Source organism: Dipodomys ordii, unplaced genomic scaffold (assembly GCF_000151885.1).
Source record: "Dipodomys ordii isolate 6190 unplaced genomic scaffold, Dord_2.0 Scaffold5, whole genome shotgun sequence".
NCBI classification, from domain to species: domain Eukaryota; kingdom Metazoa; phylum Chordata; class Mammalia; order Rodentia; family Heteromyidae; genus Dipodomys; species Dipodomys ordii.
In genome coordinates, this window is record NW_012267221.1 from 9,599,093 (window position 1) to 9,671,181 (window position 72,089).

Sequence of the window (72,089 nt, forward strand, 5' to 3'; positions counted from 1 at the left end):
GGACCTTGATTCCATTTGCCAATTCCATCTCCAAAGTATCCTCAGTAAATCATTTAATCGGAACATTGTGAATGCCACAATCTCAGAGCTGAAAACCTGAGCTCATGATAGGAACTTGCCTGTTGACGACTCATGAGGATTTAATAAGATAAAAACCCATGAGCTCAGGGGCTGGTTTACAAAGAAATGGACTCATTTCTTTGATTAAGCAAAAAGAAGCCTCTGCTTGCTTTCTCAACCTCAGCTCGGCTCAGAATCTCAGAATCCCTCAATTTAAAACTGTGTTCTAAAGTACATTCTCCCAGATACCCTACTTTTCTTGCAGTCCAGAATGGGCATTATAAACAACACCTGGGATCAGATATGGTGCTCACTCCTTTCATGTCACTCCTTTACAGGTTGAGATTGGGAGGATCATAGATGAAAGCCAAATTTAGTAAGACCCTATCTCAACAATAGCAACAACAACACAAAAGCTTGATGTTGTGGCATTCCATAGGTATTAGGATCTCTATTCAAGGTCCCTGGGCCAAAAAAGTTCAACAAATCTCATCTCAAAGCGAACCTCATTTTAGGCCATAGCTGGGTGTGGTGGTGGCTCCTGAGGGTCATCCCAGCTATTGTGGGAGTGTAAGCAGGAAGATCATCATCCAGCCCAACCTAGGGGAAAAGTGAGACTCTTATCTCAAAAATAGAACCAGAGAAAATTCCACTGGAGTCATGGCTCAAGCAGTACAACATCTGCTTAGAAAATATAAAGCCTTGAGTTCAAATCCAAGGATGACCTGGTAGCCAGCTCTCATTATTTTAGGAAAGAAAATTGTGGCATAGTAAGTTTAAGTGGTATGCCAAGTTTACCTGTATGGTGAGTAACAGATTCAAGTTTTGAACCATAGCTTATTCTTAAAAAAAAAAAAAGGTCTTAAATAGGTTTTAATTCAAGTATCAGTTTCAAAGGGGGCTCAATTAAACATAGCAGTTTATGAGTAGTGTTCTCCCTCATCTGGAGCCAAGTTTCTGTCTCTGTCTCTCTGTCTCTGTCTCTGTCTCTATCTGTCTCTGTCAGCCTCTGTCTCTCTGCCTCTCTCTGTCTCTGTCTCTCTGTCTCTCTCTGTCTGTCTCTCTGCCTCTCTCTGTCTCTGCCTCTCGGTCTCTGTCTCTATCTGTCTCTGTCTCTCTGCCTCTCTGTGTCTCTGTCTCTTTTCTCTCTCTCTCCCTCTCTCTCTCTCCCCCTCTCTTCTCTCTCTCTCTTCCTTCTTAGACCATTTCTGGGGCTTCAATTCAGAGCCTGGGCTCTGAGCTTTTGTTTCCTTTTTTTTTTCTTCTGCACACAGGCAACTGCCTTACCATTTGAGCCACTGCTCCACTTTTTGGCAGTTAAAAGTCTCATGGACTTTTTTCTCTGGGATGGCTTTGAACCATAAATCTTCAGATGTTAGCCTCATGAGTAGCTAGCATTACAGATGTGAGACACTGGTACCCCACTAGAGCCAAGCCTCTTAAACATAGATCACTAAAAATATGGCTAAATTAATCACCAAGTATGGTAGTATATACTTAGAATCTCAGCTATGCAAAAGACAGAAATGGGAAGGTAGCCTTTTGAGGTCAGGCCCCTCCCAAAAAAATGCTAAGACTAGCTCAAAACACCATGTTTATGTGATTTTGCAGACTTGTAATTTCAGCTACACAGGAGGCAGAGGTAAGATCATGATCTTGAAGCGGGATAGACTAGGAAAAATGAGGTATGATCAGCTAATAGCAAATACAGGAAATATTCCTTCATGTACTTCCCTTAAGATTAAGGGAACAAAAGTCATTTTGGGGGAAATGAAGCAGGATAATTTTTGGAAACTGAGGCCTGGTGTAGGCAACTAAGAAATATGGTATCTAAAAACTTAGAAATGCTATCTTTGCTTCAAAGAAAGGCAACTGAATGCATTCTTTCCTGAGGGATGCATTTCTCACAACTGCCTGACAGGATGCCCCAAAATGCAGATAGCAAGATGTCTCCTCCTTTCAAGGATAAGGATCTGTTTTATGCAGGATGCATTCTTACCTGGAAACTCTGAGAATGACAGCAGGTGTAGTTAAAGCAAAGACAAAGCACCTAGCTTTGCATAACTGTAAGCCAGACCCCCTGTCTTTACCCTATAAATACCCAACAGTCCAAGGAGCTGTGTCTGTGTCTTTGTGTCCCTGTGAGAGCACCCACACTCTCCTAGAGTGTGTCCCTGCCCTTCTGTTTGTCTGCTTTTTTGTCTGTTTCCTTGCTTGTTTACTTAATAAAGCTCTGCCAAGTTTTCTTACCATTGTGATTTGTACAGAAATTCTTATTCTGCGATTGAAATCAAGAAACCCAAGTGAAGAGTTCCTAGATTTAAAGGGGAGCTTCACTAATCCTCACCTCTGTTTGGTGGCAATCTGAGGTTGGCCCTAGGCAAAAAGAAATACTCCATTTAAAAAGGTAGGCCAAAAAGAGGGTTGGGGTCATGGATTCAAGTGGTAGAGCACCAAGCCCTGAATTCAAACCCCTGTACCATCACCAAAGAAAAAGTAACTATCTAATCAAATCACAGAGAATTCATCAAAATAAGGGGGCAAATTTAGCAATTTTCTAGTTAATCATGGCCTCAGAGGAAATGATAGCCTATATTACTATCACTGATGTCTTGTGTGTGTGTGTGTGAGTGTGTGTGTGTGCATGCACATGCGCGTGTGCTTACGCTTTATTTTGTGTTAGATAGGACAGTTTCTGTTCTTCCTACATTTGGGAAGGTCTCAGCTTCTTTTTTCATTCCAAAGTGGAATTTTCATTATTAACAATTCTTTAACTTAGTATTTATAGTAACAGGTTGGAAAAGATCTCTAAATTTTCAAATATGAGTTGCTTAATAAAATCAACCCATCTTTGCCAATGATCAAGGTTTACAAAAGCCCAAGGAATGAAGAAATCCAAAACAAGGAAAATAAAAGGCTGGGCTTGAGGACAATCACTAATATATAAAGCCAGAAAGCCTGAAGTTTATACTTAGCTCTTTCTATCTAAGGTAAGGGTCGTGATTGAATGACTAGCAGCTCTCAGCCTAGGTTCTCATCTAAGGTAAGGGTCATGATTGAATGACTAGCAGCTCTCAACCTAGGTTCTCATGAGATTTGAGCTGAGATAAGGTTAGGCTTTGGTACCCAATCTTTGGTACCTTTGCCAGTTTTTCCATCCAAAATGCTGGAAGGGAGGGAGAAAAAGAGGGAGGGAGGAAGAAGAGAGAAAAAGAGAGAATAAAAATGCAGGGAATTGTAACTGGCAGATGTCCTGAAGCATAAATTGGAAGTCATTCAGCAACTGTTTGCTTGTTTTCTCATCTCTAACCTCTCCAGCTTTTCCATGCTGATTTTAAATAATGATAGTGTGTTTACAGGCAATTCTCAGTCCTTTCACTACTGTGGTCTATTTGAAGGAGGAAGTAAACTACCTTACCACCTCAGGCTATGGCAAGCTATTGCGATTGGGCAGCATAAGGCAGCCTCGGGGTACAAAAGAGGGGCAAAGGCAGTTAACTGAGTTAATGTTAATTTAGGAAAGACAAGGGCCAAGAATCTTTGCATCACACAGAAACACAAAAAGAGCTAACCCAGTTACAGCTACCAATGTTAAAAACAATTATGGAGTGAATAGTGTCTCTCCCAACTGCCTCTTTTCATAGATGGAAAAATCTGATCCTCACACAGGTGTTCTGTGTAGTGGAAGTAAAAGCCAGGAATCAGGCAAAGTGCAAGGTAACAGCATACTTCTACTGGAATCCTTCCCTTTTCTCTGTGTCCTCATCCTTTTAATATGTATTTCTGTATATGTTTCCTCATGTGGAAACTTGGATTAATTAATGAACATGTTCCTAGTCTTATAAATCTAACAAAACTAAGTTGACAAGCTTGACCTTATAAGCGTTAAGGTAGTAAATTTATCTGTGGAACAAGATTATTTTTGGATGAATGTTAAGCAAGAAGTAAATAATATTACATCAGACAATAATTTCAAATTTCATAACCCTTCTAGGTTTGTACAGAAGGTTCAGCCTCTTTAAGCTCTTGCTATTGTCATTTTAAGTAAAGATCTAGGTTGCAGGCTCCCTTAAGAAGACAGCAGTATGTTTCTAGTATTTTGTTGCATCATTTTGTTGAACTGTATTCAATTTTACAATCAAATTATACTATGGCAAATATTTCTTTTTTATGTAAACTAATTTAAGTAAAAATAAAATTCATTTTTAAAGAACTTATATATACAGTACAGGAGGTTTGAAGTTTGGCCAAATATCACAAAATGTGGGAATCACTCTACTGTGCCATTTTTAAGTGCATTGTGCTGGTATTTCAATTCACTTATAAATTGTTATTTAAAATAATTTTGAAGCATTGGTTTTGACCCCAAAGCTCACCTAGAATTTTTAATGGATTCTTCAGTTGATTAAAAAAGGGAAAGTTTAAGTGGGAGGGGCACAGAAATGGGGATCAAAGGGTAAACAAAGACAGCAGTACTCACTTGACACTAGTGACTGACACTGGGCGACTTATCACATTCACCCAGCTACAAAGCAGCAACATCATAACATGAACATACACATCCTTTGACTCACAGATGACTAACTCCCATGTCTCCACACAGGGACATAGGAATGGCAATAAGAGGAAGATATGCTGGGGCTAGCTGAGGACATATCTAGGCAAATCTGTATTTCTTTAAATTTTATTTTGTTGTAAAGGTGCTGTGCAGAGGAGTTACGATTATATAAGTAAGGTAATGAGTACATTTCTTGTTGAACATTGTTACCCACTTTGTTTTTGTCCCACTGTCCCCCCCTGACTCTTTCTCCCCCCAAGTTGTAAAGTTCATTCCAAACTAGTGCCTTGTGAGTATCACTGTTGCATTGGTTCATCCTGTGTCCTTGTTTCACCAATTTGCTATTCCCCTTTCCTTCCTCAAATCAGACAACTATATATAGAAGATGCAGGGTACCAGAATCAAAAACAGTGACTACTGGGCATAAACCAAAGGGAAAAATAAAAAATAACAATAAAAATACAGTACATTGATGACAACAAGGTCAAATCCATATCCTGGAGTTCATTTCAATTAGCATCATTTTATATGGCCATATGTATACAGCTATTGAGCTTTTATAATCCTCTGCTAGGACTATCCTAGATATATACTAATTATTACAAATGAGGAAAATCATGGAGCCTATATTTCTTTGGGTCTGGCTTATTTCACTTAATATATTTTCTAAAAGTCTTTCCATTTCCTTACAAATGGGGCAATATTATTTTTTTCTGATGGAAGCATAGAATTCCATTGTTTATATATACCACATTTTCTTGATCCATTCATCTATTGAGGAGCATCTGGCTTGGTTCCATATTCATAATACTGCAATGAATGTAGTTGTGCTGGTAGCGTTAGTGTGGCCTTGCTCGTGATCATTTGGGTAAATGCTCACGAGTGGGATTGCTGGGTTCATAGGGGAGGTCTATGTTTACTCTTTTGAGAAACTTCCATACTGCTTTCCAGAGTGGTTGAAACAGTGCATTCCCACCAACAGTGTAGTAGTATTCCCATTTGGCCACATCCCCACCAGCATCTACTATTATTCATTTTCTTGATAATGGCCATTCTAACTGGAGTGAGGTAGAATCTCAATGTGGTTTTGATTTGCATTTCTTTTATGGCCAGAGATGTTGAGAATTTCTTCATGTGTCTATTGGTTATTCTTATTTCCTCTCTGGAGAAGTCTCTTTTTAATTCTTTAGTCCACTTATTAATGGGGTTGTTGTTTCAGAAACAAAAATCAAAGAAAGGCTAGATAAATAAGATTACATTAAACTGCAGAGCTTCTGCATGGCAAAGGACATAGCTAGAAAGATAAATAGAAAGCCCACATATTGGGAGAAGATCTTCACTAGTTATGCAACAGACAAGAGCCTTATATCAAAAATATACAGAGAGCTGGGTGCTGGTGGTTCACACCTATAATCTTAGCTATTCAGGAGGCTGAGATCTGAGGATCACAGTTCAAAGCCAGCAGAGGCAGGAAAGTCCGTAAGACTCTTATCTCCAATAAGCAACCAGAAAAACCAGAAGTGGCACTGTGGCTCAAGTGGTAGAGCACTAGCCTTGAGCACTAGAGCTGAGGGACTATGCCAGCCCCAGAGTTTAAGCCCCATGACTGCCAGAAGAAAAAAAAAAAAGAAAATATACACAGAGAGCTCAAAATTAAACCTTCCAACAAAAAAATCCTCAAATAAACAAATATGTATTTTATGAAGTGAATTTGGAGCAGATGAGTATGTTCAAGAGTAATGCTGTCTTGAAAAATTGACAATGTAATTTACCCACTTGGCAGAGTAATATTTATCAGAAAAAAAATCATGGGTCTAGTGAGCTTCTTCTTTAAGATTGACGTTACAAGGCTAGGAATATGGCTTAGTGGTAGAGTGGTTGGCTAGCAAGCATTAAGCCTTGGGTTCAATTCCTCAGTATCACATAAGCAGAAAAACCCAGAAGTGGCACTGTGGCTCACTCAAGTGGTAGAATGCTAACCTTGAGCAAAATTATCTTAGGGACAGTGCCCAGGCCCTGAGTTTAAGCCCCAGGAATAGCAAAAATGAAAAAGAAAAAGAAAAGATTGACTTAACAATGTTTTGAAAGGTGCCACATGTTTATGATCCCAGCTACTCAGAAAGTAGTAGTAGGAGAACCATGGTTCAAGCTCAGTCTGAATACCCTACCTAAAAAACAAAAACAAAGAAACAAACAACAGTAATAACAACAAAAAAGCCCACTAATAGCAGAGGAAATAAGGAATAAGTGATAGAGTGTTTGTACAAGGCCTTGGATTCAATCCCTTGTATACCATAGGTGGAAAAAAAAAGACATTATATAAGATAGTTAGGGACATGTAATGATAGGGACACTAGTTTCTCATCCTTCATTGAATAGTATCACAGTCTCCTGCATCCATCTCTTAACTGATGAAGTCTTGAGCAGTTAGGAGTAATATACACATAGATGATTCTCCAGAGCAATGACACCCCATCCAGTGACCACAAACCCCCAAAGGGAAGAAAGGACCGAGTCAGAGTTATTCCAAAAGGTATTCTGTTCCAAATGAGTTCCCTCCAGAAACTTTTCTATAGATTAATTATTTCAAGGGGATGGGTCAATAGAAAAGTTAGTGGATTCTAATACTCTAAGTGAGTAGTTGTTATTTTAAAAGAAATATGCTATCTTGCTCACATCTCTGCCCCCACCTCCACCCCAAATACTAGCCCACTTCCTCCTCCTCATTTCTGACTCACTGCATATGACTGCTGAAAGTGGCAGGTGTGCTAGACATCTGGACGGGAGACACAGGAGGATCCAGTGTTACTCTTTTGTGTGACAAGAGGGCACCAAGACACACAGTGGCAAATATAGACCAAATCTCTATCTTATTTTCATGTTTGAAAAAAAATCCTCTTTCAATTTCAACCACAAGAAAGCTAGAAAGAAGCAAACAAACAAACAAAACAACCCTGAAAAGCTTTGCAAATTTAGACTTAGAGACTGGGTAGGAAAGCCTGACCCAACAAAATGAGATGAAGTGGGGAAAATGAATGGGGGGAGCAACTCACGAGGCTATTGAAGCCTATCTAAGGTGAGTAAGGCTGAGGTGCCCAGCCAAAATTCTCAGGAAACAGCTGATGAACTGAACTTCATCCAACCTAGCTGCCAAAGTAGAATTTCAATGCAATATTTGAAGAGAAGACTGAAATAATTCTAAATAAAATCATATCCTCGGAAGAATAATGAAAAAAGAAAGGAAAGAAGGAATTCATGGGGGGAAAAAGAATATACGAAGAAAAAAAATTGAATAAATATGGTCATTAAAAAAATAAAATGTTTAAAAAAGCATTGTTTGAACCCTTTCTACTGGTCAAGACTAAGAGAGATGACTCAAATACAGCATCACCCTTACTATTTATGAACTTTGTATGATTCAGGGAGATTCATAATGATACTTGGGTTCCTACAAGTGTTAGTAGCTATTCTATATAAAGACCTACATGGAAAGTTCATTGTTCCTTTTTTAGTAATAGTTTATATCACTCCTTCCTTTTGTGTGTTTCTGAATATTCTTATTCACTTTAAGTAGTTGTACAAAGGAGTTGCCAAAGCAGTTTATGAATCCAATACATCTTGATCACCAGCATCCCCTTCAACAGTCTCACCAACCCTTCCCTCACTTACCAACTTTAGGTTATATATTGAACTTTTTGCCATTTAACAAAGCAGGTTATATATAAAATGCATCTTGATCTGTGTTATCAGTTAAACATCTTTACCCCCTTTGACTCACACCTTCCATTATATTTCTCAAATGTGTGCTATATACAATGAACTCTTGCCTGTATTCTCCTCCCCCTCCTCATTCTCCTATCCCTCTCACCTCCCCTCTTCCAAGTACCAGTTTCCTGGTACTTATTTTGTTGGGCTTTGGCTTTATTTTTTTTAAAGAATTACACTATCTGTGCTCTCTATAGGGTCTATTACACTTCAGTTAATTTATTTGTAACCTAATGGTATTGTACCAAACTTAAAAGTTTCTGCATGGTAAAAGATACGGCTACTAAACTAAATAGAAAGCCTACAGAGTGAGAGACTTTTTTTTTTAACCAGCTATAATCAAGCAAGGGCCTAATATCCAAAAAATACTTAGAGCTCAAAAAAATTAAACCCTCAAAAAATAAACCCTTAAAGAAACCTACTTAATAAATTAGCTAATGACTTAAAGAGAGATTTCTCAGAAGTACAAATGGCCCATAGACACATAAAGAAATGTTCAACCACTCTAGCCTTAAAGGAAATGCAAATCAAAACCACACTGAGATCCCACTTCTCCCCAATTAGAATGGTCAATATAAAACAAAAAACAACGCTTAAATAGGGATATAGGTGGACCCATTGCAACAATGAGATGTACAAGTCATTATGTCAAAAGTGAACTTTACAACATTTAAGGGGGGGGGGATCGGGGGGGGGAAGATGGGAAGGGATGGGAAGGGGAAACAAAGGAGGAGGCAAAAATGCTTGGTAAGAAATGTACTCATTATCTTGCCCATGTAATTGTAACCCCTCTGTACAGTATTTTCACAATAAAAAAAAAACAAAAACAAAAAACAAAAACTAACAGTTGCGTGTTCTATACATGTTGCATTATTACTTTGTGAGCACATGAGTGCTCCATAAAACAGAGTTTGGAAAAGAAAGCCAAAAGCTATAATAAAGCTCTAAGTTCCTAGCTTTATTTAGCAGTTATAAATTTAAGTCTTTTGTTGATATTTTAGAAGTCTCTGTATACAAGAACAAAAATTCAGGCCAACCATGCCTTTTAAAGTATCCTGGAGAAGGTCTACCTGTGCTAAAAGATGGTAAGTGAAGTAAGCCAGGCCCAAAGAAACATAGTTTCTTTCCCATGGTTTCCCTTACGTGCAATTACTAGTATATGTTTGAGACAAGCAGAAACCGTCAGATAAGTTGATGTTAGGCGAAATGAACCCCAAAATAAGGACTCAAATGTTTTTTTTCTTGCTATTGTTTCTAACATATTTATAAGATATTTCTTTGTTGCTTTGTATGTCCCTCCCCCACGGTATAACCCCTGTTTTCACTGTAGTTGATGTTGGTATAATTTGGGGAGGGGAAGGGAAAAAAACAAATTGTTTAAATAGGGATACAGGTGGGCCCATTGCAACAATGAGATGTACAAGATCTTATGTCCAAAGACGAACTTTACAACTTTGGCAGGGGTGGGGGGGAGGCAGGAGAGGGGGGTGATGGGAAGGGATGGGAAGGAATGGGAAGGGGAAAAACAAAACCAAACCAAACAACAACAACAAAAAGAGATGGTGACAGATCTGAAAGTGAACAAAGTCTTAGGCACACTACTATAAGCATGCTGTCTATATCAGTGGAACTAAAAGTACACATCTGGGTCAGAATGAAGCAGTTAAATAAAGTGCTTACAGAATTCAGATATTACCAATAAACTTGAAAATTTGGGTATGATATCACATGGTGATACTCGAGAATTTGGTAATACCTTAGTTGTTATAAATATATAGCTGGAGGCTTAAGACTCCTTAAATGTAGTGATCTTCTTATAGTTAATAGACTGTCAAAGGAGAATTAGATACATTTAGGGTTTGTTTTTTTTCTGGAATCCTGGCCTCGACTAACATATTATAGTTATAAGGAATTAAGTTTATGTTTTCTATAAATAAACTGTCTCAAAATGCAATGAGAAAAGTGGGAAAATTCTAGGAAAGTCTTATTAGATGCTATCATAGAATCTGCCAGCAAATATGTAATTTCCAGTTACTTCACTTAACACAATTCACTCTGGAAACTTACTAATAAACAAAAGTGTCTCTCAAGTTTCATGTTTAAAGAAGAAAGTCAATTTTAAGGGTGTCCATCAGTCACTGGCATCTTTGATCACCAACTACGGCTCTGTTGAATCAATAGCTTGCTGCAGTTGTCTCCTTGGATTTCCTGCCCTGGCTCAGCTGATTTCTTTCTTTGCATGGCTTCTCCAGCTCCTGGCTTCCAAGGCTTTTCCTGCCCCATAACTCCTCAATTGTTTGTTTTTCTGTTGTTTAGATTTTGACATTTCTACTATCTAATTTCCTCAAGACTTATTTTTTAACTTCCTAGCAGTTACTCTTACTGGATTGTCTTGTCAATATATAACATAGTTCATCACTTAGTTTTTTGTTTTGTTTTGTTTTTCTCACTCAGCCAGTTACAGATAACTTTCTCCAAATAGTTACCTTCGGACAGCTCCCCAGCTGTGACTGGTACATTGAGGTGAATTAAGAGCCAACATTTAACCTACACAGAATTTTTTAGAGAAGCCCAAATGACAGCACTTTAAATGGTCTACTACCTAGAGCCACCATTTCATGAGGATACTTTAGTTGGTTCTGTTTGCATTAAAGACTAATCAGATCTTCACTAGTCTAGGTATTGTGACTCGTTTTTGTAATCTCAGCCATTTAGGAGGCATACATAGAAGGACTGCAGCCCAGGTTGTGTAGAAAAACAAATAAACATGAAATTTCATCCAAAAAAGTAACTAAAAGTAGAAAAAAAGCAGCAGAGCACCCGACTAGCCCTCAAGTTAATACCAGTTCCTTCTAAAACTAATTTTATTACATTAGTGCTTAATTTGAAGCTGCTGTTTTCCTCTATATTGATAAACCAAAATTTACACATCATGAAAATAATAAATTTAACGATACCATATTAAATACACAGCATAATGGAACTGGTTATGTTTCTTTCAGCAATAGCCTCTAATCTAGATCATTTACCAACAAAAGAGACAAAGGAAAAAAATCAGAATAAGATGTAAATGTACATACAGAGACACAAGAATGTATTACAGAAATTTCACCTTGGCATTTGGGTGTTTTTATTTAAGCAACTCTCTTCATCTCCCAGACTGAAAAACATTGATTCATCACTTGATTTTGTGGCTGTGACTTTTCTTTTAATGAATTGCAAAACATCTCCATTATACCTTTAGCCAACAAGCCCCAAAAGATTAAAAACACTGGATTTTGTTTACATCAGTATCCCTTCTTAGAAAAATAGTCTTTCAAAAAAAGTGGGGGTTGGAGCGGTTAGCTGCTCAGTACTCAGAAAAAAAACGGCATTTGAAATTTTCACAGGGGCAGAAAAATCCAAAATCCACCCATGTGACTAAGTTCATACGGGGCAATCTTCCATCTTGATTTTCATCTTCCTCTCCTTCATATTCCTATTTGATTTTAATATATAAATATACAACCACCAATTATTGTATACTTCCTATTAAGCTCTGTAAGCTAAATTCCTAGGAGATATGATCAGAAGGTTGTCATGACAGACTTTTGCTCTCTGACATAAGCAAGCACATCACTTGAAAAAACAGATTTCCTGTGAGGTTTTTGTTATAGACACATCTAAGGGATTGGGTTTTTTAAATATTTATTTTGACCTGTTACACATTTAGCTTCTTGCAATTATTTCACTTAGTAGAATCAAAAGCACATCTATAGTAAAGGTTTTGTTAGTGAATAAAAATGGATGGGTTATTTAAATATCTTTACATTTGTTTGAGACAATTTGTTCTACTCTTAATTGTGGATAATCCTTGATCTAAGTAGGAGACACCAAACATTTTTCTTTCCTCAAAGCACAACTTTTATTAAAAATTCATTCACTCAACAAACATTTCTTTCTTGAGCATCTCTAACGTGCTGGGCACTGCTTCCAAGGTAGAGGATATCATAGTCAATGTCACAGATTAACACTTTCCTCTCACAAAATTTTAATTGTATTTTAGGAAGGCAAGGAAATAATCGAAGAGATAATTGAACATATAGTGATAAGTGTCACAAGCAAACTAGGTAACAGAATTTTTAAAAGCAACAGAGGTGGGGACCCAGAAGAACTTACTTTGAAATATTAACACAGGTACTCTGGAAAGGGAGAAATAACCAGTCACAAGACTGCCAATCAAACACTAGAAGAAGGATGGTGACAACGGAAGAGTACAGGTACATGTGCTGTGGTTAGGGAAGAGAAAACAGTGTAGCTGACACACAGAGTGTGGCTGGAGACACAGGTAGTGTGGAAGAAGGGCTGGAGTTCTCAGAACATGGGCAACATAAGAAGGGTTCAGACTTAATCTAAGTTCAGTATAAAGCAAGCAGGCAGTTTGAAGCAATCGAGCAATATAATTTATATATATATATATATATATATATATATATTATTAATTAAAGCCTTAATATGGTTGCATACAGGTGAAGATAGGAATATAAGAAGAAATCATTTTGACATTTGTAGTATAGATAAACATAAAAAGTAAAAAAAAAAAAGATAATGTTCCAGGTATTTGCAGGCAGTTGGAAAGAAACTAGGAGGGATAAGTAAGAAGATTGTGGGGTATAAGACAGGCACAGGTTAGAGTAAGGAACAAGGGACTATTGAAAAACAATACCCTAAAGCACAAAGCTAGGGAGGTGTGGGGCTCAACTGGTAGGACACCTGTTTAATAAGCTCAAGGACCTAATTTCAAAGCACTATGGTGATTAAGTAATAATAATAATAATAATAAAAGGCTGGGTGCCAGTGACTCCTATTTGGGAGCCAAGAGCAGGAAGATCAAGGTCCAAGATCAGCCCAGGCAGAAAAGGTCATAAGACTCTATCTCAAAATAAACCGGAAAAAGCAGGGCTAGAGTCATGGTTCAAGTAGGGGAACACCAGCCTCGGAAATTTGAGACCTTGAGTTCAAACCCCAGTCTCACAAAAATGTTTTCTAAGTTGGTGATATTTAGGATCTAATTTTGCAGTAAAAACAGAATATATCTTTGGGTTGATATGTGAAATAAAGAGAAATTGAAGCAGCATTTCCTTGGCCTATTTTATACTTAGCATAGTAGAAATTCAAAATTGGCATTAAATGTAAGAAAGTATGAAAATGAAGACAGATAAAGCAGAGACTGGAAACTCAGAGAGCTGAGAGAACAAGAACAAATACTGTCCCCTATGTGTGTGATCACTATAAAGAGAAGAGGGGTCCCAAGCTTGGGAAATTTTCCATCTTTTTCTTGTATAGATTATTTTACTTCTGTCACTACATTTTACACCCAATCATAAACCTTGTAGTTTCAGTAAGCCCTAGCCAGTTATTACCCCATCTTTATAAAATATGGTTCACAGAGATTATGAACAAAGAAAAAAATGAAGAAATAAAAATTGTGATAAAATATAAAGTCAAAAGGAATGAAATAGAAGGAAAATGTACCTGAAAGGCAAAAAAAACAAAAACAAAAAACAAAACAAAACAAAAGTTGACCTCTAATTATTAGCTCCTTTCTACTTTTGAACTTAAGAAATTTGGAATTGGTTAAGTTCAAAAGGTGGCCAAGTCTGATGAAGTGTCTTTGTTGACAGAAAATTTAACTCAAATCTCTCAAGATGGGTATCTTTAGAAGTCTTCTAATGAACTTCTCAATGGGTTATAATGAATCTGATCATTCCCTCCTTATAAATAAGTTCTCTTCATGAAAGGGGATTCTTATGAAATACTGAAAGAAAAAACTACAGAAAACAGGGGCACTGAACCATTTTATTTTAAGCTTTACTCTTGATTATTTTTTTCCATCCTCTTTATTGGCTAATCAAAAAATCATTTATCAGGCTGCCAGGTAATGCAAAGGGTTGAACTCTTTGTGAAGAGAATTTGAAATGATCATGTCATATGTTTGTACTATAATGATAACACCAGGAATCTTGATACCACCAAAAGGAGACCCTGGGATCTCAGGCTGAGTCCTTCAGATAAGACTTAATTGTCTCCTTTCCCATAGAACCTCTCCCTCGAACCTCCTTGGTATGTTGGTAAGCCTACGTTTATAGCTTTATTAAATAAATAATGGAACATCAACAAGGATGTAGAAAAATTTATGTCTTTAGTTCTGCAAGTCTTACTGCAATTTTACTGATTGTATCAATTCAATGTAAAATTCAGCTAATTTTAGCTGCAACATGGAAAGGAAAAGAAATGTAAAGCTTCCACGCTCTATGCTCTTTTAATTCATGTGTCAAATAAGTGAATGAATCTTAAGCTAAGCCAGAGAATCTCTAAAGCCTTTCCCAATAATATTTTATATAAAATTAAAAAAAATTACCAGCACACACACAGTTCACAAAAGACTCCAGGGAGAGCCTTAAGCATTCAAAGTCAACACTGTTCTTGGCATAGAAGAAGCTGTCGATGCAGATGGGAATCATTGACCTTCAAAACCATCTGAAGTTGTTAGTATTATGCTCACCTTTGGTCCTCAGCTCCACCCAAACCTGGGCCCCCCTCCCATTCCCAGAGTTCCCTGCATACAGCTGGCCCCTCCCTCTCTCCACCCAGACCCACCTGAACTCCCATCTACCTCACTTCCTTTCTGCAGACCCTCCTGCTAACCTGGGTAGGGACAGGTGCCATGTGCTTCCTCTTGGAGGAAATATGACTCCTCTAATAAACCTCATAATAATCTTTCTCCTGTGCCTGCCTGCCTCCGCGTGGTCCCCTGGGATGGATGTGTGGGATCCTCTTTCAGAGGTAACATGAGGAAGAGAAGAGTATGAGGAAAACAAAGACTGGCCTTGCAGGTGGATATGAATGCAGAAACAATTCCAGAACAATCACTTCTAAAACCCTGGTAAGCCCAAAGGCTCTCCTGAGACCAAAAATGACTTCTCAGTGTGTCACCTGCTCACCCCCAATGGAAATGGGCCACAAGGTGAGAAAACAAGAATGGCCAATAAATTAGAGAGGAGGCATTGTAGGCAGCACTCTTGGTCTCCAGCTGCCCCAGAGCCTTCAGGTCAATTGTATTTCTCCACATTCATTTTAAGCAAAGCACAGGTGAACATTAATAAGAGTATAGTAAGAGACTGAATAAAATCAGGCTATTGTGAAATTAAATAGAATATGAGCTCAAAAAGGCTGTCAATAAACAAGTACAGATGATCAAGACATTTAGAGAAAGAAACAAATGAAAGTTCAGCTAGCACAGTTCATAAAACTATACAGAAACAACAAGAAATAAGTGAAAAAATAGATGCCATGTTACCAACATGAAAAAACATAAAGGTGCTGGTTAAAAAAGAAAACTTTGCCTCTAGCAAACAAAGCATGAAGTATCTTTATTCTACAATACTAGGGAATTCTGAAGGAACCATAACAATAGTACCTCTTACAAAATAGAATGTCTTACAACAAAATAAATGAGAACGTAGAATAAACAAACACAACAAATTTAAAAAAATCTGGGAAAAGAATAACAACTTGGAAATAAAGGCTGGCCTTTCTAGAACCAAATGCTAACAGTCCCCAAATTCTTTTGTCATTACCAGATAACTGCTCCTTGAGCATTTTTTTTTTGAAGAAATCAGTTTATTTTAATTAACTCAAAATAACATCAGAACAATGAAGGCCACACAAACACCTGTCAGCCCCAACTCTATACCATCTCAGTGAACCTGTATTAAGAGTCACAATGCCCTCTTCCAAGGCCACTCTGAGGCAATTATGCAATTAACAACAAGAAGTTAACTTACAGTTTTACACTCTATAGTGTCACTACCAATTACATTTCCATGTTAAATTAACTTGGTTATCAGAGGTGATTTTCCATTTATTCAACTTGCACTTCATGGTTAAACTAGTCCATTTGCAATTCTGCACTGCTTCAGCACCTCATTGAAGCCCTCACAGAGCTTAAAAGCACCCTGGTTCCGGGCACACTCCAAAAACTGCTTTATTTCATAGGAGCATGGGCCACTAAGCTGCTGCTGCTGCGCCAGCTGAGTTCCCTGGGGCTCCTGATAAGTGATGTCCAGCCTGGCAGGCTCAGCATTACCAGCTCCACTGAAGCCGCCAGTGATGGCAAGGCCCAGTGTGTGCCCAACAGCAGAGCCCACAGCTACACCAGCAGCTGTGGACGCCATCTGGGCCATCAGCCCAGGCTGCCGGGGAGTGGCTGCAGGAGAGGCCACAGCAGATGCTGGGGCTGCCATTGGAGGCTGGGCTGCAGGGGGCCTGGGTGCAGCTCTCATCTGAGGGGCACGGCTGGCCGGTGGGCCACGCGGGAGGTGCGGCTCCGGCTTCCACGCGGCATCTTGGACCCGGAAGAGGAACAACGTCTAGAAACGACGACACCTACAAAGCGCTGAGGAGCTGCTAGAGCATTTTTATTTGAGGACCTGTAGTGATTCATGCTGGACGACAGGTAAGCATGGGTCTTATTGCAGCGCCCCCAAGGGATCAATTTTCCTTCAAAGATACTATTTTCATTTGTTCAATTTCCTTTTTAAGGATAAAACACACAAATATTTCTATCACTTTTTTAAATGGCCAAACTTTCATTTGTTCTATACTTAATGATATATATGTGTGTATATATGTATATATGTATATCTATACATAGATATACATATATAGCACATACATATATATGTATATACGTATATATAAATGTATGTGATATACATACACATATAGATATACATATATGCATATATGTGTATCTATATAGATATACATACATACACACATACACACACACACACACACACACACACACAGCACTTAATTTTCTTATTTTGTTTTTGTGTGTGTGTTCTGGTCCTGAGGCTTGAATTCAGTGCCCAGGCATTGTCCCTGAATTTTTTCCTCAAGGCTAGCGCTCTACCACTTGAGTCACAGTTTCACTTTCAGTTTTTTTAATTGGAAGTAAGAGTCTCACAGATTTCCTTTGCTGCTTGGGATGGTTTTGAACCATGATTCTCAGATCTCAGCCTTCTGGGTAGCTAGCATTATAGATGTAAGCCATTGGTGCTTGGCAATTATTTTTGGAGGGGGGCAGTTTAAGACAAAACTATTAATAAATACCTTTATGTCATTATTTTACTATAATATTCTTTTCCATGAAATAGAAATAATCAAAACCTTCTAACATGCAAATAGAAAGTACATGGATTTTATAATCCCTAGAATTATAAAATCAGCAGAGATTTTGTAAACATGATAACATTAAATTCAATTTTTTTGCTGAAAATTGAATATCATTCAGTCTTGAGCATATCCTTCTTCTCATTTCAATGTATATTTTTACGAAGGATTGACTGTCAACTCCAGTGACAGCAGAAAAGCACAAATTTATCGTAAATGCATTTTTTGATCGAGCCTCAAAGTCTCTTGAGTATTTAAAAGCAATTCACTCAAAACCATCTTCTGATTAACAAGCACCATGTCAGAAGAGAAGATGAGTTTGCCAGTATCCATTATTTGTTCTCAAATGAGAGGAGAGAGAAGCAATTTTGGAGGGAAAGAAACTAAATTAATAAAAGAGTTGATAGCCCTTCCTAGGTGTCATGAAAGATGCCAGGTACTGTTGAAAACATAGAGATGAATGATTACACAATTTGTTTTCAAAGAATATGGCCTTTTCAGAAACAGCATATAGGAACACTTCACTATTATAAAGTTCAACAGGTAAGATATACCACAAATAAAATGACCAAAAATACAAGGAAAAATATTTTGAACCAACAAAGAGCATATCAGATAAAGAATGTCTACAAAGACCTACACTTAATACTGTAGTAGTGCTCAATGGGGGTATTCTATCTCTGAGATCAGATTAAAAGTGAGGCCACCTTCTCTGATGCTTCTGTACACTATAACCCTGAAAAATCCTTTGGGTTTTACAATTTTGATGAGTATTTTGTCTGTGTTTCTGTGCAGTTGCTACTGTTGCTGCTTGTGAAGATTCACCTGTCCCTGGACTCATTGAAATATATTTCTTGAATAGAATTTAAAAGGAAGAAACTAGTTCAGTCTTTAATAGTCTGAAATTAAAAGTTCCTCAACCATTTCATGCACATAACAGGCAAATTTCATAGGTCAATAGGCCTTTGATGGAGGTCAGTGGTCCCAGATTCAGCTTCCTACTCATCTTCTGGATAGTTACTAAATTTTGGCCACAGTCTTTCATTCCAATATTTTCAATATATATCTTTATTGTAAAGGGGATGAACAGGAGGATTACATTTGCATACATAAGGTAATGAGTGCATTTCTTTATAAACACTGTTATTCCCTCCCTCATTTTCTCCCACTTACCTCTCCTAAACATAGAGTTTTCATAATTATTGTAAGGTCCGCTCTTGGATGGTGAACAAACTCCACCTTCCTCGCAGCAAAGTCTTTGCCCAGTACCTGCATTACCTAGGCAACTAGCACACCTGGCAGTGATCACATCTGCATCCAATGAGGTCACATCTGGATTGGCTGTGGCCACACCTTTCTCTGCCCCTACTCTAGATAAGGCCTAGCCCAGGGCCAGACATCCTCTTTCTCAGACCTTTCCCAGCTGCGTGGAATGCTAACATGGCCTGGTGCCAGCCAGAACGATGAATAAACCTACCCCTTACCTGAATACCACATGCGTGGTGTACTTCTTTCTCTAAAAATCTAACAATTGAAAAAGTTTACACTCCCACCAACAATACAGTAAGATTCCCTTCTGTTCACATCCTCCAGCATCTGTTGTTATCAGAGCTCTTGATTATAGCCATTCTAACTGGGGTGAGGTGGTATCTCAATGTTGTTTTGATTTGCATTTCTTTTATGGCTAGGGAGGTTGAGCATGGAGATTCCTCAAAAGACTCCACATAGAGCCCCCCAATGACCCAGCAATCCCACTTTTGGGCATTTACCCAAATGTTCACAAACAAGACCATACTAAAGCTACCAGCACAATTATGTTTATTGCAGCACTATTTATGTTTATTGCAGCACTATTTACCATAGCTAAGATATGGAACCAACCCAGATGCCCCTCAGTAGATGAATGGATCAAGAAAATGTGGTGTATATATACACAATGGAATTCTATGCTTCCATCAGAAAGAATGACATTGCCCCATTTGTTAGGAAATGGAAAGACTTGGAAAAAAAAATATTAAGTGAAGTGAACCAGGCCCAAAGAAAAACAGGTCCCATGATTTCCCTTATTTGCAATAACTAGTATATGTCTGAGACAAGCAGAAACGGTCAGATAAGTTGACGTTAGGTGAAATGAACCCCAAGATAAGGATTCAAATGTTTTTTTTTTCTTTCTTGCAATTATGTATAACATATTTATAAGATGATTTCTTTATTACTTTGTATGTTCCTCCTCCACGGTATAACCCCTGTTTTCACTGTATTTGATGTTGGTATAATTTGGGGAGGGAAAGGGAAAAAACAAATTGTATAAATAGGGATACAGGTGGACCCATTGCAACAATGAGATGTACAAGATGTTATGTCAAAAAAAGAAATTTACCAACTATGGCCCCGGGGTTGGGGGGAGGAGGAGAGGAAGGGATGGGAAGGGAAAACAAAGGAGGAGGCAAAAATGCTTGACAAGAAATGTACTCATTACTTTGCCCATGTAATTGTAACCTCTCTGTATGGTATTTTCACAAAAAAAAGAACAGAAAAAAAAGAAAATAAATAAATAGAAAAGAAATCTTACAACTATGACCCAGCAACCCTACCCCTGGGAATTTATCTAAATGGCTGCAAACAAGACCATTTTAAAGCTCCTAGCACAACCACATTCATTGCAGTATTATTTACCATAGCTGAGATATGGAACCAACTCAGATGCCCCTCAGTAGATGAATGGATCAAGATATGGTATATATACACATTCATAAGGAAATGGAAAGATCTGGAAAAATTATATTAAGTGAAGTAAGCTCAAAGAAAGTAGGTTGCATGGTTTCCCTCATTTGTAATAGATGTATGATTATATATATATATATATAATGGATGTATGTATATATATATATGTATATATATATGTATATATAGTATATATAGTATATGTAAGTATTATGCCCATCTTTGGTCCTCAGCTCCACCCAGACCTGAGCCCTTCCCTGCCCCGGAGTTCCCAATTCCCTGCATATTGCTGGCCTCTCCCTCTCTCTACCCAGACCCACCTGAACTCCCATCTACCTCACTTCCTATCCCCCAGATCCTCCTGCTACCTGGATAGGGACAGGTGCCATGTGCTTCCTCTTAGGGGAAATATGGTTCCTCTAATAAACCTCATAATAATCTTTCTCCTGTGCCTGCCTGCCTCCTCATGGTCCCCTGGGATGGATGTGTGGGATCCTTCAGTACATATAATATGTAGCCCAATTGCTAAGTGCATAGGACCATATATAATGAAGCGTGTCAACACAAGAATTGAAAGCAAGAGATTCTTATTATGTTTCTGTTTTAGTTTTCTGTACCCTTTGTCTTTTATATAAGTTTAGCTGATCTGTGGAAGGGAAAAGGGAACCACAGAAACAGCAGGACAAAGAATAAACTAATGCAACAATGATACTGTCCCCAATGTTTTTAATGCTACTGCTTCTTGATATGATCTTAACTTCTAAGTTAAATTTATAACATTTACTATTATTTTCCCCAAAGAGGTTTAAAGACAACCCAGTAGCATTATATTATCATGTTTATGAATTTCTTGAATGATATTGCAAAGCTATTCTAAGGTGGCTGCCTATTCCAATCCATATTAATAACTTTATCTAGGTCCTGTTTCTAATGGGGTTGGGATAGGCTGTGACTTGCTTATAGCAAACAGAATGGAGCACACTTGACAGACTGATGCTTCTGATTTAAATTGTAACACATAGTCTAAGTAGCAGGATGCCACTCTCTTGATCACATTACATTATGTCACAGAGGCAATGGGAAGTCACATCAGAGGCTATGTTACATGGCAAAGATTATGGCATTTCATGTGTGCAATTGCATTGCATTTTTTAAGAACCTGTCTTACTTGTAGCCCTACCCTTTCTCTCCATTGAAACAAGCAGATCATGAATCATAAGGCCATAAGGAAATTATGATGTGTGTGTGTGCACACGCACACATGCATGCACATAGGTGCCGTGTGCGCACATGCCTGCCAGTACTGAGGCTTGAACCCAGAGCTTCATGTTCTTGCTCAGCTTTTTCACTCATGGCTGGTTCTTTTCCATTTGATCTATACCACTACTTAAAGCTTTTTGATGGTTATTTGGAAATAAGAATCTTTCCAATTTGTCTGCCCAGCCTGGCTCAGAACTGAGATCCTTAGATCTCAGTCTCTAGAGTAGTTAGGACTATAGGCAGATCCTTGGCACTTGACAATGAAATTGTTTAGACAACAACTTGATGGAGATTAAAGTATATCCTTCCCCAGTCAACCAGTCAAACCTTAAGTTGAGACCTAAATTTTGAAGAAGACCAGGAACAACCATAGTTGCCTGAGGCCTAGACTCTAGGCCCACAGAAACTATAGAGTAAATATGAGCTAAGCCTAAAAATTTGTAGTAATTTGTTAATAGAAAATGTATATGAATGTAAAACCTAAATGATTAGTTGGTTTTTCTGTTGTTTTTGTTGTTTGCAGTGTTTGGAATTGAATCTGTGACCCTAATCAAGTGTTACAATTTTGAGCTACATCCCCAGACCCATGTCAATCGATCACTCAGATAAAACTATCTACTTTGAAAAAAACCATTTCACTTAAGATACGGAAGTAAAAGAGAGAAAACAGAGGAGGAGGGCAGAAATTTTTGACACTGAAGAATTGCATTTTTTTCAGTTAGGCAAAATATTTGGAAGATATATTCTCCACCTCTGCATAGAAATGGATATAAAATCAGAATAACCATGATCTGAAAGGCTTAAGATAGTGATGTATTACCTACCATACTTTGTACACATTCACACTTATACTTTATGATCAATGTACACAAATTATGTATAAGTTAATTTCATTGGTTCAAAGTTTGGTTTTAATTCCACTTATGCACCTAAGATGTAAAAGTATTGTAAAATTATAAATGATGAGCAATTGCTCATTTCAAAAAAATGTATTTCCTACCTATTACTTCAACCATATCATATAATTTCCAATATGCTTGACTCAAAACTAGTTTATCAAATGCCACTGGAAAAATGTGTTTTCATGATAAATTGTCAGTTAATGTAACTCACTACTCTTATGTAATTACAAATTAAGGATTGAAACAATAAAAACCACTTTTGAATTTATTTTCTCCGAACTTGCATCAGAGTGAGTCACATTGCACAAGAAGATTCTTCCTAAGCCACGCTCTCATCAGATGCAGGCTGAAAAGCTACTGTGAAATTTTACCCACATTTCCACCAAATACCCTGTGAACACACAAACACGAACCACCCTTCCTTTCTGAACCTTTGTTAACCAGCTTTGCTTTTTTTCTATTTTTCCCAGAACATAGACCTATGTCTTAATTCTTTTTTACTGACTAAAGAGATATTTTCTCTATCCCTTCCCCGCCCCTACTTTACATTTGACATTGACTCTAAAGCAGAAGTATTACTCTTCTCTATTAAAGCAACAAGTGATGACTTTTGGGTTACTTTCCCAGATTATCTATAAGTAGTTCCACAGCATTTTCTTTCTCATTTTAAAAGTGATTTTAAAATCATTTTGCCGAAGCAAATATATTACACTCCCCCAGATTTGTGAAATAGGATTAATAGGGAGTTCTGTGTTCATAACTGTAACATAATAATTGAAGAGAAATATAATGAGAAATAAACAATACGAGCAAATCCAGGTGTGATTTGATCCTAACTGGTTTGCAAGTTCTTGTTGAAAACAAACACATTATTAACCATATAGGTGTTAACATGCTTATCTGAAAACTTGCTTCTGAAAGCCAGTGGAAAGAGTCACTCTAAGTGTATGCTTTGCCATTTGCAAAAAACAACATGGTTAGTATATACAAAAACTACAACATACATTTGTAGTTTTCCTGTCCAGGTATTAAAAAGTACTATGATAATAAGTATATAGAAGCATCAAAAGAATAAAGGAAAGACAGTAGGCTGGATCCAAGAACTAGCTTCTGATTTCAGCCTTGCCACATGTGCAGAGGATTGCTTCTCCAAAGCACTGCCTTCTCATCTATGTGCCTAACACTACCATCCTGGGAACACATGAAAATTGCCATTAGCCTACTAGGTTCAATAACTGGTAGGCAGGATAGTCCATATACCTGAGAAAAGAAGTACATACTGCCTTTATCTGAACAGCTTTCATGCAGAGCACATTGGAGATTTGTGAATTCAAAGAATTTAATAGAAAACAGAAATTTACTACCCTCCATTCTTCCTTATCCATCCTCTTTCTTTCCTGAAAATGAATTTTTTGTAAAGTTTGCTAAAATATAGCAGTTCTACTCTATGTCATTTTTCTTATACACCACACATACACACAGAGAGAGAGAGAGAGAGAGAGAGAGAGAGAACTTAAAATCAGTGAAAACTATTTAACACAAAAATCAGAATTATTTATTTTAGAAAATAGGTAATAACCAGAACAAGGGAAGCATGAACTTTAAAGGGCATTGAATAAAAAACAGCATGTCTGAAAAGCTAAAAGCTAGAATGTGACACAGGTGTCTTCAGTAGAAGAGCGCTCAGGTAATAGTATTGGAAATACATGCAAGAAGGAGTGATGTGAACACCCAGAAGAGTAAAGTTCTTTTCTTATCCTCATTTAAAAAAATGAGCCAAATGATTTTTTTAAATCCAAAGTTGTAGGATCCCGAGGGCTAAGCTTCTTGTCCATGTTGAAGCAAAACAAAAAACCTAAATGGGAACACAGTACAAGATTCCCACACTTTTTTGATTAGATTGCTAATTACAAAGGCCTTACTACAAACTCCCTCAGCACCCAACTCATTGCCCATCTTCCCATGGTTCTATGATTTAATACTTCATATCAAATGTTACATGTCCTCAGGTACTGTCACTACGAATGTGATAGTCATCTGCGCTTATTACACTTCAATGATTTAAACAGATATGTTCCAAATTGCCAGAAGCCCAGAGTTTAATTAAGCAAACATGAAGTTTTCTAACTGAACAAATTTTCCTATACAATGTAAACCTGATACATATAACTGGGTACTTTCCTCCAAAAATGTCTCCAGTTTTTATGTGCACAATCTGAAAAATAAACAGTATTCTTTCTTTCATCAGTAGCAGTGGTGTGGACAGGCACTTGTATGTATTTGATAAATTATCTAACTTATTGCTTCATTTCCTTTTTCCTGCCTACAACATGAGCTGCTCTGGTTGAAATGTGGTTTAAGAAGCAAAGGCAATGATGTAAAATTTTAAGTAAAGGTCACTATTGCTGGGAAATGGATGTCAGTTTCACAAGCCATTTGCACTTTTCCACTAAACTGTGTGAAGTTGATCTAGACAAGCAAAGGAACCCTGTGACAGAAGCCAGTTTTGAAGGGCACAGTAACCCATCAAAAACGACTCTCTTCCTCCTCCACTGCTCGGTGCAGGCCAGGGATAAATTTCAAGAGTTGTTTCCGGACACTCCCCCTTCTGCTTTTCCGGGGAAGAGTCCCAAACATGCTTGAGTAATTGCCCTCCCACAAGGGAGACATGGATCCACTGCTGGTGGTACTGATGCTTCGGCTCCTCCTTGAAGAACAGCCCTTCAGAAAATCATCCCCATCCTTGGAGACAAAGCACTCATCATCTGTGCTCGTCTGCCGGCTGAAGGTACCCCTGTTCAAGTCCTCAGACACACACGTTTGGTAGCCATCCTCACTGTCCACTGTCATGGAGCTCAGCCAGCTCTTACAGCTGCTCTCACTGGATAATCGATTCCGGTCCACAAGGGCTGGACTTGGCCCGGGTAGGCTTCCAAACAAAGACAACTCTTCCATATCCAGGTTTTCCAAACTTGGGGAGTTAGTGGCATCACCTATAATACAGACAACAAAGCCTATTATGTTACAGATCTGGTCCTCTCTCCTATAAATAAATACATGAAGTTTTATGTGGGTTTTTTTTTTATTTAAAGCACACATGGAAAAGTAAGAGTGAATATGTATCGTGAGTCTTGAGATTTGATTTATGTAAGTGACTTTATGAGGTCATTTGATTAACCACACAGTAAGGTTTCTGGAACTCTTGTTTATGGACTAGCTTCCAGAAGGATTGTACAGTCATGAAAATATTATGTGATGTTTGAATAAATTTAAACATGCTTCATGTTACAATCTGGAATGTTCCCCCAAATGACCCAAATGATCAAGGCGTGGTCCAAGTGTGGTACTATGGGGAGATGGTGGAAACTTCGAGAGGTGGAGCCTACTGGGAGGTTTCCGGCTACTGAGGGCATGTTCTTCATTTAGATTATGAAATTCTGATCTCTTCCTCATTCTTTCTCATGCCCAGACCATGAAGATAATAGTTTAGTTTGCGTACATGCTCTTTTCCTGCTGTGCCACCATAGACCCAAAACAATAAATCCAATCCATCACTGACTGAAACTTCCGAAACTTTCCTCTCTATAAATTTACATGTTTAGGTTACAGTGACAGGTATTTCATAAGAGAAAGTTTTAGGTTATTAAATTTCACTCAGGAATGAGGTTAACTTAAAGAAACACTTAGGGAAATGTTAATCTTAAGGACTTTCTCCATTTGGTTTCTCTGATTCTCATTTTAACTTTCTTTTAAAAATAATATACTATCAGACAAAGGATTTGATAAGTAAAGTATGTCTCCCAGTCTCAGTAGTTTAAGCATTGTTTTAGAATTCTCAAATGCACTATCCAGTACTGTATTAAAAAAGTCCTTGTCCACAGATATTTAACACTTTATTTGATAAAGTTGAATTTTACCTGCTTGGCTAAGTTTTTTTCATCAACTCTTCATAATCTACATGAGTACTCTGAACTGAAATGTCAGTCAGCTACACACTAACCTGCCCCCTTACTGTTGGTGGAAACATAGATTATTAAAACCATTATTAAAAATAGTGTGGAGGCTCATCAAAATACTAAATAAGAATTGCCAGACTGGGAAGGTGGCTCAGTGGTAGAGCACTTGCCTTGCATGCATGAGGCCCTGGGTTCGATTCCCCAGCACCACATAAGCAAAAAGAAAAAAGCCGGAAGTGGTGCTGTGGCTCAAGTGGTAGAGCGCTAGCCTTGAGCTGAAGAACTGAGGGACAGAGCCCAGACCTAGAGTTCAGGCCCCACGACTGGCCCCCCCCAAAATATTGCCATATTATCCAGTAATCCCCCAATGTGTATATAGCAAAAGGAAATAAAAGCAGCATGGCAGAGACATTTGTGCTCAAGTGTTCATCACTGCATTATTCATAATTACTAACTAATGAAAACAACCCAAATATTTCTTAAGCAAAAGAAGAAAATATAATGCATCCATGCAATGGAATACTATTTGTCAATAAAAAATTAATATGATTCTGTTATTTTTGACAACACACAAGTAGAGGTCATTATATAAAGTGAAATAATCCAGATATAGAAAGACAAGCACCATACATCCTCACACATGTAGAATCTGGTACAGTTGATTTCATAGAACTTGACAGTAAAATGGTAGCTACCAGAGACTGCAGGAAAGAAGAAAATGGAGGAAGGAGCAAGTACTAAGCAATGAATACTGATCAATGGACACACTTAATAGGAGCAAGAAATTTTGGCTATGCTATTGCATATTAGTAGAATGTCAGGAGATGTTCTCTTCAAAAATCTCAAGACATCTTTTGCAAATGTGTGCATTCATATGTGTTGGAGAGAAGGAGAGACTTCACTTGCTCCTCCTTCAAACGCACAAATTACTCCAACGTTAATGCCTAAGAAACACCATAATCACAAACAATTTAGAGATAACTACAGATAATAATATATTATAAAAATAATGTATAATAATAATAATGTATTTTCAAAGGAATAGGAGAATGGGGAAAGGGGTGACATGGATCAAGATGCATTGTGTTCATAAACTGATTTGTTCAATAGTAACTCTTTATAAAACTAAATATAATAAAATAGGAATTTTAAAAATTAAATAGCTGAAGTCTTATAAATATTTTTATTTCAAAGAAATACTTAATGTTTGAGAATATTACTATGTTCAACATGACTTACATAACACAGTGTATATATGTGTATATACATGTATTTGTATATGTATGTGCATATGTATCACAAGTAACTCCATTACTATGCAAAAATTTTATGTTTTGATATTTTAGTTTTTAAAATCTGCTAAATTGTGTTTTTTTCTGCAATGTGATCATCACCTTTAACAGATAGTCCAGGCTGCAAAGAAGCATTTGAACTGTTATCTAAAGACATAACCTATATTTTATACCCACAAAGCTAGTAGTTTCATAGCTATTAAATATTTGTATGGAAAAGTTCATTTGTAGGTTTAATCATTCAAAAAGCAAAGAATAAATCAAACAATAACTTCAATCATTTTCTTCAGAATGTACACATGACAAAAGCTGTACTTACTGTAATAATAATCTTGAATGTGTTTGTCATGGGCCCAAGGAAGAGGATTTCACTGAATAATATAACATCTGATCTGAACAAAGGGAAGCTGTACCTAAGGATGTAGGTACCATTCTGGCTTCAAAAGTGTCTGAGATCTGTGATTCCCAAAGCCATGATCATTTTCAGGAACCTAACTCATTTGCTCAAGTATCAAGAGTCAGCCAGTGATTCCAAGGGCTCTTTAAAAATGTTCACACATCCTTTGTGAGTGTGGGAATGGATATGTACATGCATGTTTTCCTGTGTGTGTATGTGAGTGTGTTGTCTGTATGGTGAAGGGGGTTAGTATACTCCAAATGCTCAAGTCATGCCAAAGAAATACTACACATGTTCTGGATTGGTACTAGAGAGCTTTTCTTGTAATGGTAATAATCTTATAAAAACTTAGAGGTAGCAGTACTGAAAGGATGAAATGTGGCTGTGGTTTCTATACAGGAAGTCACACTTACCATGAAGCAGGTGCTGTTCCTGTAAGTGTAGAGATCTGAACTCCACCCATTTTTTCTTCAAGGTTTGCTGTGAGAAAGAAAATATATGTAATTCTAACTAGTAGGAAACCCCAAGTAAAGAAAGTAAATGAATTCCAGGGGTTGAGATTTATCATTAAAAATTCTCCCTTACCTTTTAAGTAGTACCAGCTCCTTCTGTTCACATAAACATTTTACTATCTTAGAAGAGAATATTTGGAATACTAATTTTGCAGAAATCACCTAATAGCACCAATAAGCCTTCTTTCAAAAAAATAATAGGAACAATGAATTTTCTTAAGTATTATATAACCAGATGGTTTGGACTTGACAGATCTTACTAGCTGTTTAGACAAAATCCAACACACTAGGATTTCTCCAAAGCATGGTGAACATGATCGAATCTAAGCCCTCTGAGTCTCATAGGGTGAAATGAGTTATCAGATGTAAAATATTCATAACAGTGACTAGAACTCCGTGAATACTCAACAAATTCTGTCATCATCAACCTGTATGCCTGGGGAACTAAAACAGCCTTTGTAGCCAAACATCTATGTATCTTCTACACCAAAAATAAGAGAGCAAAGTTGTTTCAAAATGCTTCCTTGAAGACTAAACTTAGAACACTGCTAATTACCCTGACTTCTTGACTGCTTCTTCCCTTGCTGTTACAGTGCACATAGGGACCTGCTACCATGGGCATGAAGTGACCGGTAAGTCAAGGGTGCAGAGAGGGCAAAAGAGGGCAAGTCAACGTGTGTCAATAGCAATGCTTGATAAGAAATGCACTCGTTACCTTGCTCATGTAATTGTAACCCCTCTATATGGTATTTTCACAATTAAAAAAAGAGCAAAGCAAGCAGAAGACATCTGATGAGATAGCTGTTCCAGGTTCACACCCCTCCTAATTTTTATCTCCTACCCAACCCTTCTTGGCCATTTCAGATTCCAATAGCAAGCGTAGCATGTGAGCACAAGCTTTGCCTTCCTATCTATCTTAAAGGAAAGATAAATAGGAATGATAGCCTGGTTGGAAAAAAGCAGTTGTCCATTCAACAGAGAAACCCAGACATAGTCAATGGTTAAAAGGAAAAGAGATGTTTGAAAGGAAAATGGTCAAATAAAAGAAAAGGATTAAATGAATAAGGGAAACAAGGTCATTGTTCAGTCAGCAGGGAATGAACAACAACTGGCAGTATTTTTCCAAGCCTGGATAATAGTAACACTAAAGAGCAATATTTATGATTGCCAATATAATATGCAAACAAGCAATCAAAGCAATAGAATGCTTGACTTGGTTAATTTCTTATTCTTTTTGAATCTGAATATTGTCTATAATGATCACAAGACAAGAGGACTGTCAGCCACAATATTTTTTAAACTATAGATCTCTGAAGGTCAGAACTAAAATCCTAGAGGCTAGCAGATTAGCAAGAGCTGGCATATATACCTTCCTCTTTCTTGTTTCTTAAACAGATTTATCCTCCTGCAAGAAAATAAAAGAGTCCAATAGAGGAGCAGAAGGTTAGACTGACAGTCAAAACTAAATATAGAAAGAAAAAAGAAGTTTTATTTTTGTACTTACTATCCAAAGCTCATAATCTGAGCTTGCCAAATAATTTATTTTTGTGAATGTACAGATTTTAAAGTATCTAATTTGTGGAATTGATCCAGTCATCTAAGGATGACATCACTTACACCAAGAAAATGTAAGAGCAGATATATTCAAGTGATTGAAGAGTTCTCAGTCTAACTACATTTCCTTGTTTTCCTCAGAATACTGTTTTCTTCCTGTGTTACTGACATCACATTTGTAAACCTGGTAAATCTACCCTCTCACCATCAGTGAGCCTTAAAGTATAGATGAGATAAAAACATGTTGGGTCACGACACCACGTAGGGCCTAGCTCAGAGCCTAGAACACAGCAGTTGAAAACATGATTGAAATAAGAAAAATGGTTGAATGAACACACAGAACAGCCCTCAACTATCACACACTGGATTAGTTCCAAATACATTACTGATGTTTTTAATCTACTTGAGATAAAAAACTAAGTATTTCTGTGATATTTTAGTACTTTTATTGTGCTTTCATAAAAATATGACATTTAATTTTTGTATTCTCTAAGGTGTTATACCCTAGAAAATAAGGTTTCACTGTAGCAAAGAATTTCTGAAGAAATACTACTACCTACTAATATTACCTACTTAGAAAATAACCCAAGTAGATTAAAAACTGGCTCTCTTGGCCAGTCCAATAGATACGCTGTTTTCACCTTAAACATTTGAATCTTAAGTAGAAAAAGGAAATCCCTGAAAATTTCTCAGAAGGGATTACTGTTTCTAAAGAACTTTTTCCCTTCCTCCCTCCAACCAAAGAGTCTGTGAATAACAGTATGCTTACTTCGGTAGCACAAAGTAAATGTCCTTGCATGGAAGGGAGGCTAGCTTGACCTGGTTCAAGGTTAGATTTAGTCATTTGTGGCTCCGTCTCATAATCTCTATATTAGACATGCAAGATAGTAAGCAGCGATGAAAGTCATGATCTATTATGAAGAAGCAAAAAGAGGTAGTTAGAAATTTTGTTTCTAGGGCAGGAGATGGTTTAAATGCAGAAGGTTGAGTCAAGTTTCCTGCTCCAGAAATGAACCCTGGCTGAAGCTCATGCATAAGAAAAGAGACAGAAAAGTAGATGCTGCTGCTGGTGGTACCTAGAAAAATAAGAGCATACAGGACAGCCTTGTGACCTGAGCCAAGCTGTGCACTAACTCACCAGGGAAGGCTTTCAAGCTGCCAGACCTACTCTGCCTTAGGATCCTTTTTTAATTTTTTGTCGGTCATGGCGCCTGAACTCTGGGCTGGGCACTGTCCCTCAGTTCTTCAGCTCAAGGCTAGCGCTCTACCATTTGAGCCACAGTGCCACTTCCGGCTTTTTCTGCTTATGTGGTGCTGAGGAATCGAACCCAGGGCCTCATGCATACAAGGCAAACACTCTACCACTGAACCACCTTCCCAGCCCCTGCCTTAGGATCCTTGAACCATCACAATTTGCTGAAGGAGAAACCACCACTCTGAGAAGGAAGGCACTCTAAACTCCTGAACATTCACAAATGTTTAATGACAAGGACAATAAATTGATCATCAGTCCACAGATTCTCGCCAAGAAATGTAAAACAGGAAGATGTTCAAAGAAGAAATAAAATAAAATAAAAATGCTACTGGGCACCAAGGGTTCATGCCTACTAACTAATCATAGCTACTCAGGAGGCTGAGATTTGAGAATCAAGGTTTGAAGCTAGACTAGACAGAAAAGTTCATAATACTCTTTCTTCCAATTAACCAGCAAAAGGGAGGATATGGAGATGTGACTTATGTGGCAAAAAGTTAGTCTTCAGCAAAAAGCTAAGGATGGGACAGGGACCATAGCCTTGTGTTCAAGCCCTGGCATGCACATGTGTGCACACAAACGCACATACACAGAATGTATATAATTCTCAGAAATAAGTTCAGTGTTCATCAGAATTAAAAGCATAAAACAATGAGGGAGGGGGTAACAGGTTAGACAAGAAATTTAATCACTACCTTATTTATGTAACTGTATCCCCTCTGTATATCACCTTCACAATAATTTTTTTAAAAAGCATAAAACAAAGAGAATAAAACAAAACTAGACAGATATGAAAAAGAAGTACTTGATAATAAAGCAGACATTAAGTGTAAAAGCTCAATAGAAAGAATACATTCTATACACAGATACCATATCAAGACTATTTGTAAAGATATTACTAAGGGAGATAAATCAAGAGTTTGTAAAGATATTACTAAGGGAGATAAATCAAGAGACGCTAACATATGTCTAACAGAGTTCCAAATAACATAGGGAAGGTTGAAGAACATATTCAGAGGTTCACCTTATAGTTTTTGAGAGCTGAAGAAGCCAAGAGAAACACAGCAAACTCTAAGCAATATAAACCAAAAAGTGATTCTTGACCTGATAACATTGTATTGAAACTATAAACCAATAAGGACAAAAGAAAACCTTAAAACTACCCAGAAAGTAATTGTATCTCCTCTGTATGGTATTCTCACAATTAAAAAAAAAAAAGAAAAAAAGTAAAGTACTTACACATGTTAAACAACAACAACAATAAAAAGTCATTAAATCAAAAAAATAAAATAGAATATTAAAAAAGAAAAAAACTACCCAGAAAAAATAATTTAATTACCATAAATCCAAATATTGGCTTAAAAAAAGATTTTAAAATAGAAAGTCTTCCAGGGCTGGGAAGGTGGCTCAGTGGTAGAGCATTTGCCTTGCATGCATGAGGCCCTGGGTTCAATTCCTCAGCACCACATAAGTGAAAAGAAAAAGGCCGGAAGTGGCACTGTGGCTCAAGTGGTAGAGCACAAGCCTTGAGCTGAAGAGCTGAGGGACAGCGCCCAGGCCCAGAGTTCAGGCCCCACTACTGGACCCCTCCCCCCCAAAAAAGGAGGAAAAAAAATAGAAAGTCTTCCAGAGAACATGATGAAGGGAATTAAAAAGGAAAGAAAGAAAAGGGCTTGTAAGTTGTATAAGTAAAAATGAGGACAAGTTAAAAGGATGTCTATTATATGCATATATATGATATATATATATATATATACATATATATATATATGTATGTATGTATGTATGTATTCTGTTCCTGGGTTTGAACTCTAGGCCTGGGTCCTGTCCCTGAGCTTCTTTTACTCAGGGTTAGCACTCTACCACTTGAGCCACAGCTCCACATCTGGCATTTTTGGTTATTAATTGGAGGTAAGAGTCCTTACTGCCCTGTACGGCCCATGGTTCTCAGATCTCAACCTCCTGAGTAGCTAGGATTATAGTCATGAGCCACTAGCACCTGGCTTGTCAGCTATGCAAAATATTAAACAAAAACACTTAATAAAACTATTCATAAAAGAGTTCCAGAGTAATCTTACAAACAATAGACAGTGCTTTTAAAAGAATCCCAAGTCAACATGATTCAGATGGCATTTCAAGAATTCTACCACAGAATTAAAAGAGGAACAGACTTCAGCTCATATTGTAAAGCTAGTAACCTTGATCCAAAACCACAAAAGAAACCTGAGAAAATAGAAATCAGACTATACAAGATAAAGCTGTGTTCAAAGTAATTTAAAAATAGCAACTTGAACTTATACATATATGAAATTATTATATATTTTACGGTAAACCACATTGGGTTTATCTTAGAAATGGAGGAGTGATTGTTTTTAGATCTTTGAATGCAATTACTATGGTGACAGATTTTTGAATGAGAATAAATGAAAAGACAATCTTAGCAAATGAAGGAAAAGTATTTGATATAACTTAATATGTTAGCATCATAAAGGCTAGCTCAAAATGCTGTGTAGAAGGAAGCCTCAGCCTGAAGTCTCTCCATAGACAGAACTCATTCCTGGAGGAAAAGAATTGGAAGAATTCACTTTAAAGGACAAAATTGGGATGCCTGCTGTTATCACTTCCATTAATTTTACGTGGTATGTCCTAGAAATTGTAGTAAAGTAAAAATTAAAGTGCCAAATTATCAAGGGCCACACATTCACCCTTACAGATATATGGAATTCTGTAAATTCCTTCTTGCATAATAAAGGTGAGAAACTGAGTATCATTTTGCAAGTTACTATCTTCATAGAAAATCTAAAACAGTTGGTAGGCAATTATACAGTACATAAAATTTAAGGTATTTGAATAATAAAAACAGCATGGAGGGGCTGGGAAGGTGGATCAGTGGTAGAGTGCTTGCCTTGCATGCATAAAGTCCTGGGTTCCTCAGCACCACATAAACAGAAAAAAGCCAGAAGTGGCACTGTGGTTCAAGTGGTAAAGCACTAGCCTTGAGTTGAAGAGCTGAGGGACAGCACCCAGGCCCAGAGTTCAAGCCCCATGATCGACAAAAAACAAAACAAAACAAAACAAAAACAGCATGGAAAACCCATTTCAATCATCTATACATAATCAAGATTTTATTTTATAAAAACTTGTAACAATAAAAATCATGAAGTACAAAGGACTAAGTCTAAAGAAAGTTACATAATAAGTATATGCATAAGATTATCAGATTTTATTTAAAGATACTGAAAAAAGTTAAAATGGCAAAATAATCCATCAATAAGAAAATGAAATGCCATCCAAGTACCTATTCTCCTTGAACTGATTTCTCTATAAACTATGACATCAGTCAAAATTCTGGATAACTTGATTCTAAAATTTATATGGATGGTCAAAAGACCAAAAGAGACCAAAAATAGATTATTTGCATAAAATAAATCACTACTTATTATCAACTGAATTTGGTATAAACAAATTAGCCAGTGAATTATGCTAGGCAGTATGTAAGCAAATTTATGTATACAAGAAGTTTGGTTTAAAAACAAACATAAGTTCAGTTAAAAATAGAGGTTATGGTGGTCCCTGGGGGATATGATGTCTGTACTGCCAGCTACTTAGGGGGATAAGGTCCAGAGGATTATGATTGGAAGCCAACCCAGGCAGAAAAGTCCATCAGACCTCCATCTCCAAATAGCTACCCAAAACAGAGCTGCAGGGACAGCAAAAAAAGCAGTTTTAGTTAGGAAAGTATTAAAAGAAATAATATTGAGAAGACTGAGTGGCCAGAAAAAAAAAAAAAGCAATTTGCCCTGTACTTGTCAAAATGTGTAAAAATGAATTCGAATAGAAGAAGTAAATGTGGTATATATACACAATGGAATTCTATGCCTCCATCAGAAAGAATGACATTGCCCCATTTGTTAGGAAATGGAAAGGCATGGAAAAAATTATATTAAGTGAAGTAAGCCAGGCCCAAAGAAACATAGGCCCCATGGTTTCCCTTATTTGCAATAACTAGTATATGTCTGAGTCAAGCAGAAAAAGTCAGATAAGTTGATGTTAGGTGAAATGAACCCCAAGATAAGTATTCAAATGTTTTTTCTTTCATGTGATTGTTTCTAACACATTTATAAGATTATTTCTTTGTTGCTTTGTATGTCCCTCCCCCACAGTATAACCCCTGCTTTCACTGTATTTTATGTCGGTATAATTTGTGAAGGGGAAGGGAGAAAACAAATCGTTTAAATAGGGATACCGTGGACCCATTGCAACAATGAGATGTACAAGTCGTTATGTTGAAAACGAACTTTACAACTTTGGTGGGGGGGGTGGGCCGGGGGAGGGAGGATTTAGTGGGCGGGTGGGGGGAAGGATGGGATGGGAGGGGGAAAGAAAGGAGGGGGCTACAATGCTTGATAAGAAATGTACTCATTATCTTGCCCATATAATTGTAACCCCTCTGTACAGTATTTTCACAATTAAAAATAATAAAAAGAAGAAGGAGTTAATATGAAAAGCAATATTTTAAGAGAAAATATAGAAAATTCAGATTAGTTACAAATGGCCAAAGTCAGAAGCTCTCTTAGTAGGAATAGATCAAAGGCAGAATACATTGCAAGTTCTAAGGAAACAAAATATTAATTTGAATAATTCAGTTATCTTGCCAAACTTTTTTTTGAGAGTAGCAAAGAGATAAATACATTTTTGTCAGAACTTATATCACTGAAGGAAATACTATGCAAGAAGGAAATATGTGTGTGTGTGTGTGTGTGTGTGTGTGTGTAAAGTGAGAAGAGTGAGAGAGAGTTAAGGTATAGAATCTGAGAAACAACAGCAAACACATCAATTCAACACTAATATATTTGTTCATTAGGAGATATTTATAATAAAATCCCATATTCTGATATTTTTATCGATTGGCAAAATACTCCAAAGTCCTAAACTCAATGAGAAGATTGACTTGCAAATGATCTATTAGAATGTTAAGGTTTTTATGATGTTCTGGAAGAGGATAAAGGTGTTGAAGCATATGTACATTGTAAGAAAAATAAGTTAATTATATGTATATGAATAAATTAATAGACAAAAAGGCTTCAGGAAAACAGCTCAAAGAGTAGAAGTTAATATAAACCCTTAAATAATGTTTTCTCAAATAAAATATAAATCTATTTTACATCATCCTTTTCTATCATCCTTTCATTTTTTTCACTTAATGATGAGTCGCTTAAACATTTTTTTTAAAAAAGATGTTCACCAAGACTACCTCTCAGTAGTTTTACACCAGTAGTTTAAAAAACTATCAATATACTTAAAAATTATAACATGAAGTATATTTTACTCCTTATGAAAATGTAATAAGAATAAGAGTACCACTATTTACAGTTAACTGAAAATTGTAGCCAATGCTATAAGAGAAGAAAAATGAATTAATTAAAAAGTTGAAATAAAGGGACAAGATTTTTAGCTGTACAGATAGTAAATTTTACATTTAGAAAATCTAAAGGAAACCATAAAATTGTTATTAAAATAAAAGTTCAGCATGTCTAGTAAGTTTTAAAATATATGCAAAACTAATGGCAGTAAGTAGTAGAAAAAAGAATAAACATAAAAGAGGTGGATGAAAAAATGACAAAACATTTGAAGTGTATGACTGACCTGAGTAAAAACATTAGATCTTATGTTCAAAGTGAGAACACTGAAAACCAGAAATATTTCAATTGATCTCATTTTATTTTGTAACTTCAACTCAATTGATATAAAAATCTGAGTAGAGCTCTGTTGTTGTTTTTTTCCAAGGAACTTTAAAAAATAGATTCAAATAGGGATAAGCAAATGCTAACAATCTTAAAATCAAACCAACGAAGAAGAAACTGAACTTTTTAATGAATTTAACATGGAGGAAGAGAGAGATAAAATACAAATTCAGTGACCTAACTGACCTAACTTTGAGCTCAGGCTCAAAAATTAAGTATTCACTTCATGAGGAAAACTAATCCATAGTAGCTTTTCTGAAACAAACAGCCTATTGTAAATCATGCCATCTCTGCTCAGCTTATTGTCATGCAGGGTGAGTACCACAAGGAAGAAGTCATCAAGGCCAGGGAAGGGTCTACAGGGCTATCACTTAGCCACCCAAGTTAGGGCCTGGACTTCACGGCTGGGAAGACCTACACCAACTATAAAACCGATATTTGAGACCCTCAAGCAACCAACCCCAGGAATTTTCACTGAATATCCTGCATTATAGACTGTCTCTTAGTAACCGTTTTTCCCTTTTAGGATGTATACTATTTGCCAATTCAAGGGCAGCCACAGGATTGGGGCAAGATAATCTCAGTTATAAGAATAAAACAAAAGGAAAGGACACAAAGGAGGACACTGAGCAAGTACAAATCCCCCTCCCCCTCTCCATCACACTCATGCAACACTTGGGAAGATGCTGAAAACGCCAGCTCTTACTCTTTATTCCTCCAAACAAAATGTAAATCAAGAAAGATCACAGGTGTGTCAATGAAGAGCTCAAGCAATGTTGCCTTCCTCTTGCCTTTCCGAGCCTTAGAAACCTTCTGAAGAAGGAAGGAAGTGATTTATGTGTTTACTGAATTTCATATCCCCGCAAAGGTAATTGTGGCTCTTGATAACTCAACAGTTTCGATTCATCATGACATTTCATCTCAAGGGCTAACTAATTCCTCCAATACATCTTTATTTTACCACTCACACATTCAAGGATGAAAAATGTGACTCATTGTATTAAATCAAATTACCTTTAAAACCTGCAGCTTTGCTTCAAGCTCTGCTCTTCTGTGAATCATTGTTCCATTAAGAGTCTCTATCCTGTTTTAAGGGGGAAAAGGGGAGAGAGAGTAAACAGCACAAGTGATTCATTTAAATAAGTACCATCCTTATAGTACTACACTAGAGTACTACACTTGGAGCACAGACTATACTAAAAATGCAATATAAAAGTCACACTTCTTGTGGCACTTTAGATATCTGGACGTAAGCCAAATATGACCACATTAGAGGGAAGAAAATGGGGGGGGGGAAAACCCTTTGAAAGAATGGAAGAGAGGACCTTGGCTAATGTGTAACCTGGAGCTCATTTTATAGAATCTATTGTATGGTAAAAATGGCTGCTGTCTATTGGATCTACCTTTGTGGAGACAGGCAGAATCACATCACATTCTTTAGATAAATGATTGCTGGACATCTATTTTGTGCCAGACTCTTTACTACCAAATTATCCGACAACAAAAGCAAACTATCACAACAGTAGAATCAACATGCTATTTCTTGAAACAAATTAAAATTAATAATGTCCTCCCTAGGATTCTGAGCATTTACCTATAAATACTGATTTATAATTTTGGAACAAGAACAAAGAGAACCACAAGTATTGTAAGATAATAACCTTAGTATGACACTTGCATCTCGGGACCTTTAGTTTACAAACTTTAACCCTAGAATTAAGGTGTTCTTTTCTTTCTACACTAAATGCCTTTCTAAAACCAGAAGGCTAGTTCTTATTGATTTGATGCTTTGTGCACTGAAATTAAAGACCCTTACTTTGACTGTTAAGTCTGGGTATACTAGCAAATTTCTCTTGAGAGTCACACAATTAAGCAATTAAAAGTATTGGCAAATGGTTCTGATAACTAAGCAAAAATTCTGTTTATGAAGATATAAGAAATGTTTTAATGCATGGCAAAGTATGTAATGTAGAGACCAATTTTCCTCTATTTTTACCAGCATCATACCTGAGATAATGAGAAATGAGAAGATAGCAACCTAAAAAGCTGTCTGCTTTCTGGGCAAGACAAGGCTTGATTCTCTGATCAGTAAAAGGAATCCTATGCTGCTGTTTTACTGAGAATCTTAATATTTATTTGATTGTCCAAGAAAGAGATGTGTATGAGCCAAATTGCCAGCATGAATGGGACAGCCGAATTGCCAGCATGGACGGGACAGTCTCTTCAGTGTTTGTACATATTGTCTCACATTTTCCTGACTTCTACACTTCCAAGAATTGCTTCTCTATACTAACCCTTAGCTACCTGTTGTCTTCCCACTTTGCTCATGTGGAACATATTTTTCAGGCTCTGGGCACCAGTCTTTTTTTTCTTGGAATCTATAAGTTTCCTATTGGATCCAGGTTTCTTTGAAACAAAAGTAGTTCTGTTGTTTATCAGGATATCATAGGGTTCATAGAGATGCATTCAATCTGGTATTACCAGCAGTCATTTTTCGAAACTACACACATATACATATACACATACACACGCACATACCCTGACAATATCTTCGAAGTACCACTGGAAAGCATCCACCAAAAAAATTTTTTTGCCATTTACAATGAGCAGCTGTAGTTAAATAAAAGTATCTTGACCTCACAGAAGGTGATCAAATCCAGCCCTAACTCTTAATACTTGGGTGACTTTAATTAAGTCATCTTTAAGCCTTGTGCACTTCATCTATACATAGAAATAAAACCAAACCCAGAAGTCATAAAGAATTAGCTGGATAATCTACGACCCACCTAAATCAAAATAAAATCTGGACTTCTTGGTAGGGCAGATGATACTTCTGATCTGCTATATGGCCAATACTCTATCTTTGCTTTTTCATTTTATTCATGTAATCCACCAATCCCCAATTCTACTGGATCCTCTCTGACTTTGACTATGTCAAGATAATTTGTTAGTTCTTTACCTAAAATCCTTTTACCAGGAGTTCAGATCTCTTCCCTCTTTTTACCTTCATCTCCAGTCACTCCATCAGAGAAGAGCTCTTTAAACAGCTGTGCTAAAGCAGCAGCCTGCTTATTCAGTATTCTCCCCTCCCAATTGCCCTTTTTTACTTTCCCTATTAAGAACTGAAACACAAAAATCACTCCTTTTTCAAGCTTTCTTTGGCTATCCAAGGCTTTATCTTTGCCTATTATGGACCTATAAAGCTGCTAATACCAGTTTTTCCTAAGTATAATATTAATGTTAGTGAAATCCTTTACTGAAAAGATCCTGACCTCAGCAGGTGGTCAAATCCAGCCTGAAAATGACTGCCTATTTGGATGACCTTAGGTAAGTCATCTTCAAACCTCAGTCATTTCTTTACCAATGTCTAAGGTCCTAGGAATGTTGTCACATCAATTAAAATAGTGGTTTAGGCAACATTGACTCTCCTGGGGATGGAGCATTTTGTTTCTTTGGTTTTCCATTGGTTTTCATTTATTTGTTTGTTTGTTTGTTTGTATTCTGATGTTTGAACTCGAGGCCTCATGTTTGATAGCAAAGTCCTCTATCATTTGAGTCATGTTTTAATCCTTTTGTTTTAAAATCATTTTTTCAGATTGAGTTTTTAGTTTTATGGAGGCCACTATCCTCCTATTTCTGTCTCCCAAGTCATTGAGGCTGGTACTAACATTCTGAAGAATGAGTAATATCGCAAGTTGGCAAAACAAAAAACAAAAATTAGAATACTGATAAAGCTGAATATGTATGTTTTAGAGAGAGGAGATTAAATACTGTTGTTCTTTCTCCAAAATGGAAAAGCAGGAAAGAAAAAAAGAGTGGCTTATGACATAACAGGAAAAAAATGCAACCCTCTCTTTATTTGTTGTAACCAAAATCTTATATCAGCCATGGAAATTGAGCCATTTTCTTTTACTCCAAAGACATTATATGCACCAGCTAATTGAATTTGACATTAGAAAATACATTTGTAAAGTCTATCCCTCCCATAATGACCTTTGACTCCTGATACCACTACTACATATGCTAACAATACGTTCAAGACTAAGAAAACCTTGAAACACAAAGGGAACTGACAAAAAAAATTGTACTCAACTTGATAGCTGTAGACTAAAAGATGTGAACAAAAAGCCTACCTATTCACTCAACGGGCATTGTGAGGGCATTATTTTAGTCCCACTAAATAGAATAATTAGGAACGAAATGGATATTTACGTTAGCAGATTCCCTGATGATCTGATCAGGTCAACCACTTGTTTGTGGGTAAAGCCTTCTATGCTCACACCATTGATATCTGCAAGGACATCACCTGGGAGATGCAAAGAAAAATGAGTGTTATACTGTCTTGTTAAATAATCCTTCCTGATATGCAAATGAGACAATACAAATGAGTTATCAGCCAAAGCATTAGTTAAGAAAATACAAGCAACAATCTCATTCTGGCTTCACAGTCAAAGAGTTTTCTTTTGCTATTTAAATGGCTGCTAACAAGAGCAAAGTTACCAGCTTGCAAGCCTGCGTAGTGAGCTGGACTGTCCTCTTGTATTTTGCAGATGATAGTAAACATTTCTGAGGAACAAATATTCTGGTTCTGGAGCCTGCGTGTCTATGAAATACAAGGAGATAAACAGTTACTATTCAAAACACTCAAAACGCATTTGTCAAACATAAAATTTTGTCAATTATAATTAAGCGATATAATAGGTAAGTGCAAAGGACAATTTGGAAAGGGTTTCCTGTTGATAAATTGAATAAAGGGTACCAATTTTGCAATTCTACCAAACAATATGCAGCCAATTCCATTCATAAAAAAACATCTGGCATCAAATAGAAAGTGGCTCAAGATTTTCTATTTTGAGCCCAAGAGACCACCTGATGGTATCATTTCATATTTATTAAGAAAATTATGTTTCTTCTTTTTCCAATTGGGGAAAACAATGGGGACCACAAGCAAAGAGAGCAATGTGTATGTGGGTGTGCTAAGCAATAAAACATTCATTACAGGAGAGTATGAGAGTACACACCAGTGAGGGAGATAAGCCAACAATGATTATTTTAAATCAGAGTTCTGCAAATAATGGCAATCTGCCTTGCATTCCTTTAAAAGTACTCTAGTTGATTCAATTACTTTCATTCTTGAGCATGCTCTGCTATGACTGCCCTGAATTCTCACTAGTTCAACTACCTAACTTAATTAGAAAAAAGCATCTTTTGCCTCTTGCTTCAGCTTGGCACAAGTAGTTTGACGATGCTGCCTGTTTTGTTGTTGTTGTTATTTGTTTGCTTGTTTTGTTATTTGTTTGCTTGTTTTTTTACCTTTTCTTCAAATTTTATCAAAGCACTGAATAATTGCTAGGTACCATGTCCTGGGAACCTCGAACAAAAAGACTTTTATTTTAATTCACTTAAGTTGTGAGGCCTAGCTGTATTTAAAGCCAAAAATAGTGCTTTGAGTTAAGTCTTTTAAACATCTGATCCCAAATGGTAAATCACATTAAAGCCACTACTTCCTTGTAGAGAAATTAATGCCTGGTATTCATTTTATTCTTATTTGCTAATCCCTGAGTTAACAAGTCAATAGTGTACAAATAATTTTCAGAAACTTTGGTCAGTTAAACTCCAGGGGATTTCTACTCAATCTATAAGGCACTTGGGTTCCCCATATTTTAAAGGAACTTTGAAAGATGTGATATATTTTCCAACTGAAAGACTTTTAACAATTTTCTTGACAAAGATCTTACAGCAGTTCTCCAAAGATAGGAGATGGTGTATTTCAGGAGATGCAGAAACCTCACATAACAGACATGTGCTTATTAATCAATAAGAATCTACTCTCCATCACCACTGATCAAACTGAGTAAGATTCAGGGAAACATGTAGATTTATGTGTGCATATGTCTGCAATAGATATACATCTGGGGGCCAGAGTTAGGAAAAGACAGAAGCCAAGTATTACAGAAAGAAATATTAAAGTCGGTTATCTTTTTCTCCCTCTCTTCCTTTGTCTTCTGCTCCTCCTTATTCTTCTCTTCCTCCTTTTTATCATCCCTCTCTTCCTCTTTCTCCTTTTTTTCTTCCCATTAGGGAGCCAAAAACAGAATGATCATCATCATTTCTTAGAGACATAAAGATCACATTGCCCTTTCTTATGCCCCATGACCTTTATGCTAACATTCTCAGTTGTTGATCTTCTACTGCTATCAAGCCATTATTGGCGCTTTACATGTATTATTTTATTTCAAATACAGACCCAAAAAGGCAAGAATTGAGAGAGCATGAACTCATGTGTGTATAATTCTGAAATCTGTATTCTTGACATGCTCCAGGATTCTCATAAGTTTATACAACTAGCACCTATGGAAACCCAGAAAGAAGGGTAAGCCTGGTCTCTTTCAAAGTGTTACTCACCAGGTAGGCCAGGACCTAAATATATCTTCACACATATGCACAATATGGGTAAAGGAGATATCTATCTTGTCTTCAAAAGGCTCCCACAGCATTTCCTTATATTTCCTACCTCATGGAGATAACATGTGCATTCTTAAGCTCAGAGGAGAGGCACTAAAACCACTGGTGATCTACAAAAGTTCAACAATCTGTGACCTGTTGATAATTTTGACACTTGCTCAGAATTTATGGTACATAAACATAAGGGCATTATAATATATCATGCCAGAGTAGGAAATTAAGGTAAAGGAGTAATTATTTATCCGGTTTTCAGGAGCAACCTCTATACATCACTGAGGACTACCATAATTTAAAATGAAACAATGTCTCTAGAAGCAGAGGCATGTTTACTGTGAACTGGGAATAAGAGAGCATGATTCTTCTGAAGTCTGATGAATTTCAACAATTATTGTGGCAAATTATAGGCATCACCAAATTTCAGGGTAGTAGAGATGAGAAAGTAAAACTGTCTTTTCTCTTGTTAACTTTTGCTTATTCTTTCCATTTTCTTTCTATATTCATAAACTATGTCTTACATAGCAGCTTCCTGTTCCTGATCTTAAAAACTCACTGAGTTTCCATTTTGGGTCTCATATCATATCAACATTTTCTAAAAACAGAACCAGAGCTAAAGTCTAAATTCTGATGTGTAGTATGAGAATATAATTATGCAAAACACACCTACAGGTAATGCAAAAGTACTATGGAAAAGAACAGTTATACTTAGGCTACTACTGCAGCACTTAATTTGACTAGATTTTATTGCACTTCATTCACAATCTTTATAAATATAGTCATGTAAAAGCAGACAGTTAATAAGTTAGGTAATTACATTAAAAACTGCAAAGACTTTTTAAAATTCTTCCTACAGCATGAAGCAATATGTAAGCAGGTGCAAAGGTTCTTAAGAGTTTTGTTTGTTTGTTTGTATGCACTAAGGACTGAACCCAAGCCTCATGCATGTTTGTTTTTATGGACTAAAGATTGGACCGAAGCCCCATGTATGCTCTACCACTAAGTCACAAGCCCAATCCTACTTTATCAAATAATAATTGTAAAGAATTGTCAGAAAGTAGTAAGAATAAAGTATTAGAAAAACAATAGATAAAATTTCTAATTATATGAAAAAGAAATATTTTGTACCAGTAGTAACAAAAATTGCATGCACACACACACACACACACACACACACACACATACCACATATTCCATATGTAGATACAGTCTTTCAAGTTTTTCTTTCTTTTTTTTTTTTTTTGTCTTTTCTTTTTTGGTACTGGGGATCGAACCCAGGACGTTGCGCTTGCTAGGCAAGCGCTTTACCACTGAGCTACATCCCAGCCCTTTCAAGTTTTTCTTAAATGTTGAAGATTTAGAACTTGCCAGGCACCAGTGGCTCATACCTGTAATCCTACATACTCAGGAGGCTGACATCTGAGGATTGTGATTCTAAGTCAGCCTATGCAAGAAAATCTGAGACTCTTATCTCCAATAAATGACCAAGAAAGATGGAAGAACAGCTGTGGCTCAAGTGGTAGAATGCTAGCCTTGAGCCAAAGAAGCTCAGGGACAGCTCCCAGGCCAAAAAAAAAGGATTTACAACTTGATATACAATCTACACATAAGACCATGCAAATGCAAAAACTGCAAATATGTAAAATGCACATCTGCAGAATATATTTCACTCTTCTTCCTAAGACTCAGATGATGTCAAGTACTTCTGTCCAATCTTAGACATAAGAAAGGCTGAAAGGGGCCGGGAAGGTGGCTCAGTGGTAGAGCGTTTGCCTTGCATGCATGAGGCCCTGGGTTGGATTCCTCAGCACCACATAAGCAAAAAGAAAAAAGCCGGAAGTGGCGCTGTGGCTCAAGTGGTAGAGCGCTAAGTCTTGAGCTGAAGAGCTGAGGGACAGTGCCCAGGCCCAGAGTTCAGGCCCCACTACCGGACCCCCCCCCAAAAAAAAGATTAAAAAAACAAAAAAGAAAGGCTGAAAGTACTCAGCACAAGAATCTCATCATATCTCAGAAGTAGTATTTATCAGCTTCAATATTTTCTTTCCTTGCTAGTTAGTACACAACACACTGAAAAGTAGCCAAGCACAGCCATACACTGAGTAAAATTCAGTCCCTATCATTTTCAAATCCTGCCCTAAAGTCATTTTTATCATGATACTATTAGTCACTTTTATCCTTGACAGTCTGGAAAATGAGGAAAGTGCCCACCTGAATTTCAAATCCAAATGTTCCATTGTCTTGCTTTTCCAGAGAAACCAGCTTCCTGTAACAGACGTTAAAAATAAAACTGCATGATATCAAAGTGTCACGTTTGGCACCTATTTGTCATTAAAAATAACCATCACAATTAAAAATAGCATTTATATAAATTGTAAAATGTGGAACATGTGTATACGCGTGCACACGTGTGTGTGTGTGTGTGTGTGTGTGTGCATGTGTATCAACAGGCTGAAGAGCTATATTCCTAAATATTACCTTTGAGAACATGAAAAGTCACCCAAAGAACTTGATCTCGTCAACGCAAGCTGAAAAATATAGAAAGCGTACAGTTATCTTAAGGTCCTTAAGATCATTTATAAAGTATTCTAAATCATAAAGGATTTTATTCCTTATCTTTCTGTGGCCCAGATCCTAGGAAGTTTGTACTGAAGGCAGAAATTTCGATTCTCCCGTGATGACAAACGAGAGTTGGGAATAACGACTTTCAGACATTCCATTTAAGATTAGAAGAAGCTCAGACAGTAACACACAGGGACAAGAGTTTACTCCAAGGCTTCCAACAATTACTTCATTTCTGATTTGTATTAAAAATAGCCTCTGAAAGAGGAACCATATCAATTTATAATTACACTGAAGTCCAAAGAAAAGTAATACCCATAGAAATACACAAAGTCCAAATACTTGAAAACTTTGGGAGATGGTGGTGGATATTTATTGTACTATTTCAACATATTATTACTTTTAGCAGCATAAAAAAATCTCTGAAAAATAAACTTACATACAGAAACATTAACATCAGAGATTCAAAACCCCAATTCTTTTTATGATTTATTTTTCCAATAGTTTTGAAATGAGCTAAGCAAGGAAAAAGACTTCAAAATGGTAGAAATTTTATCACCCTTAATCTGCTCCACATTTTGGTAGGAAAGAAGTCATAGGACCCACAGATTCAGGATATATTCCACAGTTATACACAGAAGAGAAGACAAAAAGGGTAACACTTGACTTTTTAGGACACTGCAGTCAACAGTTGAGACTTTTGTTTTGCTGTGCTATTTTGTGTGTTTGAAGAATGTTTAGTCTTAATTACTAGTTAGCTATTTCTCAAGTGTGGCCTAAGGGCTTTACAACTAAGTTTATAGCACTAGATAAACTATGATGTTTAACTGCCAACTTAACATGATTTTGTGCATATATACACAAATATACACACATATGGACACACAAATACGTATACCTGTATACAAATATATATATATATATATATATATATATATATATATATACACCTGTACCTTTATATGCATACATGAAAGAGAATACAGAAAATATCACATCTAATCTACACAAATCAGTCCAGGTACAATAAGAAGAAGAAACCAGAAGTAAAACCAGTAGAAGAAATCAATGTGTATGTAGCAAGTTGCACAAAAGCCTACATTACTGCTACCTACCAAATTTTCTGGGAATATCCCAGTGTTCAGAATTCTGCCACTCATCAGTAAAATTAGTGTAATGTTGCTAGAGGCAATCTCATTCAACAGATTGAGTGTAAATCAATTGTGTTTTGTTCTTCTGTCAGCTCTGGAGCTCAACTCAGTAATATCATGCTGATGAGTGACACAAGATGGCTCAGGGCCACAAAGATGCTCTAGACTTGCTAAAAGCATCTACTTAGGACTTATCAGGAGAAACTGTGAAATGCCTGGAGCAATTGATATGATTTGTTATGATCCGATCTTGTACCTGAAATGTACTTTTAACAAGGATGGGGGACCATGCAATGATGTTAGTGGGTCTCCTTCTTGTGAATGAAAACAATAATCTCGATGTCTGCAAACATTCCCAATCACCCCCTTTTATTGTATTTGATCATTTTTTGTTATCATCTTGTCTTCAGCTTGTTTTCTGTCCTTAATTCATATTTTAAAGACATATGTGACCACATTCAAATCCGCAATCGATAATTAGGACTGGGGTTTTTATTTTTAAAATATTACTTTTGCTATCCTGATTCATCATATTGTTTGTTTATTATGCACACACACATATATATTTGCATGAAGAGTATATTCAATCAAATATTCCACATGTGTAAACAATCATCTGAATTATTTGATCCTCTGGGGAATATATTTGTTTTATACTTTCTGCCACAGTACATAGCACAGTGCCTAAAATAGAACAGGAACCAAAATATAGCAAAAAATAGCACAGGAAAAAAACTACTAGACAAAACAAATGAACAAAAAGGGTGAGAAAACTAAGTTAAAACATTCACATTCAGGAGGAATGTGCTAACTTTTTTTTTTGTTTTTCGTTAAATCAAATATTCCTAGGGAAATTCAAAGATGATCATAAAAATATAAGGTGGAAATTTAAAATCTCAAATATACTAAAATTTTAAAATAAAAAAAATACAATGGAAGACAAAAAACAATTTTAAAACAGTAAGAAGTACAGAAATAGAAATACCAGGGCTGGGAAGGTGGCCCAGTGGTAGAGCACTTGCCTTGCATGCATGAGGCCCTGGGTTTGATTCCTCAGCACCACATAAGCAAAAAGAAAAAAGCCGGAAGTGGCACTGTGGCTCAAGTGGTAGGGCGCTAACCTTGAGCTGAGGAGCTGAGGGACAGCGCCCAGGCCCAGAGTTCAGGCCCCATGACCGGACCCAAAACAAACAAACAAACAAAAAAAATACCAGAAATTAAAGTAAGAGAGCAATGTCTGAATCTATCACTATTAAAAGAATGAATGGTGGCAATAATTACTGTTCTTTTCCAAACTTTCAGCCTTATCAACTTTAATTTCCCTGTTCCTACCCCCAAAACACTAATACAGGTTTCCTACATGCCTTCCAAATATAAAATCTTTTAGGCCAGAGAAAAAAGGCTATACTTCTCTCTGGAGAAAGAAATATGTCACCTCCCTCCTTCTCCCTGTTTAGATAACTGACTAAACATGAAAATATTTGCCTGACACAACAGGAGAAACATGGTCAAAATTCAAATTCAATTCCTGTCCTAATTGACTCATTTGAGTTATCAGTTATATACACAAAAATTTCAGACCAAGACAACTTATCAATTATTTTCCATTCTGGATTAGCAAATGGTCTGTTTAAGCACCTTATATATAAATACAAAGGAATAATGCAAATTTTAGTCAATATGAAATTCCCTGATGCAAATATCACATCTTGACAGAATCTTTCTTTTTTGGTCTGACCTGTCAGACTAAGGTGATCTAGAAAGAACTAGACTGGAAGCTCAGTCTGCCTCACCCATCAAAATATTTACTTAGGTGACATGTACAAAATCCAGTTCCTTATCGGGTCTTACACTTTTAGTTTTCCCTGTGTCCCTTTCCTAGGGTCAGCAACCCTATTTAAACATGTGACCAGTGGGATCAGCACACCCCAGATGACCCTCTCAGGCAGAGGCTTTGCTTAGTTACAGTGCTAATCACAAAAACTCATAACGGAGGGAATGGTGTGCAACTCACAGCATATGCTGGCAACAGCTGTCTTTTATTACACATTATCTAATATGAGAAGTCTAGGTTTAGCAATTTGGCAGTCTTGCAAACTACACATTCAGTTCTGACTGTTGAATACATAAAGCTCCTTAACTCCTCACTAGCTACTATTCTAGTGATGCCTGGGGTTGAATTTAGAATGGCTCTTCTGCTTTTAGTCAAGTGACTTGAAAGATGAGGTATTAATATTCAAAATGCAATGTCTCTTGTGATTCACAGGTCTCCCTTTAAGCGGGAAACCAAGACCAAATACTGCAGCTGTGTGTTTGCAAACCAGAGAAAGAAAATGCAACGAGCCAGCTAGCTCTCCACTCTGTGAGCTCAGAGGTCAATGCTGTGGTCACTTCTGGTAAGTTACAGACGGTTACTTCCTTGTCCCAGCCTTTTGTGCTCATTTCCTGAAAGCATTGTGGGCGAGATAACTGGGTGTATTGATTTGAAGGTGGGTGGTTTTTTATTTTGCTGTTATTGTTTGTGTCCAATGTTTCAAAATTATGTGTTACTCTCTCTTTCAAGCCCATTTTATCTTTCCTTCTAGCCCCAAGTGTTTCATGAAAACATCACCGCTTTTTAGGTCAAGAGAGTTTGGATAGCAAGGCTCACCACTATTCAAGAATACAGCAGAAAAATGGAGTTGCTCTCCATGCCCTAAGTTGTAACAGTCCTAAAGGAAGCTAAATGGAAGGTTCCAGCACCCCAGGAAGACCCCACTGTGAGATGATGAACATCTTCTAGAATAGTTGGATATTGATCTACTTATGCCATAATATGGATGAGAGATATTTTTTAATTTTCATAGTAGCATGAATATAGTTTCTACTTAAGAGCAAAATGAGATGACCATAATCTTTTGGGGCAGGTGGGAAGCAGTTATGGTACATGGTGGATGTGCTAGCAACAGTTCTAAGAAAACTCCTGGGGGTAGAATGGAACCAGGCACTTCCATGTTACATAGAATAGCACAAAAGCCTCAACTGAGTTGGTATGTGAAATGGGCCCATCATAAGCTGCCTGCTTGCTAATGATTTCATGAGTAAAAGAGAATTAGGTAGTGAATTTGTGGTCCTACTAATGTTCAGCCAAGTTCCTTGCCTGTATGTCAGGTTACTTGTTCTCACGGCAGCATTTGGCAAAGTTCACTTTCCCAAAGCTCTCTTCTAGCCTTGTGAGATTGTGCAGTCAGTCATGTTAATACTCCTATGTGCTCACCACATTTACAATACCTGTCTTTAGTTTCTTCCATCTCCTTCATAGAGTTTCCTATTGCAGGAATGCTTTCCCAAAAATCCTGTGTTCAAAATTAGAGACTTGATTCATGTGTCTGGCACTTCCCAAAACACAGGTATTGAAATAATGTGCATATGCTAAAATCAACTTTTAAAGTGTAAATACCCAACTGATTTTCAAGAGTAAGCCAAAACTAGAGGCTAACCAATAGAGCTTTGCTGAAACAAGAGCCAACAAAAACTAAAAGTATGAATTGTTGGTGTCAGCTCTCAAAGTGTTGAAAATAACAGTGGACCGAGAAACACCTGCTGTGTGGTTGTCTCAGAGGGATCTTGTTGCCTGAAATTCAGTCAGTATCAAAGGTGGTTATTCTCTAAAAACACTTTAAGAAGTCTTGAACATCCATTTCCTGCAATGTTGAAATAGGTCTCATTGATAATAAATGTTTGGAAGCACAAGTATCATGTTCAAAAGGGTTTGGTTTGGTTTTGCTGTTTGTTTAAAGCAATTTTTACACAGTAAAAAAAAGCTGTGAGACTTATGGGAAGCCTAGCATGTAAAAGAAGATGAGGGCCAGGGGAAGGGAAGACATGGAAAAGATAAGAACACATGCATATGTGTTTCTAACGCATTTATAAGATTATCTCTTTGTTGCTTTGTATGTCCCTCCCCCACAGTATAACCCCTGCTTTCTCGATATTTGATGTCAGTATAACTTGTGGAGGAGATGGGGAAAAACCAGTTGTTTAAGGATACAGGTGGACCTGTTGCAACAATGAGAAGTACAAGTTGTCATGTCCAAAACGAGCTTTACAATGTCGGTGGGGGGGGGGAAGGGGGGAGGGAAGGAGAAGAATTGGGATGGGGGGGAGGGGGGAGGCTGGGAAGGGATGTGAAGAGTAAACAAAGGAGGAGGCTGCAATGCTTGGTAAGAAATGTACGCATTATCCTGCCCATGTAATTGTAACCCCTCTGCACAGTATGTTCACAAATAAAATTAAATTAAATTTAAAAAAAAGAACACATGCATACATTAATTCATGTGGGGAGAATTACACATGGATTGCACATGTAATTCATGTCTAACTTTCCCTTATTATTTATCTCTTAACATTTCTCTTATTTTTTTCTAATGCCAACCACTGCCTTTGATAACCAGCCCACCATGGTTCCAAAGTATGGTCCCTAATAAAGTGCTCCACTGTATGGCTTTCTAGAGTGGTAAAATTAGCATCTATTCTCTATATCTGCACATTTTGATTGTTGATTCAACCAAATACAGATTGAAAATGTTAAAAAAAAAATCTTGAATCTATCCTGAACGCTTGCCTTTTCATTGTCATTCTCAAACAATACAATGCAACAACTGTTTACATAGTATTCACATTATGTGAGTTAATTAATCTAGAGATGTCTAAAAGTAGAGGAGAGATAAACCAGGTACCAGTGACTCAGAGTTGTAATCCCAACTACTCGGGAAGCTGAGACCTGAAGATTGTGGCTCCAAGCCAGCCTGGGCAGGAATCTCTATGAGACTCTAATCTCCAGTTAACCATCAAAAAGCCAGAAGTAGAGCTATGGTTCAAATGGTAGAATACTTTGCCTTAAGCAAAAGTGCTCAGGGATGATGCTTATACCCTGAGTTCAAGTCCCAGAACCAGCACAAAGAAACAAACAAAAAAAGTATATGAGAGGATATACATAGTGTAAAGCAAATAACTTGTATTGTGTATCAGGGATTTGAACATTCGCAGATTTTGGAATCTGTGAGGAGTCCTGGAGCCCATCTCATTTGCGTACCAGAGGACAATTCTATTGCTTTCTCAGGGGAAGTAGTCCACCTCTTCTACAAAGCAGCAGAAATCTGAGGTCTCCTCTGACCTTCTATACACATAGAGGATCCTCATGATGCACTGAATATTGTGTTGCTATATAAACCTGCCCCCAAGGCACCAAGACAACGCATCAGCATGAATTATTCCCTTGCTTTTGAATACAAAAAATCCTTCAAGGTTGTTCCCAAAGATATGTAACTTGGCTAAGAGTGTTTATACTGTGCTTCTTTGTGTAAATCCTATTCATCCCTGCCACCTGAATTGTAAACCCTCTCCAGGCAGGAAACATGGCCTTCTAATCTCTGTACTTCCTACCAGTAACACAATGTCTTTCACTTTGTAGGTGCTCAGAAATTATCTGTTGCATTACAATAGCTGAGCTGAAAGAGATAGAGGGGGAGAGAAAGAGAGAGACTAAAAAAGCTTCATAAACAAAGGACATAAAGGACAGCAAATTCTCATCCAGATGCAAAAAATTCACAGCTTCCTTTCATAGTAAATAGCCTCTACCAGAAAAACCAAAGTCATGACTGAATCAATAGAACAACATTTGGTTTGATAGCTTCATGACAAATAGGAAAACAACTTTCTCTGAAAACTCAATGAAGACATGAGTACCCGCCAGGCTGTTTAATTTTCAGAGTATGACTTGATAGAAATATTCACCATTACCTTAAATTTTGCATCATAAAAATGTTTGGGATTGAAAAATATCTATAATCCAAATCCTGGCATACTGCACCCTTTACTTCCTCTGTGAAAAATATCAACAATTCATTCCTACACAGAACCTACAACAAAAGGCCAAGACCTTACCTTTACCCAGTGACCTTTAATCCTGAAATTAGAATTCAAAGGAGCACAATATACATAGAGATGTAAAAGCAAAAAATACCAATATTTTCTAAATATTTTCTAAGTTCAAATATACAGTTGAGACCTTACAATAATTTGTATAAGCAAAGACAATGTCTCATCCCTTCTTCAGGCAGGTGCTCTACCACTTATGCCACACTTCAAGTCTTATAAACAAAATCTTAGGCAGTATACAGCTAAATACCTTTTAATCTATTAGGTAAGGGAAGAATATCAGGATACTTTTAGTTAGATATGGATATTTTTCAAATGAGTTTTCATCCCTCAAAAACTACTCTGCAATAAAAACTTTTAAAACAAGCCTAGGGTGGTGGAACATGGTTGGAGCCCTAACACCAGGGAGGCTGAGGCAAGAAGTTCATGAGTTTGAGGTCAGCCTGGGTTGTAAAGAGAGACCTGTCTCAAAAAAAAAAAAAAAGAAAAGAAAAAGAAAAAGAAGCATGTTTTAGCTTTAACGAACAAACAGAGCATGTCAGCTTCTGTCTTGGTGCACATATCCTTACTTAAGCAGTGAAAGAGGTCAATAAAGATGGGTGTATTTTTATATACCCAGTCAGGACACTGATTCTAGGAGAGGCAAGTGACTTACTCAAGATCCTACAGCTACTAACTAGTCCCCTGATGTTTTACCTGGAACTTACTCAAGAAAAGCTTACTTCCCAGCAGCATGGGGTGTGTGCTAGTGCTCCAGAGAGGAAGATTAGCTTACTCAATAAAATGTGTCCTCAAGAAGAATTTTCTTGAAGCAAAATGATTATGAAAGACTGGGAATGAGGATGGGAGGGAAAGAATCAATGGAAACATAAAAGGAAAAAATCAATAAGTCATCTCAGCCATTGATTCCAATGTTTCAGAAAGAACATTATTAGTAGGAAGTCAGAGAGACGTATCACTCCATGCTCAAGAGAACACAAACATACTATAAGGGTGTAAACCAGCTCTCCTACCTGCTTCCGTCCCCGAGGTAACGTTGCCACAGTGTCTGCCAGCACTTGAAGCCTTCTGTTATCTTCCATGGTGAGTGTGCCTGTGAGCATGGAGTAAGAGCTATAGGAGGGTCCAGGGCAGTAGTCCAGATTGCCATTGCTGCTTTGTTGTTGCATGAGCCTTTGCAAAGACATGGTGAATAAAGACAAGGTTAGTCCAGCTAGCACATGCTCAAGTGGCTTTGCAGGATGGGGGAAGCTAAATGCACAACCCTCAGACAAGCAATCAAAAATAGCAAAGCAGAAAGAACCCATGTGACTTTTGTGGTTTGAGGTACTTGTTACACAAACCCTGCTGTTCACTCCCATTGCCCAATGTTTTTTTTTTTTCTTCAAGCTCCTTAGCTTCAAACTAATTCTTTATGATGGTTTAAAAAATCAACTTACTTTTTTTTCTCCTTTAAACAGCCACACCTTTTATGCTTTCAGGCTTGTATGGTTTGATGTGCTCAAAACACTATCTGCCATTTTTTTAAAGAAGGAATTTTTCCCCCAAGTTCTATCCCCTTTTCCTATCCATGCTCTTATTTAACATTAGGAGTGTAATGCAAAAGTCAGGATGTGCAGACATTCAGTTCTTGTGAATGTCAGCAAGAATGACAGGTGCTGTACACAATGTTCCCTCACAAGTCCATGTAGTATGCTTTCTCCAAGTACACCCTGACTCATTATGTTCATCCAAAAGACATTGTGTGTGTCACTTGAGCTGCACACATTCAGCATATCTCTGGTTGCCCTTCTTCTATTCTGTCATTAATAAAATTGTCCATAATCTTTACAATGGAAAGAGAAAGGCAAAAGTGTGCACTTAAGGAACAATGTTGGACACCTCTTGCACTCAGGAGGCTGAGATCTAAGGTTCCTAGTTCAAAGCCAGTGTGAGTAGGAAAGTACAAGGAAATCCATCTCCAATTTACCAGCAAAAAAGTTAGACTTAAGTAGAGTATCAGCTGTAAGAGAATGTGGCCTTGAGTTCAAGTGCCAGTATTAACATTAAAAAAAAAAACAGAACAAAAACAGGTAAACCAAAATTGCACAACTATTTTCTAATTGGTCTCTGCAAGTACACATGAGTGTAAGATATTATCACAGGGCACTCAAAATCAAGGAATTAAAAAAAAATTTTTTGAGCAGAGGTCATGAGTTGGTAGTTTTTCATTTGTTTGTTTTGTCTGTCTTAGTGCTTGAACTCGGGGCCTGCTTGTTGTCCCTGAGCTCTTTTGCTCAAGGCTAGAGCTCCAGCACCTTAAGCCATTGCACCTCTTCTGTTTTGGGGCAGTTAATTGGTGATATGAGTCTCAAGGGGACTTTTCAGACCAGGCTGACTTTGAGCCATGATCCTAAGATCTCAGCCTCCTGAGTAGCTAATAATACAGGCATAAGCCACTGGCACCTGGTGAGGGTAGCTACATAGTTTTGAGAGACCTGCTCTAGGGGAGGAAACGGGTAAGCAAGTAAAAGGGAAAATCAAAGCAAAAATGAAAAAGAGAAGTGTTTATGTAGCACAAAAGTCAGATGTGCTTTTAAATATCATTCTGAAGGTCAACAGTAGAATTAAAAAGCGTTAGCAAGAGGGTGAGCTAAAATAATGAGTATACTGGACATCAAGGTGAATTTAGCTCAAGTAAAACCTGTCAAGTATAAATTGTAAAATATTTGAAGTGTTAAAATCTCCAGTGTGTTTCAAAAGATGGAGCCAACTCAGCAATTTTGAATCTATATTATAGTATGACTTACTGCTAGTGTAATTGAATTACAACATGGACAAAATATTTTTCCCGCAAACATACTAAGATCCAAGTCAGAGATTACAATGCCTTTAGGGGACTTATATGTGTGTGTGTGCATTTATGTGTATTGAATTTTATACTTACATATAATATATATAATATGTGTATATAATATACACCATCTTGTGTTTATGTAATATGCACACGTATGTGTACATGTTATATTTGTACATTATATATACACACTAGAGATTGATTTTAAAAAATCATTCCTATGAGGCATGGTATAATTTAAACCAACAACATTACAAAGCTAGGTTAACATATTGATCTTTTAAACAAATCAAATGGAAACTAAGTCTTCATAGGCTGACTAACATACCAAGAATTATACATGAGTACTAAATTTGAACCAGTTCAGAGTTATGCATACCTTAAGCTCTGTACTACAGAAGTCAACCCCTCAATAAATATATTTCAGAAATTACTATTTAATTTATGAAATATGCTTAATAGGTAACAATTTTCAAATCATATGCTCTTTGAATATAAAATCCAAGGCAAAGGCAGTTCAGACATTCAACCAAAACATCAGTGTGGTCATACTCATTAACAATATATTTATGAACTGACAATGAAAATTGGTTTTTATATATTTTAAATAGCATCCTGATAAAAAGTATCTTTTATAGTAAAATTGGGAAAAATACCAAATAATTGAATAGCAATGTGGTTTCCAATCATCAAATCCTTGACTCACAAAAGTGTTCTACTATTTGAAATTTCTCTTCACTTTAGGATGTTATCTCAGAAGCATTATAAAAGCCTGGACATCTTTGTATTTCAACTTTTTACTTTAAGGAGTTGTGACTGTGATAATGAATTCTATCAATGTACCACCAACTCAGAGGGTTTTAAGTGTGCCTCACTGTCCACAGAATAAGAAAAAAAATAGAGAAGTTAGAGTTCTTATCTCATTTCCATGCTCTGAAATGTCTTATCATTTTCTCAGATCTTTCAATTGAGAACGAACCTATTCTACTTGGACTATACTGTATACCACCATTGCATCTTACAGGTAGGTATTGTTCAAAAAATTGTTAATAAAAAGAAAAGAATAAGTAGATATTAAACCAAAGGAATAAAACAACAGTAGTAGGAAGCATGAAAGAAGAAAAGCCATCCTGGTAGGAAATTAGGAAATACACCATAGTTCATATTTCCAAGGGCTACCATTTTCCCTTAGCATGATGTGAGCCAAGATAAAATCTGTGTGTGTGTGTGTGTGTGTGTGTGTGTGTGTGTGTGTGTGTGTGTGTGTGTGTGCATGTGGTGTGTGGAATTCAGGGCCTGAGTTCTATCTCTGTGCTTTTGTCAGTAAAAGCTGACACTCTACCACTTGAACCACAGCTCCACTTCTGACTTTTTGGTAATTAACTGTATCTAAGAGTCTCAAGGACTTTTCCTGCCCAAGCTGACTTCAAACTAAATCCTCAGATCTCAGCCACCTGGGCAGCTAGGAATACAGGCATAAGCCATCAGTGCCAGATTCTGCCACATGTTCCATTGACTAATAGTCACATTGTGGAGGAGAGTAGTCCTCTCATTGAGTGCATTTTTGTTCATTCACTGGTAAATTCTTTTGGAAAGAATGACTCTTTGATACAAATAAGATGAATCCTGAGAGTTTGGAAGATAGGAATGATTTGGTAGAGGCAGGTGAGAGGGATAAGACTACAGAATGCCGAACAAAAGACAGGAAGGTATACAGGGAAATGTGACCAGTCTTCTGTCAGCTGGGGAGAAAAGTAACAGAGTTGATAACAGGGTTTGAGTGCCAAAATGCTGTTTAATTCAAATTCTGGCATTGCTGCTTTAAAGCAATGTCCACCACAACTGAATTATTTCTTTCCAAGTTCATATGTTACAAGTCCTAACTTTCAATGTGATTGAAGTTTGAGACAAGGTCTATAAAGAAGTAATTATGTTTAAATGAAATTTTGGGTAGGGCTGTGATATAATAGGAATATTGCATATAAGAAGAAATGTAAGAGGACTCTTCTACCACGTGAGGATACAGCAGAAAGTGACTATTCTGGAGAGCAAGAAAAGACCTTCACCACAAATTGAATTTTGATCACCACCTGTAGAATTGCAAGAGAATAACTTCATCTTGTGTGAAGCCACCTAATCTATGATCTGACTTACATTATATTTATATGGTACCTTAAGATAACTAATATACTCTATATAACAAAGTTTCATATATCAAAAGAAAGTTATTAAAGAGGAATATGTAAAAGAGTCTACACTTTGTATATGGTACAGAGATAGTTACTGTTACTGGAATTAAAGTAATAAGAATTCAAAAGGAAAATTTCAAAAAATGACTTTAATTCTACATGAACTATAGTACCCACTACCAATATATGAAACAAATATGTCACAGTGCCCAGGTCTTGTGTTCAAACCCCCGTACTGGTATGGGAATGCATGTACACACACACACACACACACACACACACACACACACACACACACAGCTGAAAGACTAGAATTTGTCTTCAGTCTATTTCAATAGATAGATCAAGATAGGGAAAATCTCTGAAATGTCTTGGTTACTCTTTATTTATTAGGATTGAAGAATGGTTGCTTAAAATATAAGATTCCTTATATAATTTTTCTCATTTTAAGATAGTTATTTTGAGAGAAAAATTTAGTTGCTTTTCTAGAATATCATAATATTTTGTTTTGTTTGATTCCACTGCTTATTTTGGGCTTTTTGCCTTTATTAGGATAAGAATCTTTTATTTGGATCTGGAAATACTTGTCTTAGGCCCAGAGAGACAGAGGTGCATGCTATCCCTAATTAGTGGAAACTAGAATTGTTTTATAAATATATAAGTAAATTCTTGGGTTCTATGCAAGTATACATAATATATTAATTAAGATACAGTAAATGTAAGTAAAAACTCTAGCAGCATAATTCCTTAGAAAGGCAAAATCATAGTTTAACAAAATAAACAAACAGGTACTTGAAAGAGCTGGGTTAGGGTGAAGGGAAGAGGTAGATGAATGAAGAAATGAACATCGGGGAGAAAATAGTCAAAAATTCAATACAAAAAGCTGGGCGCTGGTGGTTCAAGCCTGTAATCCTAGCTTCTCAAATGGCTCAGGCTTGAGAATTGAGGTTCAAAGCAAGCCTGGGCAGGAAAGTCCTTAACACTCATCTCCAATAAAACACCAGAAAACCAGAATTGGAGTTGAGGCTTTAGTGGTAGAGCATTTGCCTTGAGCTGAAGAGCTCAGGGACAGTGCCCAGGCCCAGAGTTCAAGCCCCACAACTGACAATAAATAATTACATAAATACATAAAACATAGCCTGGAAATGTAAGAAATGTAAGGGAAGGGTTGGATTGGGAGAGATGGGTGAAAATGTTCAAAGGGGTGATATTGATCAAGATAAATTGTATTCATAAACTGCTTTGTTGAATGGCAACTCCTTTATATAGCTACTGAAAAATAATTAAAATATAATTTAAAAAAGAATAATTTATTTGGGTCCATGGAATAAACAAGGAGATGAGTTGATGTTACACAGACAATATCTGACTATATGATATTTAAATTTATATAGGGTATATTTAATTTTAGAAAATTATTTTCACTTCAGAGGCTCACTAATTCTGACAACTTCATTGTCCTAATTCTCATCTTTTTTGAGTGGTCACGTGGCTAGACTTCTTCAGAAAAAGACAATTTAAAATTCAATTAAGTACTAGCTCTGACAAGTAGCCAGCTTAGGAAAAAGAGATAACAGAAAGAGAGCACATGATAATCCTATAGTCACAATTCCAATGAGGATATGAACCAAGCTAATTGTTAGCTGGAGTTCTGACAAACATGTTTAGAACAACGAAAAATTATAACTAACATAATAGTTAACAATATATTTAATGTATATACATACTACAAAAAGCATACAATATCTATAATATATACATATATATGTATATGTGTGTGTGTGTGTGTGTGTGTGTGTGTGTGTGTGTATGTAGGTCATGACTCTTGAACTCAGGGCCTAGGCTTTGTCCCTGAGCTTTTTCATTCAAGGCCAGCACTCTTATCACTTTGATCCACAGCATAACTTCTAGTTTTCTGAGGGTTTACTGGAGATAAGAGTCTCACAGACTTTCCTGGCCAGTTTGGCTTTGAACCATGATCCTCAAACCTCAGCCTTCTGAGTAGCTAGGATTACAGATGTGAGTCATAAGTGCCCACCTACAAAATACATTTTTAATGTATAAACAATTTATGACCTATTAATTTTTAATTTGAGCAAATCAGGAAGCTATGATTAGATTCTAATATAATTCAAGAAGATAAGCCACTAAATTCATGGGGCAGATAAGTCTTAAGTTGTTCAAGTATAAAAATAGATGTCTTTCCACATTCATTTGCTGCCCTTACTATATAGGAATATCACTGACTGCATTTTTTAAAGATCCATTTACATTTTCATCTGCTACAGGTTTATACAGAGTTCTCTGAGCACAGTGTATAAAAGGCAAGATGGGTGTCTAGTTAGACTTGTGGTTGAAGATATACAATAGTAAATGGGCCAGTGAGAGAAAAATAAGGAAATAAATAGGTTTTAAAAGGCACCTTTGCCTTTGAGCATTCTGATGGTATATACAAAATGCCCTGAAAATGCATCAATATTGTTTGACTCTATGTCATAATTTTAATCTGTACTTATCAGAATGAAAAGCTTCCTTAAATTGCCTGGAGAAGCTGGGGAGCTGAAGTGAGGTAAAAGAGAAGACCTGAGAAGAAGATTTTAAGTCTTTAAGCCCTCCTTCAACCTTCCATACACATTAGCTATGCTTTTTTATTTGAGGAGGGAAAGGTGGTATTGGTACTAGGAACTGAACTCAGGACCTCACACTTAATAGGCAGGCACTCTACCACTTGAGCCAAGTCTCTACTCTCTTTTTTCATTGGTTATATTCAAGGTAGAGTTTTGAGTTATGCCTAAGCCAGCCAGTACTATAATCTTATAACCTGTACTTCTCTATATCTCTGGAAATGGTAGGTGCATGCCACCAGGCCCAATCATTGGTTGAAATAGAGTCTCAAGAGTTTTATTTTTTCTTTGACTGCCCTCAGTCCCCCAATTTCTACCTTCCCAGTAGCTAGGCTTGAGTCATTGTGCCTGGCTTGCAGTTCTGTTTTTAATTGTTTTATATCTTGCTCCTCCCAGACCACATGATTTAGTCAGGTCATAAAAATAAAAACCAAATGAAAACAACAGGCCTACAGAAGAGAGAAAACAGTCCACACATAGTGTGTAAAGAACAATAGCTTGTTGAGTTCTACAGAAAAGTGTCAGACTGCCCCCAGTTTCTATAGACAGAGCTCCCTTTTACAGCAATAAAACTGATAGTGAAAACTTCACACAAACATAAACACAAAGCAAACAGTATAACCAGTAGTTACAGGAAACCTAACTCTGGGTTTGTCTAAAAGTTTTATTTAAGAAATAATTTCTAATTAATCTATTAAGACAGACGTATCAACATTGAAATGAACGGAACCAAGCTACATTTGCATCCAGAGAATTGTTCTGTGATGTGGAGCTGCCTTTCTGAGGAAGGCTGAGACTTCAGCCGTTTAGGCACGATATGAGTGTGTGTGCATACGTAAACAACAATTATAGAAAATTTCAAAAAAATATGTAAAGATTTATCCTTTAGAAGATTATAATATACAGATTTTTTGCCAGTATTTTCAAGGAAATCCAAGAGGACAAAGTAAGTTATTTATATTGATAATTAACCTGATCCAATACTGGACAGAGAGGAGAAGGAAGGAAGGAAGGAAACAAGGAAGGAAGGATGGAGGGAAAGAGAGAGGGAGGACCAATCTCACTTATTATGGTTAACTAAACATAGTAGTGAAAATATTTAATTGAATCCAACAGTGCATTAAAAATAATGTCTCTCAAATTGTATGTAGTCCAAAAATATAAGGACAGTTCAACCCTAGCATATAAAAATATTAATAAAAATAACTCAATTAAATACAGTAGATATCAAAGCAATAAATATTCAAGTAAGCTAGAAGAAAAAAAAACATAATCATGAAAATCTGATAAGTGAATACTAAATTTAACACCAAATACAGAAATGCAAATATTTCCATTATCCTAAGAAGGAAGGCTCTGATGACCTTGGCCATCATGGATTCCATATCAACAAGAGATATAAAGTTATAAAGAGAACCAGGATATATTGAAATCAGAGACTTTCACAAAGACTTTTCAAGTCTTAAAAAAACAGACTGACACAGTATTACATCTCTGTGGTTCTAGCAACTCATGAGGCTCAGAGAGGCCAGCCTCATCAGCAAAAGCTGCTGCTAATCTCAAAAAGAAAATACATACTTTGTGTATAAAATTCAAAATGGCTGGGCTCCAGTGGATCATGCCTATAATCCTAGCTACTCCGGAACCTGAGATCTGAGGATCACCATTCGAAGCCTGGGCAGGAAAATCTGTGAAACTCTTATCTCCAATTAACTGCCAGAACACAGTAAGTGACACCATGGCTGAAAGTGGAAGAATGCTATCCTTGAGCGAAAGAGCTCAGGGACAGAGCCCAGGATCTGAATTCAAGCTCCACGACCAACCCACCACCAAATAAATAAATAAAGAGGTAGAATAATAAAACATAAAACAAGATATCAATTTTTTTCCATTCCTGGGGCTTGAACTCTGGGGCTTGAACTCTGGCACTGCCCTTATGATCCTTTTGCTCAAGGCTAGCACTCTATCACTTGAGCCATACTTGTGGTTCATACCTGTAATCCTAGCAACTCAGGAGGCTAAAATCTGAGGATTGTGATTTGAAGCCAGCCCCAAACAGGAAAGTCCATGAGATTCTTATCTCCAATTAATCACAGAAAACAAAATTTCTTAATTAAATATAATAATGTATATATTATATACAATGTAATATAATTATTGTATTTATTGATATAATATTGATTCACATATCATATTATAATTATATTACTATGAAAAGACATACTAGTAGAGAAAAGAAACATCAAAATAGCTATTATCATCATAAAACAGGAATGGACTCAGCAAGTACTTTTTTGTTTTATTTTTTTTGCCAGTCCTGGGGCTTGAACTCAGGGCCTGGGTACTGTCTCTGAGCTTCTTTTTGCTCTAGGTTAACACTCTACCACTATCACTGGAGCCACAGTGCCACTCCTGGCTTTTTCTGTTTATGTAGTACTGAGGAATCAAACCCAGGGCTTCATGCATGCTAGGCAAGCACTCTACCACTAAGCCACATTCCCAGCCGGCAAGTACTTTTTTATTTTAAAGATAAGATATTTACGGAGTTATGCAAGTACTTTTAAGATTTTAATGTGCTGGAAGTACTTTTAAGATTTTAATGTGCTGGCTAAAGAACACGCTAGCGACATTTCTGAATGAATAGAAGTCCTTTTCTAAAAATGCTAATTATCTTCAAATGTTCTACAATATTCAATGCTCTACAAATCAAAGTGTCCGTAATTTTTCATTGTTTATGAATGTTAACACCCATAATTATAGACATGTTAGAGAGAAAGCATGTAAAACAAGCAAAGAAAATTTTATAATAATAATTGGGAATATGGAAGTGAAAGTATGCATTGCAAAACTATGCTTGATTGAACATCAAATTATATTATAGGACTTAAAGCTGTATTGTCAAATAGAAGAGATCAATAAAAAATATTGACAAATTATAGTGTGAAATGAGTAGTCTCCCAAACATATCCATGCATTTTCAATGTAATTATTCCAACCTATTAGGGAAAAAAAACAGATCCTCCAATAAATGAGGTTGTGACCATTTGAGAAAGAAATTAACTCTTAACCTTTCACCAGAATATATTATCAAACTACAGGTCACTTAACAGCAAACTTCTAGAATGTATAAAAGAATAATAGAAAACGTAGAATATTTTAGTATGATAAGGCTGGGAAGAGTTTTCTTAAGTAATATATAAAAACCCAGAGAATATTAACAACATAATATGAAAAACTTCTAATAGCTTTCACTAAAAGCTATAAAATACAGAGGTGAAATGAAGCGACAATGAGAAATTGTTTGTGATTTAAAAAAAAGAAATTGTTTGTGATAGACAATTGCCTACTGGTTATAACAGAGTGCTTAAAAATATGCTTCTTAAAAAAGTATTTTAGGTGTACAAAAGCTATAAACATATAATCTATAGAAGAATGCAAATTATTAATATGTTAAATCATGTTCATCTGTATATGTAATGAAGACAGTAAAAATTAAAAGAAATACTCATGTATTTCTACCAAATGGACAAAAATTTTAAATTGGTGATGACCAGTATTAGCAAAATTGCAAGAGAGTGGGAAATTAAACACCTTTTGTAGGAATATAAATCAATAAACCCTATTGATATAATAATTAACATCAAAATTTAAAGGGTTATATCAGTAATTCTATGTTTAAGAAGTACTCCTACAAAATTACTCCTCCCTATGCAAAAATTATATAAGAATAATTAATGTAGAATTATTTGTAATTTCAGAAAAGTGTAACTTTAAATAAATATTAGATGTGTCATGCTTAACATGGCAATTCAGTAGAATACGTTGTGCCCATTAAAAAGATAGAAAACAAATATTCATTTACTGATAAAGATCTTTAAGACAAAATGGGAAAATGGAAATATGTCTGGTCTGATCCCATAATTCCATTTATGTTTTATGGGCCAGGGAGTCATCTTGGGCTTTGAATTTAGGGCCTAGGTATTATCCCTGAGGATATTTTTCCCCTCAAAGCTAGTGTTCTACCACTTAAATCACAGCTTCACTCCTTGCTTGTGATTAAATGGAGATAAGAATCTGGCTTTGAATCACCTTCCTTAGATCTTAGGCTCCAGAGCAGTTAGGATTACAGGCTGAGCCACAGGCACTTGGCTATGCTCTTTTCTTAAAGAAATATCACATACATGAGCATATATAGACCTTAAAAAAAAAAGAGTAGAAAGCCTGTTGCTGGTTGGGATAGAAATGATTTTATGTAACATAAGGCTTGAATCTTTTCCACAAATTTGATGTACAGTAATGTATTTTACATATTATTTGGTAAACTAAAAATATCAAAATTTCACTGAGTATTTTAAGAGGTCAATTACATCTTCTTGATAATAACATTATTTTATAGGTCCATGAACTTGTGTGTATTCTTCTGGGTGGAAATTATTGGTATAGCCACTGGATGTCTGGTGTTTATTAACAGCTTTAAGAATTTATTTGGTTTAATTGGATTTGATATATATGCTTTTATACCATTTCATGTTTTTTCATCATTTTCTATCAATGAAATAAAATTCTGTCTTTTTTTTTTTTTTTTTGATCATGGGGCTTGAACTCTGGGCCTGGGCTCTGTCCCTCAGCTCTTTAGCTCAAGGCTAGAGCTCTACCACTTGAGCCACAGTGTCACTTCCGGCTTTTTCTGCTTATGTGGTGCTGAGGAATCAAATCCAGGGCTTCTTGCATGCGTTCTACCACTGAGCCATCTTCCCAGACCTAATGAAATAAAATTCATCAGAAAGTTATCTACAAAGAAAGAAAACTACAAAGTAATTCAGTAAAAGTTAGGAATGCAATCACAGGCCATTAATTTTTATAGAAGTGACAGGCATTGCTTTAAAATCTTCTCTTTCTAAAGTAGCAGCTTAGTGTCTAATTAGTTTCTCTTCCGCCATTTGTTACCCTTATCCTCCCCCCTCAACAGGAACAGAGTTACATTACAAAACCAAATATTTAATCAAAATTCAAAGTAAATAAATAACAGTGCTCCTTTCTCTTCCCCTAACTCTAACACTCTGGGTGTCCACTCAGGCTACAAGTGGACTCAATCTAACTCTTGCCCTTTGGTGTAGCCAACAGACTTTGCAGGGCTAGAAAAAGCTTTAAGACAATAGAAAGGAAACTTGTTTGGGGGCTGGAATTTTGTGTAATGTATGGGGAAAAGAAAGTACATGAGATTTCCCTTCACCTTTGAATAAATTCTAAACATCTTAGCCAAACTCCTTCGAGGTCCTGCATGTTCTGGTAGATCTCCTGAGCTCATATCCCACCAAACCCTGGTCACATTCCTTCCTTCTGTGCCTTTAACAGAAAGCAGCTCCTCCTCAGAGCTTTCCTACTCCCTCATTCTTCTGCCCACACACTACTGCTGGAAGCTAGTGCATTTGCCTCTCCATTCATTTCTCAGGGCTAGAGAACTAGAGAGGCACCAACTCAATCCAACTGAAAGGATAAAGGTGTTAAGCTGTTCCAAAAGGAACAGCTCCAGGGAAAGCTTTTCCCTTAGTGTTCACTAAATAGTCCTCCCTCCAGTCTGTTCTCCATCTGCTGCCTGGATTAACTCTGCCACCTGTAGGGAATTTGTCTTTGAACACAGTGAGTGATTCGGCTGGGAAGGGCCAACAGGAAGCAAATGATGAGAAGTGCCTCACCGTCCATGTTTGCTTCGCATTCTAGAAGCTGTGTGTGTGTGTGTATGTGTGTGTGTGTATGTGTGTGTGTGCGAGCACATGCATGCACACTTGCACATGCATGTGTGCACATGCATCCACACATGTATGTACATGTTTGCTTGTGTGTGTAACAGAAGGAACTATAGACAGACAATAAGGTAACTCCTTAGACAACTAGAATACTCTCTTTTATTTCTACTTCAACCACCTACACTTTTTTAAATAGATGAAAAAAATCTCAATTGTTTTGAGACTTAAATGTAGTAGAAGAAAGGATAGTATACGAATCATTTCTATGTTCCCTTAGAAAAAAGAGGACTTACAGTAGGAAAAGGACAGAGAGGACTTAGAGTAGGAATCAAGAAATATTTCCAAATTTTCTAATTAAAATAACAAGCCAACAGGTGTAGTACAAAGTATTAAGCACACAAAACCCAGTTACAATATGTCCCTCTAATAAATCCATACTATCTTTAGAACCTCCAACAGACAATAGAATCAATGAGATCTGTCTTTTTTTCTCTCTCATCTATTCTCTGTCTCCCCTTAAAAACATGATAGTTGCTGAATTTACAAAACAGTAGTCATCTTATTTAACTCCCTTTACTTCCAGATGAAAAGCTAAGGCCTACAAAGTATAACGGCCTTGTCCAAACAGACAGAATGGTTGAATGGCAGAACTAAGACTAGAAAACATAGTCCCTTTTGGTTGAATTCTACAAGCCTTTACTGAGACTATAATCAGAATAAGCTAGGTGATGCACTAAATGAGTTTAATTTCATACCAACCATGAGAATAGTACTACAGTTATCATTCTTTCCCAGATGAAGATATTGAAGCTAAAATACTTGCCAAATGCATTCATAGCTATTGCTTAGGACAGCCAGGGTTAAATTTAACGATAAACTAGATTGTATTATTACAACAAAAATGCGTTATAATTAAAACAATGAAACGATGGTTCTGAGAAATAATGTGAATGTACCAAAGGGGATTAAAACATTTCCTTTATTGTGGCTCACTTTATACCTCTGAGAAATTTTGCAGACTTAATAAAATGATCAGATCAGGTATAAGTACTCATAATAAAATGATACAAAAACATTGGTTACATATGGATTAAACTGGGACTTATAACTTATACAAAGTAAGTTAAAGTCCTAACAGTTCCTGCAAAAGTAGACTTATTTAGAATGAGGATCAGTGCAGCTATAATCAGGCTAGTATGAAGTCATTAGAGGGACCTGATCCAATATGATTGATAATACCACAGGAAGAGAAGAACCCCATGTAATGGTAGAGGCAAATTTTGATTATAAACTCTGTTTGCAAACCAAGGAACAACAAGGTTTAACAGTTACCAAGTAAAGTAGGGAGAATTCTACCTGGGGTCTCAGGGAAACTCATTTTTACTGACATCTCAGTTTCAGACTTTTCCCTTCTAGAACTTCTGTTGTTTGGAGGTACAAAATTTTTTTGTTAAATTCACATAGTCTCCATTCCTATTATTTAGAAATAAGACAGTATGAGAAGGGAAATGTGCTGTCCACTAAAAGAACAGCTGACTACTCATTGTCTTGGGCCTAGATACTGACCAAAACACATCAGAAAGTTATTTGGAATTTTATAAACAATTATATGGTGAATTAGACTGAATTTTTTAAAAAAATGATGTTTTCTTTTTGGTCAAGCACTGTAACCATCCTCTTTTACTCACTGAAGAGTAGAGCAGTAGGTGGGCAAAAAAAAAAAGATTGTGAAATAAATTATTTAAGCTAGGACAATTGAACAGCTAGCCTAGTTTTACAATCAGAAGCATATGGGATTTGCCATGCAGACCAGACACTGGGTTTCCAGAGGCATCCGGCCAAGACTGCTCCTTTGTGTTTCCAAGAAGAAAATTCAGTATAAGCTTATTGTCTGCCTGGGCAAAACATCTGGCTCACCATGACATGATAAGCAAGAGAGGTTCATTCTCCTATATGCAAACCTATATCCATTTACAACTCTGATTGGTTGTAAAAACAAAAACAAAAACAAAAACCCAAGGATATAAGATAAAACCATGGTTTCCCTTATTTGCAATAACTAGTATATGTCTGAGACAAGCAGAAAAGGTCAGAGAAGTTGATGTTAGGTGAAATGAACCCCAATGTAAGCATTCAAATGTTTTTTTCCTTTCTTGCGATTGTTTCTAACATATTTATAAAATGATTTCTTTGTTGCTTTGTATGTCCCTCCCCCACACTATAACCCCTGCTTTCATTGTATTTGATGTTGGTATAATTTGTGGAGGGGAAGGGCAAAAACAAACCGTTTAAATAGGGATATAGGTAGACCCATTGCAACAATGAGATGTACAAATCATTATGTTGAAAAAACAAACTTTACAACTTTGGGGGGGGCGGAAGCGGGGGGGGGGGGAGATGGAAAGGAATGGGAAGGGGAAACAAAGGAGGAGGCAACAATACTTGATAAGAAATGTACTCATTATCTTGCCTATGTAATTGTAACAGAGGTATGGTATTTTCACAATTAAAAAAAAAAGATAAAACTAGTGAATGGAGAGGAATGGAAGCCTATAGCAATCACCTAGATGCCAAGACACCTTGTTTCCTTCCCTGCTAATCTCCCCATCATGGGGCTTTGATAAGGTCAATGGCAATTTAGACTATGTTTCCCCATACCCACCTGCAAGTAGAAACACCACATTATTATGAAGATGAGATGACGAAGATATAGGAAATGGAAAATAACTTTGATAATACAAAGTCTTATAAAACTTTGAGTTTAAAAATTCCCCAGAGAATGAATGATAGAATTAGATACATAACCTATACTTCCCTGATACTACATTATTAAAACCATTACAGTCTAATTCCATTACACAAACACAGCATCCCAAATTCAGAGAATGTCATCCCGTCACCTACACGATAAAGTTCACATTCTTTTATATACCCTGTAACACTTCCCCTGCCCTATGTCTAGTATCTTTTCACAGCAGTGTGTCCTTTTGGGCATACCTTTGACTTCATGTATAAGGAGTAAGGCCCACTGGCTAAGCCAGGACTCTTAGACCTTTGAGCGAGTTACTTAACTGATCTGTGCTACCTGTCCCCAGTGAGACCCAGCAGTGTCCACCATGTCACATTGTTCATCAAGGCTTCCTTTTGTCATTACTGTTATTTCTCATATAAAATACTGTTATTGCTCATAGTTATTTCTCACATTATTTCTCTCCGACTACTCTGGACTGTTGTGTTCTCTGAACATACATAGTTCTTTCTAGGTTTTTACTTTTATAACACTTTTATATTGTTGGTATCCCCTCTCTCAGGTCCTTCTTCAATGCCATATCTTTCATAAAGCTTAACCTGAGATTCAGGTAGCTACAAGCAGGTTCTTCTCAGGTAATCCAAGTATACCTTGGAGATTTCTCATATGATTAATCACATTTTTCTTCTTGTTATTGTATATTTCTGCTTTTTTCTCTTGAGTGTTCTTCTTCCCTATTCAAACTTCCCCAACTTCTCTTCCTTATTCCAACCTGGAGCTCTTTCCTATTTTTTTTGTGTCCCTCTAGAACTTAACAGTGATTTTATTAGTATGCTCAGCATTTGATGAATAGATTCATAATCTGCCTAAAGCTCAGGAAGTTGATTTATCTTCCCACAGACTCTACTTTGGGCAATGTAGTTGTTTGTTGAATAATATTTATGATGATTTTAATACTCAAATGTAATTTATACCTGCTGGGTTGTTTGGCTAAATTGTAATGAGTATAAAATAATTTTGTTTGGAAAGCAAATCTCAAATAGGATAATAACATACCTTTTACATTATTTCTTTGTATGAAGTGTCATCAAGTAGAATATGAATTCTTGATTTACTGACTGCTTTTTTTTTTTGTCAGTCATGGGATCTGAACTCGGCTTGGGCACTGTGCCTCAGCTCTTCAGCTCAAGGCCAGTGCTCTACCACTTGAGCCATAGCTCCACTTGAGCCATAGCTTTTTCTGCTCATGTGATGTTGAGGAATTGAACCCAGGGCCTCAAGTATGCAAGGCTAGCACCACTGAGCCACCTTCCCAGCCATATTGACTACTTTTTAAGAAAATAGTTCATATTAACTGTGTCTGTAGATGGCTTTAGAAGTATCTTAATTCAGAAATGTAAAATTGGAGAATATGCACATCAGAATTGAAGAAGTATACTTGTCTCTCAACACAGCCCCCTGCCATCTCCAAAGACACAGATAACTAAACAATAGAAGGAATAAGACTTGCCAGGCCAATTCTGTAGGGCAGAATGCAACCTTCTTTGCATTTGTCCCAGACATCTCCATCTCTTGGTCTATCACTTCTTCCTCTGGAATTTCTGACATCATTTTCTTTGTTACCATAACCCCATGATGCATGGCATGATGCTCAGTCCTAAACACAGAATAGACAGCAGATGGACTCTGTATCTATAGTGCTCTCAGCCTAACTGTCTCTACCTAATGTGTCTTGTCCCACTAACTGCTGGATTGTTTGAACTTCTTAGCTTTGCATCCAAATTCACTTACAAATTGTTACTTAACTTTCCAATGTTAACTTATCATAAAAATATATTGGCTTGGAGATGGGAAGTTGGCTCAGTGGTAGAGTGCTTGCCTCACAGGTGTGAGGCCTTGGGTTCAATTTCTCAGCACCACATAAGCAGAAAAAAGCAGGAAGTGGTACTGTGGCTCAAGTGGTAGGGAGCTAGCCTTGAGCTGAAGATCTGAGCGACAGTGCCTAGACCCAGCTTTCAGCCCTCACAACCCACAAAAAATAAAATAAAATAAAAAATAAATAAATAAATTGGCTTACTGACCTTCCTTCTGACACCTTCACCTTGTACTATTCAACATTAGTGTCATTTTGTAAATTGTTCTTTGTTTCAATAACATGTTCTATCTCTAAACTTGGACATTCTGACCACTGATAGGACCTCATCTCTAAATACTACCTTCTCTTTTGAACTCTTCCTACTAAAAGAATTCCATGTTGACAGCAGCCAGAAGGTCTTATTTCCTCTGGAAGGCTCCCACAAGCTTTAGTGTTTGCCTTATTCAACTAGTCCTAACTTATATGCATACAACTCTCAATTTCTACGCATGTCCATTTACCAATTAAGTTAAAAACCTCATTTCATACATTTAGTAATCACCCCAAGGCACAAATGATATCCTTGTAGTAAAAAAGTGAGTGACAAATGAATACAAAACAATATTTAGAGCAGATCATTTACTTGATTAAATCTAAAGTTTCTGAGATGTCATGGATGTTAATGGAGCAGACAAAAATGACAGGTTAAGAACCTTGTGGCAAGCTTTTCATTTGATCACTTGGTAGGACACACAACAGGTTGGCAGGAGATACTAAGCATATTTAAGGTACATGAGGAAATAAAA

General features: G+C 36.7%; 1 protein-coding gene and 1 pseudogene across 1 annotated transcript; both read right to left on the reverse strand.

Moving 5' to 3' along the window:
* Positions 1-16,033: 16,033 nt before the first annotated feature.
* On the reverse strand, positions 16,034-16,814 carry LOC105995523 (annotated as a pseudogene).
* Positions 16,815-24,020: 7,206 nt separating this feature from the next.
* Positions 24,021-54,552, reverse strand: Cytip (cytohesin 1 interacting protein). The gene is made up of 8 exons (XM_013029254.1): positions 54,297-54,552; positions 46,130-46,179; positions 45,863-45,917; positions 41,696-41,798; positions 41,408-41,501; positions 38,210-38,279; positions 28,547-28,613; positions 24,021-25,481 (listed from the first exon to the last, which is right to left on the reverse strand). The coding sequence occupies exons 1-8, from the start codon at positions 54,468-54,470 to the stop codon at positions 25,015-25,017; spliced, it is 1,080 nt and encodes a 359-aa protein (XP_012884708.1). The 5' UTR covers positions 54,471-54,552; the 3' UTR covers positions 24,021-25,014.
* Between the last annotated feature and the right edge of the window lie 17,537 nt (positions 54,553-72,089).

Bases quoted from the DNA above. Each gene is read 5' to 3' on its own strand.
- Cytip (XM_013029254.1), bottom strand. From the start codon at position 54,470: ATGTCTTTGCAAAGGCTCATGCAACAACAAAGCAGCAATGGCAATCTG. The intron at 41,799-45,862 runs GTGGGCACTTTC...TGTATTTCATAG, and splicing joins CATTTGGATTTGAAATTCAG to ACACGCAGGCTCCAGAACCA. The intron at 25,482-28,546 runs GTAAGTGTGACT...TCTGTATTATAG, and splicing joins GGAACAGCACCTGCTTCATG to GTGATGCCACTAACTCCCCA.